The sequence below is a fragment of the Gossypium hirsutum genome, chromosome D10 (genome assembly GCF_007990345.1).
Source record: "Gossypium hirsutum isolate 1008001.06 chromosome D10, Gossypium_hirsutum_v2.1, whole genome shotgun sequence".
In the NCBI taxonomy this organism is placed as follows: Eukaryota; Viridiplantae; Streptophyta; class Magnoliopsida; order Malvales; family Malvaceae; genus Gossypium; species Gossypium hirsutum.
In genome coordinates this window covers 54,527,320-54,599,408 of record NC_053446.1, presented here as the reverse complement: position 1 = coordinate 54,599,408, position 72,089 = coordinate 54,527,320, and the positions used below count along the sequence as shown (strand labels likewise).

Sequence of the window (72,089 nt, the reverse complement as noted above, 5' to 3'; positions counted from 1 at the left end):
CCAAAATCGAGTAAAGAATTTGTGATCTACAGTGATGCATCATTGAATGGTCTGGGTTGTGTTTTGATGCAAAAAGGCAAAGTGATAGCTTATACCTCGAGACAGCTAAAGCCATATGAAAAGAATTATCTGACGCATGATCTGGAATTGGTAGCGATAGTGTTCACGTTGAAGATTTGGCACCATTATTTGTTCGTTGAGAAATGTCATGTGTATTCAGATCACAAGAGTTTGAAATATCTGTTGACTTAGAGAGATTTGAATTTGCGACAACACAGATGGTTAGAGTTGCTAAAAGACTATGAGTTAGTAATTGACTATCATCCGGGAAAGGCCAATGTGGTTGCTGATGCTTTAAGTCAGAAATCTCTGTTTGCTTTACATACGATGAATACTCAGTTAGCCCTATCTGATGACGGTGTGATTGTAGCTGAGTTGAAAGCGAGACCGTTGTTTTTGCAACAAATTTGTGAAGCTCAAAAAGTTGATAACGAAATATTAGCAAAACGAGCACAATGTGATTCAAACCCTGATTCAGAGTTTCAAGTTGATCCCGATGACTGTTTAAGATTTAGAGGTCGATTATGTGTTTCGAGAATTTAGAGTTGATTCAGATGATTTTGAATGATGCACATAGTAGTCGTTTATCTATTCATCCGAGAAGCATTAAAATGTATAATGATTTGAAACAGCTATATTGGTGGCATGGCATGAAACGTGATATTTCAGAATTTGTTTTGAAATGTTTAATCTGTCAGCAAGTTAAAGCTGAGCATCAGGTACCGTCTGGGTTACTGCAGTCGGTTATGATTTTCGAGTAGAATAGGACAGAATCACGATGGATTTTGTATCGGGTTTGCCTCTGTCACCGAGTAAGAAAGATGCGATCTGGGTAATTGTCGATAGACTGGCTAAGTCGGATCATTTCATTCCAGTATGCACGAATTATTCACTTGATAAGTTAGCTGAGCTATATATCTCTCAGGTTGTGTGGTTACACGAAGTATCTATGTCCATTGTTTCAAATAGAGATCCGAGATTCACATCGCGTTTTTGGAAGAAATTGTAAGATGCATTGGGTCCAAAGCTGCACATTAGTATGCTTTTCATCCTCAGACAGATGGTTAATTAGAGAGGGTTATTTTAATACTCGAGGATATGTTGAGATGTTGTATTCTCGAGTTTGAAGGTACGTGGGAACGATACCTGCCATTGATTGACTTTGCGTATAATAACAGCTATCAATCAAGTATAAAAATGGCATCGTACGAAGCTTTATATGGTCGCAAATGCCGAACACCTTTATACTGGACTGAACTTAGTGAGAATAAGATTCACGGGGTTGATTTGATCAAAGAGACTAAACAGAAAGTGAAAGTGATTCGTGATAGTCTGAAAGCAGCGTCAAATCGTTAAAAATTGTACGCACATTTGAAACGGAATGATATTGAGTTTTAGATCGGGGATAAGGTGTTTTTGAAAGTCTCTCTGTGGAAAAAAAATACTTATATTCGATCGTAAGGGCAAGTTGAGTCCGAGATTCATCGGGCCGTATGAGATCATCAAGAAAGTAGGTCTAGTGGCATATCGGTTAGCTTTACCAAATGAGTTAGAGAAAATTCACAATGTTTTTCATGTATCGATGCTTCGACGATACCGATCCGACCCCTCGCATGTGATTTCTCCTTCTGAGATTCAAATACAGCTTGATATGACGTATGGCGAAGAACCGATCAGAATATTAGCTCGCGAGGTCAAAGAACTGAGAAATAATAAAATTTCTTTAGTGAAAGTCTTTTAGTGTCGACACAGAGTCGAAGAAGCTACTTGGGAAACTGAGGATGCTATGAGAGAGCAATACCCGAACCTATTCACTGGTAAGATTTTCGAGGACGAAAATCCCTAAGGGGGGAGAATTATAATAGCCCATTTTTGGGTCAAATCGGAACAATGGTTTCGGGACCACAAATCTAAAGTTAAAATATTAATTTTATTATTATTTTAATTTTTACAGCTTGTTAGTAGAGTCATATGAAAATTTCGTTAAGAAATTTTATCATTTGCATGTTTAATTCGATAAAAAGGACTAAATCGCGTAAAGTGCAAAACTTGAGTTTTATTAGTTAAAGGTATCAAATGACAATATGATTAAATGGTTGAGGGTTTTATGTTGCAATTAGACCATATAAATTGCTAGTGGACTTTTATGGCCATTAAAATGAAATTATAAAGGTTATATGTTAAGGTTAAATTAGTAAATAACCAAATAAATTAAAATTAAAATAAGTAAAATTAAAGTATCATCTTCCCAAAAGCTAAACACTACCAAAATTTGAAGGTTAGGAAGCCATGGTTAGGGCTTGAAGCATTCGGCCAACATTTCTAGTGCATATCAAGAAAAGAGGAATCCGAAATTAGATCGGGGGAAAGACAAAATTATCGAGTAATCGATCCGATTCGTCAATTCCGAGTATGAGGTAAGTTCATAAGTAAATAAATGTTTTTGAAATTAATGTATATGTTTTATACATTTTCGAATTGATTTGTATAAAGATATACATTGCCGAATTTGATTTGTTTATAGATATACATTATCGAAATTGATTTGTTTATAGATATACATTGCCGAAGTGATTTGTATATAGATATACATTGCCAAATTTGATTTGTATATGGTTATACATTGCCGAATTTGATTTGGATATGGTTATACATTGCCGAATTTGATTTGTATATAGATATACATTGCCGAATTTGATTTATATATGGTTATACATTACCAAATTTGATTTGTATATAGATATTCATTGCCGAATTGATTTGTATATAGATATACATTGCCGAATTTGATTTGTATATGGATATTAATTGTCGAATTGATTTGAGTATTGGATGACTAGTTTCGTGCATAAATTGATTTAATTACGAAGTCGAAAGCTCTGAATGAACCTTAGTAAATGTATTGGATATTGATGTCATGATATTAGGACTTCTGAGGTGTGATTTCGTGTAAGACCATGTCTGGGACATTGGCATCGAAGTGAGAAAATGTGTAAGACCATGTCTGGGACATTGGCATCATATATGATTCGTATAAGACCCTGTTTGGGACAGTGGCATCGATATGCGTTAACATGTAAGACCATATCTGGGATATGGCATTGTATGAGCTTTATATGATTTTCGTGTGTTCTTAACAATTCCGAATGTAAATTTGAGCTAAATGGTTCATCTATGTGGGAAGTTATATGTTCATGAAATATTAAGGTAAGTTTAGTACTTAATGTGATAATATGAATTTATATGAGTTAGTTAAATGTATATGTGTTTGAGATTTATTTGAATTCTACCTAGTTGAATTGAATTATAAATATCATTGAGATGATTTAATTACTTATGGCTTACTAAGCTTCCAAAGCTTACTTTGTGCATTCTTCTATTGTTGTATAGATATATAAAGCTAGCTCGAGCTCAGGGATCGTTAAGGATTATCGTCACACTATCAATCAACAATTTGGTATTTTTGAAAGCTTGATATTATGACATATGGCATATATAGGCTATGATTAATTTTGAGTTGTATATAAGTCGCCATGCGAAATGGCTTGTTAAAGATACTAATTATTATATATATTCGATCATATTATAACCTCTTTTGGGAAGTATGTTTCAAAGTATATATGTATGATAATGTTTTGTTATAAGATTCAACTTGAGTAATGATTTAGTTGGTTCAGAAAAAAAAAATGGTTTGTCTATGAAATATGATTAGTAGACATGAATTGTGATAAATGACTATGTTAAATTGTGTTGTGTTAGGTAGTGTCTCGTAACCCTAATCTAGCGATGGATACGGGTTAGGTGTGTTACAGTTATTATAGCAATTAAAGTAGTGGGTGGATGGAAATACCAACAATTAGCAATTATGTGTCCTAAGGAAGCTTCGAAAAAGGAGGGGACGCACTGAAGGTTATAGAACGACTACATTAATTAAAAGGTTGTACAATTGTTCAGGGAAATAAGGGCTAATGATGGGTTGTGTCATTTCACGGGACACGTGTCTGAGTGGCATTGATTGTGGAGCGTTAGAGTGTTTTGTTTGCAAAACGCACCATTTTTTGGAAGGGGCTATATATAATCTCCTCATTTAGCGGGTGGAGGTTATTTGCTTTATTTGTATTCTTAGGTTTTCTTAAGCTTTTCCTTTTCAAAGCTTTGATTCCTTCTAAAAGTTTCTAAGTTTTCTCTCACTGTTTCTTCCTTATTTCTTTTTTTTTTCTTCTGTTTGGTGCCATCCTATCTTTTTCATCTTCTCTACTCAGATTTGGGGGTTTTCAGGGTAAGAATTTGATTTCTCAAACTTTTTCATTTTATTTTGCAACTACTCATTTGTTTTGATGGCGGGAGAAAATCATGGTAGGGAGGCTAACACCTCTAATAAGGCTTAGAGGAGGAAAAAGAATCCTTCAAGGTTTGTAAGGGAGGTCGTGGAAAGTGGTGCTTTTGAATGCACCACAATTGAGATGGAGGTAGAACGGTTGTTTCATCGTTGTGGGTTATTAGTAGACCTGTCACATCCCAAAAACTGATTTAGAAGAAATTAGGTTAGTGAAATCAAGAGTGGTCACACTTGTTCTGAATTAAGATTGTGAAAATTATGTCAAGTAATTTGTTCTGGTTCAGTGGTTAAAAATTGTGTTTGTGTGTGAGGGGTCCTATGTTCAAATCTTTTTCCTTAAATTTTTGTTTCAACCTTTGACTTTGAAGACCCAACTTATATGTTATTTTTGCTCAATTGATGTCAAGAATGAACCTGTTGGTTCAGTGGTAATGCTTCAGCTTACACAGAGGTCTTTTGTTTGACTCCTGTGTGTGCAAAGTGGAAAATTATTTTTATTTAAAACTCTGGGAAAAAAATCTGATGTGGATAGTTAATAGAGGTTAGTGGGTAGTTTTTTTAAACATAACAATTAATCCCTAAAACCACTCCCTTTTTTTATCGTCTATCACCTCCACTCCTTTTTTTCACGTTTTTTTCTTCTTTTCCCTTTTATATTTATATTTATATTTATATTTATATGTTGATAATGAGTATAGGAATAATAATTCTAAATTATTACTATAAATATGAATAAAGCATTTTTAACCTATAAAGAAATAAATTAAAATATCCTGAATCATTTTAAATATCATAAAAATATAATAAAATCAAGTTAAAAATTATAAAACATCATAAAGTACTTTAAAAATCATGTAATTGTTATAAAATAAAAAGAAATAGAGAGACTAAAGAACAAAGAAAATATCGGAAGCAATAGAGAATATATTTTATTGATGAATGGGATGATTACAATGCTTCATCAGAGTCTCTATTTATAGGCAAAAGAAGTATAAAATAAGTAGAGATCTAATTCTAGTAACTATAAGAATTTAAAGTACATCAAAACTTTATCTTGGTCATGATGGACATCCACTTAATAAGATATTCATAACACTCCTTCTTGGATGTCCATTGATAGAGAATAGGTCTCGTTAAAACCTTATTAGGAAAAACCCTATGGGATAAAAACCTAATGAAGGAAAAAGAGTACACAATCTTCTATTACAAATTGCCTCATTAAAAACATTCACCAGGAAAACCCAATAGGACAAAACCTTGGTTCAAGGAAAAAAGTACAACTTCTTTTAGACTCCCCCTAATGGCAACATTACATTACATCTTTGAGTTGACACGTTCCAATCTTGTGTAGTAGTCTTTCAAATGTTGAAGTTGGCAAGTAAAAAGATCTGCTAAATTATCACTAGAACGAATTTGTTGATCATTTATATCACCTCTTTTCTCAAGATCATGGGTGAAGAATAATTTGGGTGAAATATGTTTCATTCTATCACCTTTGATGTAACCACCCTTCAATTGAGCTATACATGCTACATTATCTTCATATAAGATAGTTGGCATATTTTCCTGTAAAGGCAAATTACATATCTTCTAGATATGTTAGGTCAATAACCTTAGCCAAATACACTCTCGACTTGCCTCATGCATTGCAATTATTTCTACATGATTTGAAGAAGTGGCAGGTAATGTTTGCTTTAATGCCATGATATGGCAGTACCCCCACTTGTAAATAAATATCCTATTTGAGATTGACCTTTATTTGGATCTGATAAGTATCCAGCATCAGCATAGCCGACTAATAGGGATTTTGAATCATTTGAATAAAATAACCCCATATCAATAGTCCCTCTGAGATATCTAAATACATGTTTAATTCCATTCCAATGTCTATGTGTTGAAGAAGAATTAAATCTTGCTAACAAGTTTTAAGTGAAAGATATATCAAGTCTTGTGTTGTTTGCAAGATACATCAATGCCCCTATGGCACTTAGATATGGTACTTTAGGACCAAGAAACTTTTCATCATTCTTGGAAGGACGAAATTGATCTTTATTCATATCTAATGATTGTACAACCATCGAAGTACTCAATGGGTGTGCTTTATCCATGTAAAATTTCTTTAATATCTTTTCTGTATAAGTTGATTGATGAATATGAATTCCATCTTTTAAATGCTCGATTTGTAAGCCAAGACAAAATGTTGTTTTTCAATGATCTTTCATCTCAAATTCTTTCTTTAAACAATTTATTGTATTTTGTAGCTGTTCAGGAGTTCTAATAATATTTAGATCATCAACATAAACAACAATTATCACAAAATCTAATCCAAAATTTTTTATAAAGGCACATGGACAAATTGGATCATTTTTGTAACCTTCTTTTAACAAGTATTCACTAAGGCGATTGTACCACATACGTCAAGATTGTTTTAATCCATATAAACTTTTCTTTAATCTGATCAAGTAATTTTCCCGAGAAACTCTATATTCTTTTGGGATTTTAAATCCTTTAGGGATTTTCATATAAATTTCACTATCAAGTGTACCATATAAATAGGCTGTAATAGTATCCATTAGATGCATGCCAAGTTTTTCACGTACTACTAGACTAATAATATATCTAAATGTGATTGCATCCACCACAGGAGAATATGTCTCTTCGTAATCAATGTCGGGCCTTTGCGAAAATCCTTATGCTACAAGTTGTGCTTTATATCTTATGACTTCATTTTTTTCTTTTCATTTTTGTACAAATACCCATTTATATCCTACTAGCTTTACAACTTTAGGTTTTTGGACTACAGGTCCAAAAATTTCACGTTTAGAAAGTGAATTCAATTATGCTTGAATTGCATCTTTCCATTTTGGCCAATCATTTCTATTTTTACATTCCTCAATAAATTTAGGCTCGGGATCCTCATTTTCTTTTATTATTTCAATAGCAATATTATCAGTAAAATTGTTTTCGGCAACTACATTTTTTTCGGTTCCATCTTTTTTTCGTATTGACATAACTTATCGAGATCTCTTTATTTTCATCATTTTTATTTTCACTTTTAGATAACTGAATCTCTTCTTGAGTTTTATAATTAGTTATGTCATGGGTCTCTTCAGGAACCCCTGCCTCCACTATATGACCATCTTGAATGTTTGCTCATTTTCTTTTAAGAGGATTTTTATCTTTGGAACCAACCGGTCTTCCACGCTTCAGGCATGAATTACTTTCTTTTGCACTAACAGTTTGTCCTATTAGGACATCAATTTGTATTGGAGTATTTTCAGCTAGTATGTGAGATTTAATGAATCTGGCAGTTGATTTGTAAAATGAATTATTTGTTGAACTTCTGGTCCACCTTGCTTTGTACGAGGATCTTAGACATTGATAATTTATTTCAAGTACTTTATTAATCAAACTTTTCCCCTAATGTTGGGAAAATTGACAACTCATGTCATAACTAAATCTCGAATTAATAGCTCAAAAATATTATAAGGAGACTCATATAAATATACATTCTCAATCTCTTATGATGACCCATCTTTGTGCGTTGTGGTGGAGCAGTTGTAACATATACCACACATCCAAAACTTGTAAGATGAGAAATATTTGACTATTGACCAAAAATCAATTGTAATGGGGAATATTTATAATTTATTGGCTTGATGCGTACAACATGTAAATCAATACAATCTCATGTCGAAATAGGAAGTTTTGTTCTCATAAGTAATGGTTTAACTATTAGTTTGAGGCATTTGATAAATGATTCAGCTATATCGTTTTATGTGTGAACATGAGCTATAGGATGTTCAACTTTTATCCCGATTGACATACAATAATTATTGAAAGATTAGGACATAAACTCACCAACATAAGTAAGATGAATTGTTTTAATTGCATAATCTAAAATTAATCATTTAAACAAGCAATCTCGCAAACGACAGGTTGCAAGTTGATAACTCATGTGGTTATTTTGTAGATGCATCTACCAAAATCATATAATGTCAAAATCATCACATGGTGGATGAATGGGCCCATATTCATTTCAGAAATGCAAAACATTAAATCTCAACTTTAACCAGTGAGTTTGTAATAATCAATTATCATTGAGAATAAGCAACACATGAGAATTCTTTAAATTAAAGAATCTTCTGATTGTTTAATAAATGTCTATATGAATTCTCAATTAATTTTCATATCATATATAATCCATGATGGTCTAATTGGTCACACCAAATATTAAACGTATTTGTATTAGTAAACTTTTGGTTTACTTAATCATGTTTTTCAATTGTACTAATATTGTAAATATAAAATTTGACAATTAATAATTTTATTGTCATTCTTTTTTATTTTGTATTCATATATAAGCAATATTGTGACATTTACTTCTGTAAATGTCTACATCAATGTGAAGTCCATAATGTTATTAACTCAATAAAAGAAATATAATTTGCAAACAATTACTTATAATATTCACTTTAGGGAATATGCCAAAATCTTCAAATATTTTGACCACAATTTTCTTGTTTTTCATTATTATTCTTTTTCTAGTGGTTAGAAGTACCACTATTATAATCACCTTTATAATGGTTATTTGTACGTTTCCAACCACATCCTCAATTACAACAACAATCATTATCTCTATATTTTCATTTTTCATAATTGTTATGTACTGCTACATTCACTTTAGGGAATGAAGCAAAACTAGTGGGAAGAATTTCATAGTTTTTCATTAGTAACTTATTATTTTACTTAGCCACTAGAATGTACGAGATCGTTCGAAAGTACTATCATTTTCACAATATTGCTATTGCAGGAGCACATTAGATATTTCAATCATATAGTGTAATGTATTCCTTCGGGGAATATATATATAAAACAAATACACGAGTATATCATGTTATTTCTATATATGGTTTTAATGTAAAACACATGAAGGTTTTATTCAACATATATCTTCTTCATCTGAAAAACAATATTATATTTTACAAAATTATGTATCACAAGGAGGTAAAATATTAGCTCTTAAAGAGCTTTATTATTATTATTATTATTTATAGTTTGATGCAATATTAACTCTTCAGGAGCATATAATCATTTTATTATATAACCTTACTGAATGCTTAATTTATTTTAAATTATATACAGTTTTGCAATTCTTTTTAACATGAATGATAAAAAAATTTTGATTTTCTAAAATTTTATTTATTCATATAAAATAATATGTATAAAAATACATATATATTAAACATAACAAATAATAAATTCATGTTACTAATAAATTATTGTGGTTAAATAATATATATTTTTATATATCATAACACAGCAAAGTACAAAATATTATAATGTCAAATTAAAACAACTTTACAACTATAAGAGTGCGTTTGGTTCGCAGTATTGGATTAGGGGTGTATTGGAATAGAGGTGTATTGGAATAGAGGTGTAATAGCAAATCAACTGTTTGGTTGAATGTAATGGAATAGAGGTGTAATAGTAATCTTGTGTTTGGTTGAATGGAATAGAGGTGTAATAGCATAATGGAAAAAACTAAAATGACTAGAATACCCTTAGCATAAATTTATTTTGGTAAATGATTATTGTTTTAATAAGATTATTAATATCAATAATAAATAATTTAATCATATTTAAATATAATTATTATTAAATATATTATAATTAAAATATATAATTTAATAAAATTCTTAATAATCAATATTCTTATATGAATTTACTCAAATCATAATATATGATACTATAAAATATAAATTAACATAATTATTATTAAATATATTATAATTAAAATATATAATTTAATAAAATTCTTAATAATCAATATTCTTATATGAATTTACTCAAATCATAATTTAATAAAATTCTTAATAATTAATATTTTTATATGAATTTACTCAAATCATAATATATGATACTATAAAAGATAATTTGAAATAATTAATATTAAAAATAACATGTAACTGTTTGTTACTCATTCTTTGTTTCTTATTCTTTTTGTTTTGATCATGTATCAATCATTTAAACCAAATGCTTGGTTGTATTGGACAGTGTTTTATTACTTTATAAATGCATGATTTTATATACACAAATACATATGTATAGGAAAATTATCTGAATGAATGGTTAATATTTATTCAGCAAAACTTAGTATATACACACATAAATTAAGGTAAGATAATTAACTCGATATCTAGCTTGAGCAGCTCGAGTTTGTCTAAACAATACATCAAAACTTTTTATTTTGAAGCTTATAAACTTAAACAGCTTAAGTGTCTTATTTTTCATTATGCTATAAAGGGAATATAAATAAATACCAGAATTTTGATAAGAAAAATTGCAGCAAGCAAAGCAATATCCTGCTATTAAACTCACTATAAAATATGTAATATAGCAAACAAAGATCTCTCAACTGATCTTTAATCTTTTTAATCATTTGTAAATAAAAGAAAAAATTACAAAAAAGAACAACCTGCAGAATGTTTGATGACAAAAACTAACAAAAATCCATGATTCAATATCAAATTCAAGATGCATTCTCCTTTTTCAGCTTAGCAAGTTCTTGCTTGATGACTCCAGACCTCTGCAAAACCGTATTACAGCTCGTCAAGCTTCGATTGATGTTTTGAGGAAGTGCTTTCAAGAAAAGAACTCTGGTATAAAACGGGTAGACACAATAGGGGGTGTATCGGAAACTGACCTTGATCTTAGCCAACATAAGCTTGAACCTATCAAAGTCGTTGAGAGATGCTCTTCTCTTCTGGACAATCAACTTTCTACCCCACGAGCTACTTTCCCATTTGTTCTTAACATCTGCAAGTTAACATAAGAGTGATAAGAAAGAAAACATATCTTCAAGAAACAACATTACAAATGCTGGTGAAAGCTATCGTTGTCCTTACCAGCCTTCTCCATAGCTTCGATCAACCCATTTGTTCTTGGGAACACGTGGAATGTCAATTGTGATATCTGTCAATGTAAGCCTCTTGAAGTTCATTTGGCCTCTTACCATATCCGGGGCATCAACAAGTGCCTGCCACATTAAAAATACAGTCACTTCTTACACGCACATCTCCAAATAACACCTATAGGACTTCAACTAGACTAGTTGGCTGATAAAGGAACATTGATAATTGAGCAGACCGTAATCCAAAGACTAAAACCAGTAAGATGGGTTAGTAGAAAAATTATGCAGCCAAAATCTAATGGTCACATTAAAGACATGTTTAAACCCTTCATATGACATGTGATAAAGGAAAGAGCTTTCTTACATGACCACAGGTAAGATTGCAGGCAATTGCATGACTTGCTTCATGCAAGAATACTGTAATGAGCTTAAAAGGCAGCAACAGCACTGTTCTCCATAGCTACAACAATCAGGGGGAAACATTAGGTCAATCCATTTAAGCAAACAGAGGCAACCAGTTCAAATTCCAAAGAATACTGTATCGTTTAACAGAAATTCAACTGCAGTGAATCCTCCTAGAAAACTCCTAAAACCTTGGCATCCTCATCCTTATGAACAACTTATGAAAATTGCTGTAAATTCCATAGCATTTATGAGTTCCTTATGAACAGATTTACAACAAGTATTACAAAAGTAAATCACAAATGCTCCCAGAAAAGAACCCAATTTCCTTCAACGTGCAAACCAAGAAACTATTTAAACTGTTAATCTATTTCGTAATTCAAATTACCATTAATTCGATGGTTTCTCCAAAACAAGAAACTTATTAAATTTTAAACTAAAACTAACAATCATGGCTTAGTCAACTAAACCGTAGATATATCATCCTTCAAACAAACATAACCAGGGAGCTCTTACCAAAATTACCCCATTGTTTTTACCGTGTTTATATTGTTTCCTTACAACAACCAAAAGCATAGCAGAGAAAAAGATGATCTTCGTTATAAACAAGAGAAAAAAAATTCAAGAAAGAAGCTTACAACAAGAATGACAACAGTGAAGACACCAATTGTAACCAGAAAGGTAACTTGGCCATTATTGCAGCAACTGTTTAGCTCCCAGTTCACCATTTTTCTGCCTTTATTTCAAATCTAAAAAGAACCCTTTTTTTCTAGGGGTCTTTTGTTTGGGATTTGAGAAAGTTAGATGAAAAAACAATATATGTTCCAATATCCAAATCATTGAACTTCAAATAAATAGAAAAAAATATCTCAAAAAGTTTATAATAAAGGCTTCCTAAATTACCAAGCATCAAAAACCCAGAAATTTTCATCCTTTTCATTCACAGACCAAATAAAGAACTATGAAAACACACTAAAAGGGAAAAAAAAATCTCGATAAGAAGAACACACCCACAAATGGTACGCCAGAGGATGTTAGAGGAGCAGAACACACTGGATGTTAGAGGAGAAGACGGTGAGGAGAGTGGAGAAGAAAGGTAGAAGGAAGAAACAGAACGTGGATTTTGGGTAAAACAGAAGCGTGAATCGGGAGGGTAAAACAGGGACCAAAATTGAAGCAGCACCTAATCTGAGCTCAAGGAAGGGATTAGAAAACGGTAGATTTTGGGGATTAGATCAGTAGTGTATTAGACTTGTAATAGCAATACACTGAACCAAACAAAGTATTAGAGAGGGATTAAGCGGGACCCACCGATTAGGGGTGTATTGGCATAGCCAATACACCCAACCAAACATGGTGTAAAGGTTTAAACTCTAAAGGTTTAAACATAAATATTTTCTATCCTCCACCTCTTATGACATAATTTCATTTCAAATTTTACAATGATATGAAATTATCACAGACAGGGTGAATATCTCAAAGTTCATGACAAGTAAGTATTTGTACTCGCATTCCGTAATAATCAAATATCTTAATTAAAATCAAAATTAAACCAATCAATTCTATTAAAAAAATTATCTCCACATAAAAATCCAAATAACTAAATGCATGAAGGGTTTTATAAATTCATAGAGATACAAATAGTGAACTTTATAAATTGAACTTTTTAATAGAAATCAAATCAAATTTCAAAAGAAGTTGATTAGATTGACTTACGTTATCATGAATGAGAAGTAGTGGTTATAAACATCCTTTGTAATGAAGAGAAAGAGATCATCCCCAAGCAAATATCAAAAAGTAAACTTTGAGAGTGGATCTTATTTATTGGTTTCATATAGATAACGATATCAAATCTTTCACTATCCTTGAGAACAAAAAGTAAAATAAGTTAATCAAAATAATGATAACGTATAATGAAAGAAGAATGAAAAATAATAATCAGATATGAAAATTAAATAAAAGAAACTTCCTGTAAAAACTTTGCATCTTGTTGTCAAAGATATTGGAAATCATGGAGGATAAATTTGATCATTGATAAAATAAACTATCACTTTGAGCAAGATCGTGTTGATAACGTGTTATAAAATAAAGAGAGATAGAGAGACTAAAGAACAAAGAAAATATAAAAGAAGTATCACTTTGAGAACGTATTTTATTGATCAATGGGATGATTACAATGCTTTATTGGAGTCTTTATTTATAGATGTTAAGTATGAGTCCTATTTTCAGTCAAATTTGAAAAATAATATTCTAGTTAAACTCCGTTTAATTGTTTCAATCAACCACTGATTAGTTTAGATTATTTTATTATTATTTGACATATGAATTTAGCTTATAAATAGGCTCTTTTACAACCTTGGAAAAATAAACCCATTAGAGATTAGAAATCATAACACATTTAGAGAATTTTGTGTTTACGTTTAAAGGGTTCTTTGTTTTCGGGTTTTTGGGGTTTAGTTTTATCTCCATCTTTTGTACTGATTAAATGCTAAAATTACATATTTTATGTAATTAAATTGGTTACTTTATGAGAGTGCACCACTGATTTTTCCATGTTTATGTTGAATTTTATACAGGGATGCAATTTGGGGATAAATAGAAGAAAAATGAAAAATTGGGCTAGATTGAAGAAAGAAGCAAAGAAGGAGGGCCAAAGCCGAATTTTTCCAAGATATAATTAGCTGAAATTTTTGTTGACTTAGTGGGAGATTATATAGGGATTTTTAATATTTTATTCCCTTGATTTTCTATGATTAGTGGCTGTTACTTTAGCAAGGCCACTAGTATAAATAGGAGGCTACATTGTTCATTTATTCATCAAGTGATAAATCAAGCTTTCATCTTTGAATGCAATTCCTCTTTTCTACTCACGAAATTATTTGTTGTTCTTAGTTTCCTTTTTCTTTCAGTTCATTAATTTCTAGCCTGTTACCACTTAAACCATTTACAATTTCTTTTTCAAACTTCCTTTTCATTTCCAGTAGCTAACCATCTCACTTTAATACACTACCAAAATCCAGCCCCCATACTTAATCAGGCCACCCATTCGTTTCACCCATTTTTACCTTGTTTAATTTATCCAACTCCAATATGCCCCAAACCTTAGTTAACTAAATCCATTTTCAGCTTTAGGTCGAAATTAGCCTCGTCAAAACTTGTGAGTTACGAACCCGAGCAATTTAACTCCTAAATTTCAGTACTTATTATTTATCCGGATTAAGAGTATGATTTTGTCAACTCACAAAGTCAGATCAACATTAAGTCAAAAAAGACGTCGTTTGATTTAGTATGGTTAGACGTACAGTTGGAATTCCGAAAAGACCGGTTGTCCAATCAATTTTCTGTGAACACATTGGTGTGCCAAGTGGAGATTGATGTTTGGTTCCGTCAAGGGAAGTAGTAACCAGATTTAAATGTCCCACGCGGTTGAGGACATTGGTTCGAGCTAGGCTCTTCTAGAACGCAAAGCTGCTGGAGTTCTAAATCACGAACGTTTCGTTGGTTGTTCGATCTGTAAGGGTTAGTTATAGGACGTTCCATAACAAATTTACACAAGGAAGAGTTGGTGTCTGAAGCGTCCTTGGTAGCTATAACTAGCTTATTGAAAAAGAGGAGTTATCTAATTTCGAAGATCGGTTCAAAGACGAGGAAAAATCCGTGCCTAAAGCTGAGCTTAGTTTAATTAATTTTTCTTTAGATTTATTTAACTGTTTTTATTATTTTATTTTAAGCCTTTACTTTTCACTTATTTTTTCCCTATTTATTTCAGGTTTCAGGTTTTCAATTTTATCCTCCCCCTAAATTTCTTAGGCACGATAACTTCCCAGATACAAATCTGGTCAAGAGAGAAAGAATTTGCAGTAAACCCATTCTCTGAGGGATCGACCCTACTCCCTATACTACTTAAATTGCAAATTAGGCGTAGGTTTATATTGGTGGATTCGACACCCATCAGTTTTGGCGCTGTAGCTGGGGATTGGCAACACTTATAATTGTTTAAATCATCTTCATGACTAGATCTTCATCCGAAGATCTCGAATACAACCCAGAGATCGAGAAATCAGCACGAGCACGACGAAAAGAGACAGAAGCTCTTAAACGTACAAGTAAAACAGAAGTTGAGCTAGGACAAGGGATCCTAGAATCTGACGTCGAAAGGTTGAGCTAAGCAATTCGTGCAGAGGCAATTCGACGTGGGAAACAAGTTGAAGTGGTTGAACCTGAGACCGAACCACTTTTTGAAACAAAAGAAGCAGAAGTCGGTGAACTAGAAAGGATGGCGAACCAAACCATTCATCAACTAGTCGCTGCTCCCAACGAGCAAACACCGTTATGCATCAACTATCAAGCTGGAGAAACCCCGTTCGAGTTGAAGTCAGGCCTGATCCTCCTTTTGCCCACTTTTCGAGGCTTGAAGAATGAAAATCCACACACTCACTTGAGAGAATTCCATATGGTCTGCTCAAGCATAAAACCTCAAGGAGTAACCGAAGATGAAATTAAACTTCGGGCCTTTCCATTTTCTTTAGTTGATACAGCAAGAGAATGGTTATTTTACTTACCCCTTAGTTCTATTACAATGTGGGATGACTTATCTCATGTTTTTCTTGACAGATTTTTCCCAGCATCGCGAGTAGCTGAACTTAGGAGAGACATAGTGGGAATTCGCCAAATGGAGAGTGAATCGCTCTATGACTATTGGGAACGATACAAAAAACTGTGTGCAAGTTGTCCTCAACACGGTTTGACAAAACAATCACTTCTTCAGTATTTCTACGAGGGTCTGCTCCCTATGGAAATGAAGATGATTGGCGCTGCTAGTGGAGGGGCGCTTGTCAATATGACTCCACAAAGGGAAAGAGAACTGATATCCACCATGGCGACAAATTCTAAACAGTATCGGCCAAATTCAGAACCCCCAAGACGGGTTAATGGGGTAAACGTTTCATCCTTAAAAGATAAATTGGATAAGCTCACTAATATTGTTCGATCTATGATTACAGAAAAGAAGAATCTGACCCAACTGTGTGGAATTTGTACTTCATCTGAACATCCGAAGGATTTGTGCCCAATCCTTAACGAAAATTCAACGGCACATGTTGACACTGTCGGGGGCTTTCCAGGACCTCCGCAAAGACGCTATGATCCTTTCTCCAACACCTGCAATCCAGGGTGGAAGGATCATCCCAACTTGAATTACAGAACTAATCCCTGATATAATTCATCATACCAACCGATACCTCTGTAACCACCGCAACCGCCACCCAAGCCGAGTACATCTTTAGAAGCTATTATGGAGAGATTTGCCGTCGATGCTGCAAAATACCAACAAAGAATAGACGCATCAATACAAGAGTTAACTAATCAAGTTAGTAAACTCTCGATGGCGGTTAATCGTTTGGATTCTCAAGGTAAATTACCTTCCCAGACAGAGCCGAATCCTCGGTAGAATGTAAGTGCAATAACTCTTCGTAGCGGAAAAGTTTTGGAAACAGTTCCAGACAAAAGTCATGGGTAAGACAATGAACAGGAAAAGCAGATCTCTGATCCGAAAGCCAGACCGGAATCAGAAATTCAGAAACCAGTTGTGATGCCACCTTTTCCAGGGAGGCTCATGAAGGATAAGAAAGAGAATGAGGAAAAAGAAATCCTCAAAACATTCAGGAAGGTAGAGGTAAATATCCCTTTGCTCGACGCTATCAAACAAATCCCTCGTTATGCAAAATTCCTCAAGAAACTGTGTACTAGCAACAGGAGGTTAAAAGGTAACGAAAGAGTAAATGTAGGAGAAAATGTCTCCGCAGTACTGCAAAAGAAAGTTCCGCCCAAATACAAGGACCAAGGTATGTTTGCTATTTCCTGTAAGATAGGTAATGTAGGCATTAGGAAAGCCATGTGTGATTTAGGGGCTTTTATTAATGTTATGTTTTATCCTATTTATAAATTGATTAATGTGGGTCCTTTGAAAAAGACAGGAGTAGTAATCCAGTTAGTGGACAGGTCAGTCATCTATCCCGAAGGGTTGCTTGAAGACGTCCTGGTTAAAGTTAACGAATTAGTTTTCCTTACAGATTTCTACATTATTAATATAGAGGACGATAACTCAACTAATTCGTTTGACATTTTTCTTGGAAGGCCATTTCTAAGTACCGCAAGCGCAAAAATTGACGTTCGGAGCGGAACACTGACTATGGAGTTTGATGGCGAAATCGTGAAATTCAATGTATATGAAGCTATGGGTCATCCTAACTCACTATTAAATATTTCTAGTATCGATAGTATAGATTGTTTAACTCAATCTTATCTCGAATATCATGACTTTGATGAGTTAGAAACTGTCATTTACAGAAACATTGACATGGGTATTTTAAGTCGTCTCGAGGAATTATCAATTATAGGAGATCTGTTGCGAGAAATTGTCAAACAGTTAAAGATGCAACAATCATTGCCGAATCGAGGTAACCAATTTGAACTATTACCTTCCCAAACTAAAATGTTGCCTTCGGTTTTGCAGTCGCAAACCTTGGAGCATAAAGCATTATCGGACCACCTCAAGTACGTCTTTTTGGGAGAGAAAGACACCTTACCGATGATAGTGTCAAACAAACTAACCAAAGACGAGGAAGAAAGTCTAGTTTGAGTTCTGAGGGATTATAAGGAGGCTATTGGTTGGACAATAGCCGACATAAAAGGGCTAAGTCCATCCACTTGTATGCATAGAATTTCCATCGAAGATAACACGAAACTAAAGAGAGATGCTCAAAGACGCCTTAATCCACCCATGATGGAGGTAGTAAAGAAGAAGATCCAGAAACTGTTGGATGCTGGAATGATATACCCGATCTACAACAGTGATTGGGTTAGCCCGGTTCATGTCGTGCCTAAGAAAACTGACATGACAGTGGTGAAAAACTCATTAGGAGAGCTAGTCCCTACCCGAGTCTAGAATGGATGGAGAGTTTGCATCGATTACAGGAAGTTGAATACGGCTACTCGGAAAGACCATTTTCCACTCCCCTTCATCGATCAAATGCTCGAGCGATTAGCAAGTAAGACCCATTATTGTTGTCTCGATGGGTACTCAGGATTTTTCCAAATTCTGGTGGCGCTTGAGGATCAAGACAAAACAACTTTCACGTGCCCCTTTGGAACGTTTGCGTATAGAAAAATGCCGTTTGGACTCTATAATTCTTCGACCACTTTCTAGAGATGTATGGTGAGCATATTCTCTGATTATGTCGAGAAAATCATTGAAGCCTTCATGGATGACTTCACGGTGTACGGTAACTCTTTTAACGGATGTCTCGATAATCTTGCTAAGATATTACAAAGATGCCTAGAATTTAATCTTGTTTTAAATTATGAAAAATGCCACTTCATGGTTGACAAAGGATTAATTTTAGGTCATATAGTTTCCTCAGATTGTATTGAGGTCGATAAAGCAAAAATAGATATTAATTTTGAGTCATATAGTTTCCTCAGAAGGATTTTATACATGATTCATAAAAGACTTCTCGAAGATCGAGCAACCGCTTAGCAGTCTATTACAAAAGGATGAAGGATTTGAATTTAACCAAACTTGTAAAGATGGATTTGACTTGCTAAAGCAGAAATTGGTTTCCGCTCCCATAGTGCAACCACCAAATTGGAACTCCCCATTCAAAATCATGTGTAATGCAAGCGATCGAAGTGTGGGAGCTGTTCTTGGCCAAAGAACAGGGAAAGACCCTCATGTTATCTACTATGCTTCGAAGACACTAGATGCTGCCCAAAGCAATTACACAACCACTGAGAAAGAATTATTAGCTGTTGTGTTTGCTTTAGAAAAATTTAGATCTTACCTGTTGGGAACTAAAGTGATTATCTTTTCTGATCATGCAACTTTGAAATATTTAATAGGGAAGAAGGAGGCAAAACCTCGACTGATTAGGTGGATTCTGCTCCTAAAAGAGTTCGATTTTAAAATTCGGGATAAAAAAGGATACGAAAACTTAGTAGCTGACCATCTAAGTCGATTACCGATTCCAGTAGACGACACACCATTAAAAGACAACTTCCCTGATGAAAACCTATTTTCAGCAAATGCGGTTCATCTTTGGTACGCACACATAGTAAATTATCTCGTTACAGGTACTGTTCCTTCGGAATTACCAAGGTCCAAGAAAGATAAGATTAAAAAGGATGCACGGTACTACATTTTGGACGATCCTTACCTTTGGAAGCATTGCTCCGATTAGGTAATTCGACGGTGTGTAGCAGAAACAGAGGTACAATCTATCTTGACTTTTTGTAATTCTTATGTATGTGGAGGACACTTTGGACCAAAATGCACTGCACATAAAATTCTTGAATGTGGACTATTTTGGCCAAACATATTTCGTGATGCATTTTTATTCTACAAAACCTGTGAAAGATGCCAAAAAGTTGGCAATCTTAGTCGTCTAAATGAGATGCCCCTTACTCTTATTCATATTTGCAAAAATTTTTATGTGTGGGGTATCGATTTTATGGGTCATTTCGTTTCTTCTTTTGGTAATTTTTATATACTCTTAGTTGTTGATTACATTTCTAAGTGGATAGAGGCAAAGACTACTCGCAATGATAATGCTAAGACTGTGGTTGACTTTCTTAAAAGTTCTATCTTTTCCAGGTATGGTACCCCACGAGCATTAATCAGTGACAGAGGAACTCATTTCTGCAATAAGCTCGTAAGTGCACTTATGGAGAAATATGGAGTGACTCAACAAATTGCCACTACTTACCATCCACAAACAAACAGGCAAGCTAAAGTCCATCTTGGAGAAGACTGTTAAACCTAACAGAAAGGATTGGAGCTTGAGACTAAATGACGTACTTTGGGCTTATAGGACAGCTTACAAGAGACCAATAGGCATGTCACCTTATTGACTTATTTTTGGTAAATCGTACCATCTCCCGGTCTAATTAGAGCACAATGTATTTTGGCCAGTTACACAATGTAATATGGAGATGGAGACTGCAGGAAGGGCTCGAAAGTTGGACATTCAGGAACTCGAGGAAATTAGAAACGATGTATATGAAAATGCTCGAGTTTATAAAGAAAAGACGACGGCGTTCCACAATAAGATGATCACTAGGAAACAGTTTTCAATAGGACAAAAAGTTCTCCTATATGACTCTACCTTAAAAATTTTCGCTAGTAAGCTTCGATCCAAATGGATAGGTCCATTTACTGTTACTAATTTATTCTCAAATGGTGCAGTGGAAATTCAAAGCGAAGAAACCCAGAAGTGCTTTAAGGTGAATGGTCAACGACTGAAACCCTTCTATGAGAATTTTCAAACGCACACAGTTGAGGAGATTGTTCTCGAGGAGCCCAGAATTTGAATAACAGGTTGTCGAGCTAACAACGTTAAACAAAGCACTGTTGGGAGGCAACCCAAATTTTTCCCTTTATGCAAATAAATTTTTTGGTAAAACGGAAAATGAAAATGCATGTCAAGGATCAGTTCTGTCTAAGGAAAGACTTGGTACTTAAGAATGTCCATTGTGACTCACCAATCCAATACCAAAGCTAACCCATTTAATCAAAAGCCAAACCTATCATACCTACCCAAATTCAAACCCAAAAAAAATAAGCCCAAAAAAAATAAGGAAACCACCCTTCCCAATAAAAAAAATCAAAAATAAAAAACCTAAATTTTTACCCCCAACCGTCCACCCCTTTTCAAATATTAAAAAAAAACCTACACCCATCAACCTTTCACCTATCAAATCCTAATATTTCACCTATCACATCCAATTTTTCTCCTAGAAAACTACAACCCCATTCCCCCATTTTAACCCTTCCCTCTCTTCCCAACCGTCCACTTCTTTTCAAATTAAGAGAAAAAAACCTTTCATCCATCAAATCATACTTTTTCACCTAAGAAATTAAAACTCCACTACCACTCTCCTCAAACAAATAAAACGCTTTCACCAATCAAATCCCCAATTACCCCCCATTTGACCAGCCGAATGTTTCTCACTAAAACCTTTCTTCAAAATTTCTTTTTCTCTTCATAAACCCCTTCCCTTTTCACCACCACTCACCACCGTCCACCACCAAACCATGGTCCACACCCACGACCGTGCGGTGCATGAACCACCATCCACAATAAACTGACGAAAAAACTGTTTCACCGCCCCATCTTTCGTCACCATCGACTCTGACGAGTCTCCTCTATCTCCGCTGCTGCAACCGCATCGTCCTAGAAGAAACTGTAGCCCAACTTCGATCGCCGTAGTCTACCCGCCCCATGAACCACCCAATTCAGCTGACCATCCTCCAAACAGCTCGGTCGAACCACCAAACTCATTCGACAGCCAAGACCACCCATCCTCCGACCAAACATCCATGCACATCAACCAACACAACCGGGGCCTTCGATAAGAATTCTGTGACCCCCGAACGATGGTACTGAAATACATTCAACGCAAAGATGAACCCGAGGTCGCCAACAGCCACCTTTAACCGATTCATCAACTTCGTCAGCAAACAATACCGAATATTGTGAAAATAAAACGGAAAATCAGGACACTAAGTATCACCCACGTGAGCGAGGTTAAATTCGACAAGGTTGAGGATCAATGCCCTCAGAGAACAGATTTTACGAGAATCTAACATTCACGAACCTGGCACATCAAGCACAATTCGAACAAATCCAACATCGCCCTCTTCCAATATGTAAGCACGTCGACTCATTCTCATTATATTCTTTAGATATTGAAGAATTTGTTAATCAATATTTTGATGTTATTGGGTGGACATATTTTGTTGCTATTGATGAACCTGCATATTATGAGTTGGTTTTTGAATTTTATTCTACATTTTACTTCGACCGTTCTGCTAACACCATAGATATGCCTCATGCTGTCAATTTTTGCTTGCTAGGTGTGCATTATAATCTGTCTATTTCTGAGTTTAATAAATGTTGCTTTGGGATTCGTTAGTGACGACTATTTAGCAATTGATGACTATTATGACTCATTTCTCGACATACCATCTGACTTTGATGCTAATGAAGCTTTAGCATTGTTAACTGAAATGAGATAGATTTCGTATGATCCAAAACGTTGCAAGGACATAGGAATTCATAGTCCTACACTTCGATACATACATCGATTCCTTGCTTTCAATTTTTCCGGATGTAATGATGCGTCTGCCTCTTTAACTAGAACTGAATTATTTTTTCTATGGTGCATGCATTTGGGTAGGAAGGTGAATTTAGGCTATTAATTTGCTATTTAGTTTCAGCATGTTTTGCGGTCAAATCGGCCACTAGTTTTGGGTATCTACATCACACGTTTAGCTTCCAATTTGAATCCATCAGCTATCAATTTTAGTTCTTTGAATTTGGCATACAAAACGGACTCTTTAGATACGTACTGCTTGGATTCTATGGGGTTACTTGCCAGTACCCCTTCTTTTTATTTTGTTCATCCAGGTACAAGAATAGATCGGTCGCATAGAGTGTTCCAACGAAGACACCAACACGAACCAGAGCCTCCAACTTCTGTCGAATCTCGGTTAAGCCGAATCGAGGAAGGACTCAACTCTTTACGTACCTTAGTGGCAGATGTTCTCACACACCTACGAGACCACCCTCCACGATGTTGAAATACATGGGGAGTTCATTTTTCTTCTTTTACCTACTTACTTTTACTTTTTATCCTTAATATAATTACATTGGGACAATGTACAATGAGTAGGAGGAGGGGAATATAAATATCGGTTCTATTTTTCTTATCTGTCATCGCTATTTTTGCATGTTTTCGGTAAAAGGTAAAATTTTTCTGTTGATAAGTTGGGATGGTACACTTATGGTTTAACCTATTTAGCTATTTAGTTCTTTACACATAAAACTTTTCAATAACCTAGATTTAGTGGGTAAGAAATTTTTGGGAATTAGGAGTTTGCTTGACTGCCTACCTTTTATCACATGTCAAATTTTTGAATGCAAAAAAATAAATATAAAATAATAAAATAATAAAATAGTAAAAAATAAAAAAATAATAAATAATAAATAATAATACTCTTCTGATACGAATGTTAAGAGTGAAAAATTGGGGTTGTACATCGACTGAGTAACCGGAACGGGGTGCTTGGGTTGTCATCACATCTCGCGTAAAAAGGTTCGTGTGGCTGTCCAATTTCTTTGCACTCACTCCGCTAACAAGTTATCATGAGTAGGGCGAAATAACCCGCTTAAAGATGTCCGAATTGAGTAACCAGAATATGGTGCTTGGGTTGTCATCATGTCTCGCGTCAAAAAATTCGAAAATGTCCTAAGTACAAAAATATTAAAATGAAAGGTAAGTCTATCAAGCTCTAATAAATTCTAAAATATATTTACTTACTTCTTAGGCTAGGTTATGTGAGATGTTAATGTGCTAGGATTAAATTGTTGAATTGTGCAAACCATGAGGGTCAAGTCCTATTTTGGAGGAAATTTTTCCTTTTGCAGATACATGCATAATGCTCGAGGACTAGCATGAACTAAGTAGGGGGATTTGATTAAATGCTAAAATTACATATTTTATGTAATTAAATTGGTTAATTTATGAGAGTGCACCACTGATTTTTCCATGTTTATGTTGAATTTTATACAAGGATGCAATTTGGGGCTAAATAGAAGAAAAAGGAAACAATTGGGCTAGATTGAAGAAAGAAACAAAGAAGGAGGGCCAAAGCAGAATTTTTCCAAGATATAATTAGCTGAAATTTTTGTTGACTTAGGGGGAGATTATGTAGAGATTTTTAATATTTTATTCCTTTGATTTTCTATGATTAGTGGCTCTTAATTTAGCAAGGCCACTAGTATAAATAGGAGGCTACATTGTTCATTTATTCATCAAGTGATAAATCAAGCTTTCATCTTTAAATGCAATTCCTCCTTCTACTCACGAAATTATTTGTTGTTCTTAGTTTCCTTTTTTCTTTCAGTTCATTAATTTCCAGCTTGTTACCACTTAAACCATTTACAATTTCGTTTTTAAACTTCCTTTTCATTTCCAGTAGCTAACCATCCCACTTTAATACACTACCAAAATCCAGCCCCCATACTTAATCACGCCACCCATCCGTTTCACCCATTTTTACCTTATTTAATTTATCCAACTCCAATATGCCCCAAACCTTAGTTAACTAAATCCATTTTTAGCTTTAGGTCAGAATTAGCCTCGTCAAAACCTGTGAGTTACGAACCTGAGAAATTTAACTCCTAAATTCCAGTACTTATTATTTATCCGGATTAAGAGTATGATTTTGTCAACTCACAAAGTCAGATCAACATTAAGTCAAAAAAGACGTCGTTTGATTTAGTATGGTTAGACGTACAGTTGGAATTTCGAAAAGACCGGTTGTCTAATCGGTTTTCTATGAACACATTGGTGTGCCAAGTGGGGATTGATGTTTGGTTTCGTCAAGGGAAGTAGTAACCGGATTTAAATGTCCCACGCGGTTGAGGACATTGGTTCGAGCTAGGCTCTTCTAGAACGCAAAGCTGCCGGAGTTCTAAATCACGAATGTTTCGTTGGTTGTTCGATCGGTAAAGGTTAGTTATAGGACGTTCCATAACTAATTTACATAAGGAAGAGTTGGTGTCTGAGGCGTCCTTGGTAGCTATATCTAGCTTTTTTGAAAGAGGAGTTCATCTAATTTCGAGGATCAGTTCAAAGATGAGGAAAAATCAGTGCCTAAAGCTGAGCTTAGTTTAATTAATTTTTCTTCAGATTTATTTAACTTTTTTATTATTTTATTTTCAACCTTTACTTTTCACGCATTTTCCCTGTTTATTTCAAGTTCCAGGTTTTCAATTTTATCCTCCCTCTAAATTTCTTGGGCATGACAACTACCTAGACACAAATCTGGTAAAGAGAGAAACAATTTGTAGTAAACTCAGTCTCTGAGGGATCGACCCTACTCCCTATACTGCTTAAATTGCAAATTAGGCGTAGGTTTATATTGGTGGATTCGACACCCATCATGTACTCTTCGTTCTTTTGCCATTATAGTAAAATTATCTTTGCCTGTGGTTTTTTATCCTCTTTGGAGGGGTTTTTCCACGTTAAATTTGTGTGTTCAATTTTTCAATTTATTCCACTATTTTTGTTACTTGTTGCTTAATCGAGTTGATCCCTAACAAGTGGTATCAGAGCTAATTCAATTTTCATAGATCAACCCATTCAGATTTGGAAACAACAAGGCTTGAAATTGAAAAGTTTGATGGTGAGAGAAATTTCAATCTGTGGCAAGTTCGGATGATGAAAATTCTAGTTCAATCCAGTTTAAAAAAGGTTGTTACCGGGAAAAAGCCTGAGAATCTAAATAAAACAGAATGGGAAGAGCTTGATGAAAAGGCCTTGTCTGCAATCTAGTTGTGCCTCGCGAATTCGGTATTGCAGGAGTTATTGATGGAGAAGACCTCATCCGTCTTGTGGAAAAGGTTAGAAACTCTTTGTGCGAATAAGTCTCTAGCTAACCGTTTACTGTTGAAACAACGTCTATTTACGTTTCGCATGAACGAATGTGAGCTTCTTAGAGATCACATCAGTCAATTAATTACTCTTTTAAATTATTTAAAGAACGTTGAGGTTCATATTGATGATGAAGATAAACCTATGCTATTATTGTGCTCTTTACCCCCTTCATACAAGTCTTTTAGGGAGACTCTGATTTATGGCAGAGACAAACTCTCGTTCGAAGATGTGAAGAGTCATTTTTTGAGTAGAGACAAACTTAACAATGAGATTCATTTGGATAGCAAGACAGATGGGCAAGCTTCCGTTTTGATAGCATCAAAGAAACGAGACAAAAGGTGTCGCTATTGTAAAAAGTTAGGTCACGTCAAAGCAGATTGTTATAAACTGCGAAATAAAGGAGCTGCTGAAAGTAACAAGGAAGATGTAGCTGTGCTAATTTGATCGATGAAAACGGTGATGATTTCTTGTTAGTATCAACGAGCGATAAATCCAAGCTCATGTCCGAGTGGATCCTAGATTCGGGATGTTCTTTCCACATATGTCCCAATAGAGGATGGTTCTCCACATACAGTTCGGTTGAAGGTGGAGTTGGGCGCATGGGAAACAATTCATCTAGTAAGGTAATTGGTATTGGTACTGTTAAAATTAGGACGATTAGGACACTCTCAGATGTTAGGTATGTACCTGATTTACAAAAGAATCTCATCTCCTTGAGTATTTTAAACTTGAAAAGATGCAGAATCAACATTGAGTCAAGCGGCATTAAAGTATCTCATGATGCTCTCGTTTTGTTAAAAGGTAAAAGAACTGGCAGTCTTTATATTCTGGAAGGTTCTACAGTGATCAGTGAAATTGGACGTCCCTCGTCCGTTACAGAGTCGAAGTCAACTCGTTTGGAGCGGAGGCAACTTGGTCATAGGAGGAAAAAATGTATAACTGTTTCATTAAAGAGGGGTTCTATTTTGGATGCAGGTTTTGAAAAGTTAGGGTACTGTGTTCATGAAAATTAGACTCGGGTTAGTTTTGATTTGGCAATGTACAAGTCGAAGGCTAGAAGTCTTCCAGTTTCTAAGCACAGATTCGACTCAGTTAATTCCCTACATAGTTTAAGATAAGCTCGTGGCAGGCTTTGGCAAAGATGGCGTTGTAGAAATATGAGTCAAGGTGGAGATTTGTTAAGTATGACTCCTATTTTCAATCAAATTTGAAAAATAATCTTCTAGTTAAATTCTGTTTATTTGTTTCAATCAAACACTGGTTAGTTTAGATTATTTTATTATTATTTGACATATGAATTTAGCCTATAATAAATAGGCTCTTTTACAACCTTGGAAAAATACTCCCATTAGAGATTAGAACTCATAACACATTTAGATAATTTTGTGTTTACATTTAAAGGGTTCTTTGTTTTCGAGTTTTTGGGGTTTAATTTTATCTCCATCTTTTGTACTCTTCGTTCTTTTGCCATTATAGTAAAATTATCTTTGCCCGTGATTTTTTATCGTCTTTGGAGGGGTTTTTCCATGATAAATTTTTGTGTTCAATTTCTCAATTTATTCCGCTATTTTTGTTACTTGTTGATTAATCGGGTTGATCCCTAACAAGACATAAGAAATATAAAAGAAGTAGAGATCTAATTCTAATAACTATTAAAATTTAAAGTACATCAAAACTTTATCTTGATCATGATGGACATCCACTTAATAAGATATTCATAACAATAATATTATTTTTATAATTATAATTATAATTATTAAATTTACTATAAATTATGCAAAAATGAAATAAATTCATGACCGCGATGGCCGCAATAGCTTTTGTTAAGCCCGTGATCGCGATAAACATGACACGATTGAAAACGCAACCGCTAACTCTATGTAAATCCTTGGTTATACCTTTAATAGGAATTAATGATTGAGTAACCATAACATAACAATTTCATAACATTAGTTATTTTATAATAAATTTTAAAGTTTAGTTAACAAAATGTAATTTAAAGCTTACAAATTAACTAAACTTGTAATTTATCCAAATTTTAAATCATTTCCTTCTTTATTTTTTAAAAAACCCTAGAACACTCTAAAGTTTTTCCTCCCCATTATCGTCGCTCTGGGCCTTCGCTCGACCATATTTTTCCACCAAATTGAAGCACACTGATGGGGGAAATCAAAATTTTGTTTGGGAGGCCTAAATTAAATTGTAATTTTTACGATAATAAAAATATAAATTTATCATTTTAATAGTTTATATCTTTAAAATTTTTAAAAGATTAAATTAAAATATTATTTTTAGGGGTCAAAATACAATTTTACCTTTACTAATTTAAAATTTTAAAAATTTTAAAGGACCTAAATAAAAAAATCATTTTAAAGGTTCGGGACCCTTACCAGCCCCTAGTTACGCCCCTGCTCACCTACTCTTTTTTTCCCTCAATTTGTTTTATAAAATCTTCCCCTTATTCCTTTATACATTTATTCAATTTGGCGACATCGCCGGTGAAAGTTGAGAGTTAACTTGCTCTAAATAAAAAAGTAAAGACTAGATTGAATAAAGATATAAAGATTAAGGATTAAATTTGTTAGATATCTTATATACAAAATACTGAAATGAACATTTAAGACATAAATATAATGAGATGATTATTTTACTTATTTATTTAACATACAAGAATTGATTTATTCATTTCTCTAATAGGAGGGTCAAAATGCAATGTAAAGTAGAATGAATGCTATGATACTTTTACCATATATACAATATTAGTAACAACCTTTTTGTATCTAGTGTATAACTATTTAAGCATTAGATTATTTATTTATTTTGGTAAGTTTACTTTCGTTTGAATTGGGTTTAGACAAAGTAAACTGATTTCAGACTACAAAATTAATGACTTTTGAATCGGGCCAAAATTATATAAATATAAATAAAATATACTTTTAAAAATTTTAATATTAAATGATTCATGATTTTGGATTTTCAAATCGATCCAAAAAATCACCTACACAAAAAGATAATCGTGACCTTACCCATGATAAAATTTAATTTAATAATTAGTGGCAAGATTTTTATATACTATGCAAACCTGAGTCAAATCCCTAGCTAGTAAGGGTAAAAAACTTAACCCTTCAATTTTTTCAAACTGAATCTTTATTTGTTGGTAGTGGCGTTCACCTTTGGGTTAATTGTTAATCGTAGTTTCTTCCATATTGTTTTGTTCATAATTTTATTTTGTTCTTAATTTCAATCCATATGTGGTTTTATTTTGTCCACAGTTTCATGGTTGTTCATTTTTTTTGTGGTTTTTGTTTTGTCTTGTATGTTTTCTTTGAAAGTAGATGTAGTTTTATTTTATTTTTAATTTTTAGTCATGTTTTGGCATATATATATATATGAGATTTGTTAATATAAAAGTGCTGCCAGATCACTTAAGAACCATTCTTGAAGGGTGTTATCATGATAGATCATAGTGATGGTGATAGATTCGAGATGATGATGATAAGCTATCTAAGACTTGTCCTTTTATGCATTATTGATGCGGTGGGTCTCTTGACTTTTGACGGTTTTTTCTTGGTTGATCGGTACTTATCGTCAAGTTGATTTGATGATAGCGAGGCTAAAATGTAAATTTCAGCGATTTGATCAAGTTGATTCATCTCTGGTTTGTTTTTGAATTATCCCAGTGTTGCAATTACCATCAATTTATCTTTTTTTTGTGTGTGTGGATTATTTGCAGATATAATATTTGGGCATTAGTTTATACTGATTTATTTATCAGTTAATTAATTTCTCAAAATTTTTTGTTTTATTATACATTTTTTGAATTTAATTTAGTTAATTTAACATATAATGTAGAATTAATTAATTAAATTATTAAAATATTATTAGTTGGCGTTGGAAAAAGCGGTAAATTAAGAGGCCGAAAGTGTGAGCATCGTTAACATGGTTTAAAAAAAAGACAAAATAAAGAAAGAAAGAAAAGAAAAGAAAAGAAACAGTTGCAGGTAGCTAAAGTACAATTGTAGGGTTTAAAATAATGAGGAAGAACAAAGGCAGCTTATGGGAATGTCCGGAAACTGGTGTACTAAATTTGGATTCTTTGTCTGGAATGAATCCCCCTACGGCTCTGCGATTTTAACAATTATATACACATGCATTACCATTCATATCCCCATACTTTGCAATCTCCATGCTATTTGATTTAATACATATTGAGTTTAAATTATAAAAATTGTTTCATCTATTATTGTAAATTAAGAGTTGAATATGAATAAATTATTTGACAAATGTAAATGCTAGATTTTAAAAAAAATTATTTTATATTTTTATCATTAATTTTAATTTGAGTATAAAAAAATTGGGTAAAAGTCAAAAGTGTTAAAAAAATGTAAATATTTTTTATTAATGTAGTGTTGCACTTTTAAAAAAAGAAAGTAGATTCAAACATTAGAGACGATTTGAAATAGTGATGGTAATTTAGATTGTATCTTCAGATATCCGTAGGCATCCAATTCAAATTTTGCGGATTCAGATAATATTCGGATTTAGATGTTAAAATTACTATCCACCGCAAATATCCCTCACATATCCAAATCTGCATTCCTACTATTACAGATTATAATTTACAAAAAAGAATGTATAAAAACATAATAAAAGTAATTTCTAAAATTAAGTATAATGCTTTTATGAGAAAAAGAAAAGGAAAAGGAAAAAGATTGTATGAACACAAAACTACACAGCCACAACATAAAATTTAATTGCTATAATTAAGAACCCTACTATCCAATGCCTTTATAAACCATCATTGGATTGTAATCCATATTCTCTTATCTATTTTCTAAATTCCTTTATTAACTACTTCTTAGTCAATTAACCTTCTTTTGAAGCATTGAGCACCTTAGAGGATCTGCTGCATTTGTTGCAAACCTTCCTCAATTATAGCATCTCCAAAATGACAGTAGAGAATAGGTTCCAGAATAGCTCTCATAGTACTTGCAATGTTTTTCCCCATTTTTATATAAAATTTGAAACCCAAGTGTTTGTTACGGAGCTGCTCTGTGGAAAACTTGTAGCTCGTTAATTCCAAAAGATACTTCCCTCTTAACAAGCTCAGCCACTTCTTCATTGCAAGGTGAAGATTAAATGAATCCACATCCGCTTCTTTTATAACTCCCTACAATTTTTAACTAAGTTAATTTATTGCTTTTGGATTTAAATAAATTATAAAGAAACAAAATACAAATATATATAAATATATATGTATATAACCTGTGCAACGAAGTCAAGAAGGGGTTTAGCAAGAAGCTCCAAACGATAACCTTCGTCATAGGGATTTGGGTTTTTCCTAGCTATTAATGTTAGCACCATTCGGCCTTGGGGTATTATTTCTTTTGAGTGCATGCTTAGAAAATTTGTGAAAGTGTTTCTGAAATTGGTCCACATAAGCTTGTAAAACATTGGGAGGACTTGATCTTGCCATATATATGCTCCCCTTATTGTTCTCCAACCCACGGGGGACCTACTCACAAAATCAAAAGTGAATGAGATTAAAAAGTTGTTAATCATTGAAAGAATATATATATATATATATGTAAGTGGACTACCATGTCTGACCTTTGAGAACCAATGAAGTGCACAGGAAGAATGTACAAAGTGCAGGCTTTGGAAGGAAAAATTCTATGGTAGAAAGAACCTGCAACTCCTCTTATAAAACACCTTTTCTGCATTATATCTCGTTTCTCTTTCTTCAGCCTTTCAGAGAAACCAGGAACTGACTTAAAGACAGCGTTAAAGTCATTTTCTGGGAGATCATTTAGAAGCACTTTAAACTTGGGTAATTTCAAATGTTCTTGTTGACATATCCCATGGACGGTGTCAATAATGTGTGATATGGTCATGAAGGTGTTAGGACCTGAAGAGCGACCCAAGTCTGCCACTTTCATGTAAGTTGGAACAGTATTGCTGAACTTAAGTGTGATGGATTCTTCAATTATTGGCCTTAACTTCAGCATTACTTCTTTCTGAAAAGAAGAATTTAGCAACTTAACATGATAGTTTTCTTTTTTTGGAAAAAAAAAACACAACGGAGAATTAATTAATATTAATGAGAAAAAGAAAAAGAAAAGTGAAAGACGTAAAGAGATTTGCAAATCTGAATTATCGGCATAGCTAATTTCATGATCTGCTGCGTTTATGCAAACAACCGTTGCTTCTGCCATTCTGCTTAATTACTTTGTTTACAAACTTTATGTAATGTAGGGTTTTCACATGCTCTTTCCTTAGCACTCTGCGGATGCGTCTGCCAAGTATGATGAACTGTTACGTTTTTAATCATTGTTTCGTCTTCCATTTTTAATTAAGTTCACCATATGGTTTGGTGAGATAAAATTCATGATTTCTTCTAAAATACTTGTCCAGTAACTGTCCCCTCAAATGTCATCTGCTGACTAGCAAAATATTCTAGTTTTTTGGATCGTGTCGTGCCCATAAACCGATATTATCCTCTTTGAATATACTAAAGTTGCAAAAAGCACTTCTATATGTGGAGATTCTGAGTCTGAACATGAGTAAGTGGAGTGCACTTTAGCAAAAACTGAAAGCTGGTCTATGGCCTTCATTGCAGTTTTTCGAGGAAAAAATACCAGAAGTTAGGCGGTTGATGATTTACTCAAAGACAAAGAAAATTGGTAGTTGCAGGCTTTTGGCCTTTTGGGGCTGCCCCTCACCTCACCATTTTACTGCTGCACCACGCTGCTTCTCTTGCTGCCATCGATCAGCTACCATTTCAAGCTGCAGCCACCACCTTCACAATCAAATCAAAAGCAGTGAAGCAGAAAGTTAAAAGATGAAAAGATGAAACTGAAAAAAAAAGAAGAAAAAGAAGTCTGAAAGTTAGGCGACAAAAAAGAAATGGGTAATATGAAAGAGCAAATTTAGGTTTTCTTATTTTATTTTTTGGTTATGAGCCTGGCTTATAAACTAATAATTTGACCCCAATTTTATTTTAAATTAAATTTTTCTTTAAATTTTTCTTTTTTAAAAATATTACTTTATTAATATTATTAAACAGTGAACTGACTAGCCATCGAATTAATCCAATCAATTAATCTAAAAAATCCAATTCTAAAATCTTTAATTCAAACTTAAATTTAACTCATTATAAAACATTAGAACATTCCGAACTATAGTCCAAACATTCAAACTTAACTACTTAAACCAGGATTTAGTTTCTGTTTTTTTATTTGGGTTGTACTTTTTATTCAATTTTTTGGATTTGGGCTGGTTGGTTTAGAAATAGTTTTTTTTTTCTCTCTAATTTAGAGAATGAAATTAAAGGCAAAAACATAAAAATTAGTTCTGTGGATTTTTTTTTTCAGTTTAATCTATTCTTGATTCATGACTTAACCACAATTATTATTGAAAACAGTTTGCAGTTTAGTTGGTTTAATCCATCTCATCGAATTGATATATCAATCGATTCTCGATCTAATCCATTTAAACAACCATAGATGACATATAAAAATGTAACAAACTGATATATCAATCGATTCTCGATCTAATCCATTTAAACAACCATGGATAGCATATAAAAAGGCAACAAACGCTATCCACAAATAGAGATAGAGTCTTAGAAAACAACTTTCCCTTTAAACTACCAATTAATCTCCCCACGAAAGAGCATTGTATCAATCGTATTGATTTTAATTATGACATTAAAAAATCGAGATTGAGTGAATAGTTAAATTGAAGTATGAACTTAAATGTAAAAGGTGAAAAGTAGTAAGTTCAAATGTGTGGAAAGGAATGATTTAATAAAGGAAATGAAGGGAGATTCAAATGGATAATTAGGCAAGGGCTTAGGTGCAACTAGGCCTAAACTAAAGTAAGTGGAGGAGATTAATAATCTCCATTTATTTCCACTAATGGAGTTATAAAGGAATCCTTACCCTTGATTGAATTAGTGGAGGAATCCTTACCCACTTTCTCTCCATTCGGCTAACCAAAAGAAAAAAGGGGGGGGGGGAAGAAAAATCAAAGCAAGGTTTGTTGAGGAAGAAGCTTAAAACCGAAAGGCCTTATGACTTCTTGAAGATTTTTATGCTTTGATTTAAAATTTGTAGTGTATGGTTATTTTAATTGTTTACAGTTACCCATGTTTACGTATGTGTAAATGAAGAAGAAGATCTTAGAGTATTTTGAGTAGTTTATATAAATTTATACGAATATTATGACAATATTAAAAATTAAAGAATATAACAAGAAAACAAATTGAATTGTCTTGGAATTACGTTATGATATAGTGATTTGAAATAAGGTTACGGATGAAGAACAAATTAATAAAGCTTAAAAGAGAAAAAAAATTGTTAGTCCAATGATAGAACAATAAAAATCAAGGTTCAAGGTATCTTAAGATACCAAATAAACATTTAAGTTCAACAAGTTCTAACAACAAAGAAATATGAAAATAACACAAACAATGCAAAATATCAAATGTGAATATGAAAATGCATGCAATATGGAAAATGTGTCCTAGTCGTCTTGAGGAGGCTATGGTAGAAGAAATTGAGACATAAGATAAGCCATATGTTCCTCTAACGTAGACACTCGAACACCTATTCCTCAAATTTAAAGCTCCAAATTGAAATCTGATTTCACTATTACCCACTAGAGACCTCCTAATTATTATTTCTAAATTCAATTTTATATTTTATTCAGTTTGATTCCTAATATACGAAACGATCAATTAAACATTACAATTTAGTCTTTTTCACATCTAAATTTAAAATCTATCAATTTAACACCTAAATCTTCAAGAACTCAATAATGAAAACTTCCTAAAACCCTACCAGTTTTACAAATTGGTATATGAGTTAGCTAAATCAAGCTTCTATAACGTCAAATCTATAGAAATTACAAGAAAAGAATTAAATTGCACTTATCTAATTAGGGCAGAAAGTCAAACTCTTCCTTAGGTTTTTCTTTCTTCAATTTCTGTGTTTGGGGAAGAAGAAGTTCTTATTTTTCCTCCCCTAACTCCAATGTATATACATCTAATTAGTTTAGTTAATTAGGTAATTAACCTTAATTTAATATCTAATATTAAGTTTAATTAATTTAATGATAACTTGTTTGTGTCGTCCACTTCCTAAATATGGTATATTTGATATTTTGAATCTTTGGTTAATTACAATTTAATTATCATAAAGATAAATATTATTAATTTTAATATTTAAAACTTATTCATCCTTTCATAAAAATCCTTAACACAATTTTAATTTTAATTTTTTTAATTTCTAAATTTAAATTTATTAGTTTTAATATTTAGTTTAATTTTAAATTTTTCATAAAAATTTAGTTTAAATAATATATTTTTATTTATCCTTAAAAAAATTATAGTTTAAAGTTATAAATTCAAAAATAAAAATATATAATATTATTCCTAAAGATAAATAAAATTTAACTAAAATAAATTTAAACAATACTTATATTAATATTTAAATGATTTTTTTCTTAAATTTAAATTTATCATAAATATCAATATTATTTATCTTAATATTTAATTCATAATTATAGTTATTAAATGATTACTTCATTTATATTTAAATTTTAAGACTATATTGCATTTAAATTATGTTTAATGCAAAATAAATTTACTAATAATAAAATTATTTTTTCCTTCAAAATTAATTTTAAATTTTTTTATGTAATTTTACTTATATTATGTAATAATTTTTTAAATATTTCACTTCTATCAAGTTTTGTTTGAATTGATGGGATCAATTAGACCAAGAAATAGTCAATGAATCGTTCCAAAAAGTAACTTTGAATTAGTTAGACAAAGAATCGGTACAAACCAAATTAACTGGCTAAAAAACCGATTGAACTAGGTTTTTTAGATTTTTAAAATTTTTAATATTTTTTAATCGAATTAATTAAACCGATGGTCTAATTGACTTGATGATCGATTTGATTTAAAAAACTTTACTTCTACCTACATCACTATCCTTAGTGAATTTTTATTTTTTATTTTTCTTAAGTCAAATTATGCTTTAACATTATTTAAAACTTTATTTGAAGTATTAGATATTTATGATTTCTAAAATTAAAAATATTTTAAACTTTATTTTTAAAATTAAAAAATATTTTTAAAAATTAGGGATAATTACTAAAACTATGATTTAATGTACAATTGTATACATAAACGGTGCAATTTTATAAATAGAATTAAATAAAAATTCATGTATAATTTTAAAATTTATATATCCAAATAAAATACAATTACAAATAATATATATCCAAATAAATTATAACAGGAATAAAAAAGATATTGATAATCAAACCAGAATACTTACCTAATAAAACCATGTATGATAAAATTATAAGCAGAATAGTTACCCGCAAAGATAAAAGCCGAACTTGAAACATAGAATCTCTCTTTTACCAACATTGACAAGACTTTGTTACCTCATTCAGTCAATTATTTTATATGGAATCATCATATTTGTATCAAGGCCAATATCTGGCTTAAAACAGAAATAACAGACGCACAAAAATTGAAGAATGGAAACCAATATAGACACCCCCATTTTTTCACTACACCCTACTAAGAAAAACAAAAATGTGGGTTTATAAAGTTTTTCTTCTTTTCTTTTTCTCATTACAAATCTTGTTCTTGAATCCTAGTTGTTGTTTTCTTGCCTCTAACTTCAGCTCCTGCATTTCATCAAGTGCCATTTGAGTTGCTTCACATCAGACCGCGTCAGTGGCTTCAGCATGAACATCTTTGCACCTTCCTCCAAGCACCTGTTTCCACATACAATATACATACATTACAATCTTTTTAACATTATAATTTGTATTCAGCAATGAATGACACGAAAACTTACTGATTGATACGAGTGGGTATGTTTTCGGATGACATGATTACAACAGGGACTTCCTTGAGAACGGATGATTCCTGGTTTTAATTCAAAATGGTGAGTGAAATGAGAAAAGGGTACTTGCAAATGTTACTAATTAACAACTTTTGAGTAATGAAATGTTTAGCACCTTGATTTTCTTGAGCAGTTCATAGCCGGTCATTCCAGGCATGCAGTAATCTGTTATTATCATATTGACCTCAGAAACCTGTAAAACAAAGAAAAGACATAAAGACACAATCTTTATGAATTTGATGAAAGGGATGGAGTTTTATTTTATGTTTTACTTACAGTGCCTTCCAATGTATCATTTCCCAGTCTCAAATAATTCACAGCCCTCAGTGCATTCTCTGATGTAGTCACTGCAACACAACACAACCAAAAGAAATGAAATTCTTGGGGAAAAAATGGGCCAAAACTGAAGGGTTAGAGAAGAAAAGAAAGGTTGTACCTTTGCAAGAGGAGTTCTTGAGCAGTCTCTCAACCAGTTTCCTATCAATGAGGCTATCATCCACGACTAAAACATGGGGTTCATCTCCTAACTCCACCGCCATGTCCTTGGAACAGCTGTCACTTCCACCACCAGAACTAAGCATCCTATGCAATGAAAAATAATAACCCTGACCACTTGTAAAGAAAAAGAAGCAAAACAAAACAATAATGAAAGAAAAGTTGGAAAAACAAGAAGGGATGTGTTATGGGAGTAAATGAGAGAGGGAGGTATACTTAGAAAGAAGGGACTGTTTGGAGATGATGTGGTATGGGGAAAAAAAAAGCCCAAGGAGATCACAAATATTTGTTTATCTTTTTAGGGCAATCTTTGATTTGATTTGAGGGAAAAAATGAGAAATAATTGAGAAGCGAAAAGTAGGATTAAAAAATTTATATTGTTATAAAATAAAGAGAGATGGAGGGAATAAAGAAAAAAGAAAATATGAAAGTAATAGAGAATGTAATTTATTGATCAAAAGGGGTGATTATAATGTTTTATCAGAGTTTCTATTTATAGGCGCATAAGAAGTGTAGAAAAAGTAGATATCTAATTCTAATAACTATTAGAATTTAAAATATATCAAAACTTTATCTTGATCATAATGGACATTCACTTAAAAATATATTCATAACACTTCTCCTTAGATGTCCATTGATAGATAATGTGCCCCGTTAAAACCTTATTAGAAAAAACCAATGGGATAAAAACTTAATGAAGGAAAAAGAGTATACAATCTATAATACGCATAATATGCTGCCTCTTTAAAAATATTACCAAGAAAACCCAATGGGACAAAACTTCAATTAAGGGAAAAAGAGGACAACGCGTATTTACTCCCCCTCATGAAAACATAACATACTTTCTCATATTCTATGTATTCAGTCTTGAATACTAGTTTTTCAAATGACTATTTGAATGTATTGCTAAGCATTTATATCACCATTCTTTTGAAAATCATGAGTGAGAGAAAATTTTGGGGAAACATATTTTGATCTCTTCAGGAGTTTCAACAATAATCATAGCAAACTTTAATCATGATCCTTCTATAAAAATACAAATAGGTATTTTGGATCATTTTATAATCCTCTTTCAACTACTATTGACTAAGTCAAATTTACCATATATATTCAATTATTTCAATTCATATAAATGAATAATTTTCCGAGAATTTCAATATGCTTCTAGCATTCTAAATCCTTTAAGGATTTTAATATAAACTTTACTATATAGTGATGTATAAAGGTTGTAACAACCACTATTAGACGCAAGCTAAATCTTTTACGAATTGTCAAAATAATATGTCTAAAGGTTATTGCATCCACCACAAAAGAATATTATATCTTTTCATAATCAATAACAGTACTTAGCGAAAAACTTCATATTTTTATTCCGTTTTCGCAAAACTACTTCATTTGCACCCTCAGTGGCTTTATACCTTTAGATATTTGGACTACTGGTCTAAAAATTCCACGAATTTAGTTGTACTTGAGTTGCGTCTTTCTATTTTGATCAATTTATTTCATATATATATTTCTCAATAGATTTATTCAAGATCTTTCTTTTATTTCATTATTTCAATAATAATATTGCATGCAAAATCATTGTCGATCACTTTTATTAATCGGTTCCACATTTTCTCGAATTGACATAACTTATCGAGATATCTTATTTTCATTATTTTAAAATTCAGTTTCAGGTATTTGAATCTCTTATGAAGTTTTACTTATTAGTTATGTCTTGGGTATCTTCTAGAGCACCCGTCTCCACTATATGACCATCTAGAAGAATTTTCATATTTGGAATTGATCAATCTATTATTTTATTTCAACTGTTTGTCCTATTAGGACTTTGATTCAAATAAAAATATTAGATGATATATAAAACTTGGTTATTCTTATTAAGTTTGTAAATACATTTAACATTTAACTTGTAATGAGTTATCCTTATTGAACTTCTGGTTCAAATTACTCTCACCCTAACTCATTACAAGTTATTATTTCTCTCCCCCTAATGTTGGGAAAACTATCGAATCAAAATTGTAATCACAAATCATGTCATAATTGAATCTCAAATACATTCAAAACATCTAATAATATATATAAAAAAACTTGTAATTAATATATATTCCCAACTTTTATTGAGGATTTTCTCATCTTTGTACGTTGTGGTGGAGCAATTGGAACATATACGCACATACAAGAATTCAAAGATGAGAAATATTTAGCTCTTGATCAAAAACCAATTGTAATGGGGAGTTTTATAACTTATTGGCTTGATGCATACAACACGTAAATCAACATAATCTCATGTTGAAATAGGAAATTTAGTTCTAATAAGTAATGAGTTAGACATTAATAAGAGGTGTTCAATCAATCATTTCTCTAAACCATTATGCGCAAACTTTTACCAAAGTTTTTCAAACTCAATCAATAAAAGATTGAGATATAAATTCATCAGTATTAGCAAGATGAATTGTCTTAATTGCATGATCTGAAATTAATTATTTAAACAATCAATCTTGCAAATGACATGTTGCAAATTGATAACACATATGTGGTTATTTTGTAGATGCATCTACCAAAATCATATAATATCAAAACCATCCACATGGTGGATGAATGGACCCATATTCATTTAAAAAATGCAAGACATTAAATCTCAACTTTAGCTAGTGAGTTTCTAATAATCAATTTTCATTGACAACAAGTAACATATAAGAATTATTTTAAATTAAAAAATCTTCTAGTTCTTTAATGAATGTCCATATGAATTCTTAATTAATTTTCGCATCATATATGATCCAGGATGGTCTAACTGGTCACGCCAAGTAGTAAATGCATTTGTATCAGTAAACTTCTGGTTTACTTTAACATGTGTTTCAATTGTACTAAATTGTAACAAATTAATAATTTTACTATCATTCCTTTTACTTTATATCCACATATAAGTGCTATTGTAACATTTACTACTGGAAATGTCTAAATCAATGTGAATATTATAATGTCACTAAGTCAATAAAATAAATATAGTTTTCAAACAATTATATGCAATATTCGCTTCAGGGAATATGCCAAAATCTTCAAATATCTAAAAAAAAGTTTTAACAACATCAAGTGCATCCAACCATAACGAGTTTTAGATATCATTATCATATTTTATTACTCATAAATAGATCTTTCATAGTTAAATATTTTGCTTCCAACCCCTTAATGGGGATGATGTCAAAAGAAGATCACAAAGATAAACACAATCAATTCAATTTAATAACAAGAGTAATCAAAACTCAATCCTCCCTTTTTCATCCTTTCAAAATAGATATTATAGCAATAGTGGTTCATATGAAATATAATATTTTCCTCATTCAAAATCTCAATATAAGATCCATTATAAATATCTTTTAAAACCAATAGATTAACCATCACAAGATATTAATATATTAGCTCTCTTTTGACTAATTTTGTACTATCAAATATTGAAATAATATTTGTTTGTTTTAGTACCAAATAAGATAAATACTTTCTATCTATAATAATAAAATTTATTACTACATTCTCATATCCTTCCTCAAAGAATATTAACAGAAACAAAATATTTGGGCATATGCCACATGTGGCCAATAATCTTTCATATCACATTGATAACATAAGTTATATTTACCCATTGAAGAGTTATCTTGAGAACTCTCATTGTTCTCTTAATTATTACTATATTCCCACTTTTAGTGTTCCATAATTATATCTTTTATATTCTTTATATTTACATTCATTTCGGGGAATGCAATAAAACTAGTAGGATAAACTTCTAAACGCCTCTATTGATTCGTTATTTCATAATCACCATCGCAAAACATGCGTGGATTTCAAATCAAAATCCATCTATTAATGTTGTCATGATTAGTCTCCAATTATAATAAACATAATATGATAAATAAAATATAGTAAAATATACCTGAAAATCTTTAACATCATCGTCATCACCTTGACTATTATCATGATCATCCATTTTGAGATTGAATCTTTCAACATCCTGAAGATGAAATTGTAAGAGTGGAAGTTTAAGGTGAAAATGAATTTGATTTGTGGGACGACTTTGAAAGATTTTAAAAAAATAGAGAATCATCGTGCTAATAATGTGTATAAAATAAAGAGAGATGGAGAGAATAAAGAACAAAGAAAATATGAAAGCAATAGAGAATGTAATTTATTGATCAAAAGGGATGATTACAATGCTTCATTAGAGTTTCTATTTATAAACATAAGAAGTATAGAAGACGTAGAGATCTAATTCTAATAACTATTAGAATTTAAAGTACACCAAAAATTTATCTTGACCATAATGAACATCCACTTAATAAGATATTCACAACATATATATAATTTTTCAAATTTATCTCTAAATTTTATTATAATAATTTTATCTTTCAAATTTTCTTTGTATAAAATATATTCATAATATTATAAATATAATATTATCTTTCAAAACATTAAACATACTTTTACTTTTAGCTTATTTAAATATTGTTTCATGAATAATTTTAAAAAATGTGTTGTTATTTAAATAATAACATTTTTGTAAAACAGATAAATAATCTGTGTATTGCACGAGATAAAAAATTAGTTTTATATATAACAAGATACACTTATACGAATAGCTGCATTTATATTTATTTATTCATTAAATATTAAAAAAAATTCTAAATGAACATAATATCCAACATTTTAAAATATTAAGTTTAGAAATATCACCTACTTGCTTAATCTTTAAATATTTAATAAAATTTCAAATTAAAAATATAAAAAAATACAATAATTTTCAAATTATATTGAAATTTTTTATCTTAATAATTTTTGAATTATAATTTAAAAATACAAATATATATATATAGAGAGAGAGAGAGATAGATAGAGATAATCTAAGTTCATTGTTATTATATAAATAATTTATATTCATTAGCTTTATCATTTACCTCTTTTATCTCAAAATTTTTGGTACATGGCAAGATAAGTAAAGCATCATGGCTAGGATTAACTGATGTAGTTCAATGATGAGCAGGTGGCCCAACTTTTGGCTTCCTTTCTTAGTTGCGGATTATTATTTGTTTTTTAGTTCTGAGTTGTAAATCTATGATTCAAAATAAGGTAAGTGAAGTTATGCAACATGCATGCATTCCATTCTATATCAAATACTTCCATTTTCATAAGGCAGGTATACTAACTCATTAGATTTGCATACAAGTTTATTTCATATACTATATCTAGTTATAATTACATTCATCATTTTTCATCTTTAGTGTATATATATACATATACTTCTCATCTCATATCACATTTTATGTTATTTTCGAGCCTGTTGGCTCAATCTTAATATTTAATTCATAATCGTAGTTATTAAATGATTACTTCCTTTACATTTAAAATTTGTTAGTTTAAATATCCAGTCCAGTAATTTTTTCAAAAATAAAGTTCTTATTTCTTATTTCTTATATTGCATTAAATTATATTTAATGTAAAATAAATTTACTAATAAATAAATTAATTTTTCATTTAAAATTAATTTTAACTATTTCACTTCTACCAAGTGTTGTAGGGAATTGTTCCAAAAAGTAGTTCTGAATCGGTTAGAGAAAAAATAGGTACAAACTAATTGAAATGGTTAAAAAACCAATTGAATTGACCGTTGAACTGAGGTTTTTTTTTTAATTTATTAAGTTTTTAATATTTATTAATCGAATTGATGGAATCAATGAACTGATTACCTGACTGATTTAATCATCAATTTAGTTTAAAAATCATTACTTTTATCTACAGCATTATCCTTATTGAACTTTTCCTTTCTTTAAGTCAAATTATGCTTTAACATTATTTAAAAATTTATTTCTAAATCTAAAAAATGTTAAATATATATGATTTCTAAAATTAAAAATTTAAAATATTTTAAACTTTAGGGATAAATAAAAAAAGTTATGGTTTAACATTAATGTATAATTTTAAAAATTATATATCCAAATAAAAGTAGAGTTACAAATAATATATATCCAAATAAATTATAATCAGAACCAAAAGATATTTATAATCGAACCAGAATAGTTACCTAATAAAGTCATGCATGATAAAATTATAAGCAGCATAGTTACCCACAAAGGTAAAAGCCGAATTTGAAACATAGAATCTCACTTTACCAACATTGACAAGACTTTGTTACCTCATTCAGTCAATTATTTTATATAGAATCATCATATTTGTATAATGCCAATATCTGGCTTAAAACAGAAATGTCAAGTCGAACAAAAATTGAGGAATGGAAACAATATAGACACCCCATTTTTTCACTACACCCTACTAAGAAAACCAAAAATGTGGGTTTATAAAGTTTTTCTTCTTTTCTTTTTCTCATTACAAATCTTGTTCTTGAATCCTAGTTGTTTTCTTGTCTCTAACTTCAGTTCCTGCATTTCATCAAGTGCCATTTGAGTTGCTTCACATCAAACCGCTTCAGTGGCTTCAGCATGAACATCTTTGCACCTTCCTCCAAGCACCTGTTTCCACATACAATATACATACATTACAATCTTTTTAACAATATAATTTGTATTCATCAATGAATGACACGAAAACTTACTGACTGATACGAGTGGGTATGTTTTCGGATGACATGATTACAACAGGGACTTCCTTGAGAACGGATGATTCCTGGTTTTAATTCAAAATGGTGAGTGAAATGAAAAAAGGGTACTTGCAAATGTTACTAATTAACAACTTTTGAGTAATGAAATGTTTAGCACCTTGATTTTCTTGAGCAGTTCATAGCCGGTCATTCCAGGCATGCAGTAATCTGTTATTATCATATTGACCTCAGAAACCTGTAAAACAAAGAAAAGACATAAAGACACAATCTTTATGAATTTGATGAAAGGGATGGAGTTTTATTTTATGTTTTACTTACAGTGCCTTCCAATGTATCATTTCCCAGTCTCAAATATTCCACAGCCCTCAGTGCATTCTCTGCTGTAGTCACTGCAACACAACACAACCAAAAGAAATGAAATTCTTGGAAATAAAAAAGGTCCAAAACTGAAGGGTTAGAAAAGAAAAGAAAGATTGTACCTTTGCAAGAGGAGTTCTTGAGCAGTCTCTCAACCAGTTTCCTATCAATGAGGCTATCATCCACAACTAAAACATGGGGTTCATCTCCTAACTCCACCGCCATGTCCTTGGAACAGCTGCCACTTCCACCACCAGAACCAAGCATCGTATGCAATGAATAATAAGAACCCTGACCACCTGTAAAGAAACAGCAGCAAACCAAAACAATAAAGAAAGAAATGAAGAAGAAAAATTGGAAAAACAAGAAGGGATGTGTTATGGGAGTAAATGAGAAAGGGAGGTATACTTATAGAGGAGGGACTGTTTGGAGAGGATATTTTTGGACGGGTCTGGGGAAAAAAAGAGCCCAAGGAGATCACAAATATTTGGGTTTTTTTTTTTGAAAAGAAATCCGTTTATAGCAATTGTGCCTGAACAGCAAACAGGAGAAGTCCACCAGCAACTAACAATCTAAAGAAAAACAAAACAAAAACAAATTGGGAAAAAACAAAACAGCAAACAATAAAATAATTAAAAAAAGAAATCAACAAAACACCGTCTTCTCCATCCAACAAATCTTCAGGCGCTGTGTGAATCAACAAAACCCCAATAAAATAAACGGTAAAAATCTTCCAAATTCGACAACAACCGGAAAAGAAAGCAGTTGAGAATGGCCATCCTATATCAGTATTTCTCAACTCCATCGCTGAAATAGAAAATGGGTTATGGAGGTCGCCCACTCCGACGATCAGAATTGGCCACTTCCAAAGCTTTCAAAGGCGCATCTTCCACCCAGAATGAATTCCCTTCTGCTTGCATACCCTCAACGGCCAATGCATGCGCTGCTCCATTCCCCTCTCTCGTAATGAACTGGAATCGACAACATTGGAACTTTCTTGCCAGGTTCTTCGCGTCCCAGGTAAATGGTTTAGACTCCGAGTAATCCTCACTTGATTTTTGAATATTATTTACCACCGGTCTCGAATCACTCTCAAGAATAACCTTTGAAAAACCCATATCCAGGGCAAATTGGAGCCCATGAAGGACAGCAAGCGCTTCAACAATTACCACCGAATGAACCAAATTATGTCTTTGAAATCCCGACCCCATTATAAATCCCTCATCATTTCTAATAATGAAGCCTGTCACTGCTCGTTATATAAGGTGCGTTTTCAATGATGTTTAGTGAAAACACGTCTTGTAGACATAAAAAAACTCAGCTTTTTTGGTATAGTTAAATATTAGTATTTTTGTCCTTTAATCTCAAATTCAATTTCTCTTTTTACTCACATTTATATTTTTTATTTCATGTTGTTTTAAGTTTTTTTAATTAATATTTTTAACACATTATCTTTTTTGGTTAGATGGTTAGATAATTGTGATTTCATCTGTTCAGTTCCATTTCTCTTATAAGCATTTTAATATATATTTTTTATTTTATTTTTTTATTGTTAATTCAACTCTCTTTTATTTATAAAATCAAATAATAAATATGTAATTATTTTTTAAAAACATCAACCGATTCCTTATATATATATTTTATATATAATATTTATATGTCAAATATTTATTTTATCCACCTATATTGTGGGGTACGATGATTTCTAATATTATAAAATCAAATAATTTTTTCAAATACACATAAAAAATATATAATAAAAAAGATGAATTAAAAAATTGAAAAATATATTTATTAATTATAAACATTAATTAAAAATAATTAAAAAAACTTGAAACAACATGAAATAAAAAATACATATTAAAATGCTTATAAAAGGAATCGAACTTAGGACTTAAGAATAAGATCACAATTATCTAACCATTTAACTAAAAAAGTTAATGTAGGTGTGAGCAAAACTCGATTCGACTCGAAAAAATCGAAAAAAATTTGAATTTCGAGTTAAGCGAATCGAGTTATTTGAATCAACTCAAATTTTTTTTCAAATTTCGAATTCGAATCGAGTTGAGTTTTTGAATTCAAATAACTCGAATAATTCGAATAATTCGATTATCAAACTATAATATTTTACATTTTTATCCTAAACTCCCAAACCTTTTTACTTTTCCCTCAAAACTTTTACTCATTCCCACTTTCCCCCCAAAACTTTTACTCCCCTCCCCTCCCAACCCCCCAATCTACCCAAAATCCATTTCCCACCAAAATTTTACTCTTCCATTTACTTTTTCTCAAAATTTTACTCCCCAAAACCCTCAAAACCTTTTATTTTCCCCCAAAATTATTACTCCCTCCCACTTTTCCCCTAAAACTTTTATTCTCTTCCCATCCCACCTCTCATCTACCCCAAACTAGACCTGTCCATGGGTCGGGCGGCCCGGCCCAGCCTGACGGTTCGCCCGAAATATGGGAGGGTTCGGGTAAAAATATAAGCCCGAAATATGGGCTTGGGCAAAAAAATGAGGCCCGTTTAAAAAATGGGCCAGGCTCGGGCTCAACTTTTTTGGCCCGAGCCCGGCCGGCCCGAATATAATAAATATATTTTTTTATTTTTATTTTTTAATTATAAAATACTTTAAAAATATTTTTATTTTTAAAATATTGTTTTTTGTGTTTATTAAAAATCGGGCCGGGCCAGGCTCGGGCTTATTATTTTTTCCCGGGCCGGGCCTGGGCAAAATTTTAGGCCCATATTTTGGGCCGGGCCGGGCCTGGGCCTAAGAGTCGGGCCGAAAATTTTTTCGAGCCCGGCCCATGGACAGGTCTACCCCAAACCCTCCCCTCTCCAATTTTTTTTAAATATTTTCCCTCCAAAATTTTACTCCCCCCTATTTACTTTCCCTCAAACTTTTATTCTCCAAAACTTTTTATTTTCCCCCTAAACTTTTACTTCTCACCCTTTACTCTCAAATAAAAAATCAAAATTATCCAAAAAAAAAAATCACTAAACATAAATAGTAATAATTTTATTTATATCTACCATTTATATTATTAAATTAAATTTCACATTTTATATTATTTATATTATTGAATTGTTCAGTCATATTGAATATTTATATTAAAATTAAATTATTAATTATGCCATAAAATATTCGTGTTAAAATTTTATATTGGTATCAATTTCACATTTTATATTTAAAATAACTTTTATTAAAAAAATCATATTTTTACATTTAATATTTTTAATTCCAAACTACATAGTGACAAGAATCTGAAGATAATTGAAACAACTAAGCAAGCAAAGAAGCTAACCGGTATATAAAAATTAATAAATAAATTATGAGGTGATGAAAGTTAATAAAAAATTTGATTAAGGTGGACAAATTTTATTACGATGGGTGATAGTGGTTACAAGGATCCAAAATTATTTTTTAAAATTTAACTCGAACAAATATATTCGATTCGATTCGATTCAAATTCCATCTCACTCGACTCAATTCGAGAAAACTTCAAATAAAGTTAGGATGATAAAATGAGATTCGAAAACTCGATTAACTCGAAAATTTTCGATTCGATCGAATGCTCACCCCTAAGTTAATGTGTTAAAAATATTAATTAAAAACCAAAAAAAACATAAAACAACATGGAATAAAAAATACAAATATGAGTAGGAGAGAAATTAAATCCGGGACTTAAGGACAAAAATATTAACATTTAACCATTTGACCAAAAGAGTTGAGTTTTTTTGTTGGCATGGCTAAAAGCAAATCCTATGAATAACTATTTTATGCATCGAGTTATTTGGAGCATCTGCCACATGTGCTGCAAACCTTGTGAATAACTCGTCAATTATAGCATCTCTAAAATGATTGCTGAGTGTTAACAACTGTATTAGGATGAATAACAAAGAAAATAGAATAAAGACACTAAATCTTTTACCAGTATTATTTGCTTGCCTTTGATCAATACGTGGATAATATTTATACTTGTATGACTAACTGCTATGACCAACTGCTGCTAACCACTTACTAATAATATTCCAGCCTATATAACAAATTAGTAACAGACTAACAGAGTCTATACTCTAATATTCACCCAGCTTCACCTAGTTTCTCAATAGTTAAGACTTGAAACAGTTTATGAAACTGAGTAAAAGTGGAGACGGACAATGGTTTTGTGAGAATCTCAGCTACCTGATCACAAGTCGGTACCTCACCGACAACGAGAGAACCATCAGTTACCTTTTTGCGAACAAAAAAATAGATCAAGCTCAACATGTTTGAATTTGGAGTGCAATACCGGATTAGCTGCGATCGCTATTGCACTAGAATTGTCACACCAAATAGTAGGTGGATCAGCAGAACGAAGCTGTAACTCTGTTAGTAGGGAAACTAACCAAGTAACATCACTAGTAGTTGCAGCTAGACTCCAATATTCCGCCTTAGCCTTGGAGCGAGAAACAACTTGTTGTTTCTTAGAACACCATGAGGCAAATGTATGGCCAAAGTATACACAATAGCCTGTTGTTGACCGGCGATCATCAAAATCCAGTCCCCAGTTGGCATCAGCATAACCAAATAAAGACAACCTATCGGATGGACGAAAAACTAACCTGTGATTAACAGTGCCCGTGATCATCAAAATGTACCGTAGTAGGCGCATGCATGAATTGACAGACACGATTTACCGTGTAAGCAATATCAGGCAGAGTCAAGACCACATATTGTGATGCACCGACAAGACTTTTATATTCAATAGGATCAACGAGATGATCTCCCTCATTTTTAGGCAAATTAGCGGAACTGATCATCGGTGTGTGAACAGTTTTCACACTAGCCAAGAAACTTCTATCAAGCAGATCCTGGATGTATTTGCGTTGGTACAAGTGAAGACTCCCATTGGAAGACCTAGTGACTTCAATGCTTGAGAAGTAGTGAATATCTCCCATGTCTTTAAGAGAAAACTCGTTATGTAACTATTGAATAAAGTCATTTATACTGTCGGTCGTACTTCCAATAACAATAATATCATCCACATAGACCAGAACATAAATAGTTGATACAGTTATAACTCGAACAAATAGGGATGCATCAGATTTGGATAACAAAAATTCTGTAGAAATAAGAAAATATTTTAATTTATCAAACCAGGTGCGTAAAGCTTGTCGTAATATGTATAATGCCTTTGTCAGATGATACACCAAGGAATTGTAGTCGGACCGAATTGACCAGATTTATTTAACAAGGTAGAGAGCCGACGCACCTCACGACTAGATCCCAAATCAGCCGAAGAGTCAACCGAAACAGACGGTGTTGAACTATAATTAAAAGCAGGACGCGAAGACTCGGTGGGTCGAACAAGCGAAGTTGTCGTGGAGCGATAAGATGAAGATTGAACAATAGGAACATATGTGGAGATACATTGACTCGACTGGATAATGTCCGCAGCATCCAAAGAAAATAAAAATCGATGTTCATCAAACACAACGTGACGAGAGACAATGACCTTACCATCCGGTGTGAGATAGTGATAGCCTTTATGTTAAGAACTACACCCTAAAAATGTGCAGGGTTGAGAACGAAAATCCAACTTGTGATGCAGAAACAGACGAAGATACGAAAAACAACAACACCCATTAATGATCATATGTAAGTTCACAGCCATAAAGAACCCGATACAAAGACTAGCCTTTTAGAATCAGGATAGGTAGACGATTAATGAGATGAACGGCACTGCAGAACGCGTAACCCTAGAAATTCATGGGTAGATTTGCTTGAGCTAAGAGAGTAAGGCCCATTTCAACAATGTGCCTATGTTTTCATTCAACTACACTATTCTACTTGGACCTATGTGGGTAGGAGAGGTGATGAATTATCCCATGACAAGCCAGAACTGATATGAAGGCACGAAACTCACTACCCTAATCACTTTTAAATTTTTAAATATCCTTTCTAACCTGAGTTTTGACCATTTTCTGAAATTGAATAAAATAATCAACCACCTGAGACTGACGCTGAATGAGATAAATCCAAGTAAAACAACTAAACATGTCGATAAACGAAACATAATACAGATTATTCCCACAAACAACAGACACAGGTCCCCATAAGTCAAAGACAATCAAATAAAAAAATCTGTATATTCAGTAGTAGAACTTGAAAAAGGCAATTTATGGGACTACCTCTTTTGACATGCAATAAAAATATTATGAAACAACTTGACACTTATTGAAAACAAGTTTAACAACCGAAGGAGACGGATGACCAAGTCTGTGGTGCCATAACACAAAAACATCATCACCGTCATTGCGATTCTGGAGCCTAGTGTTGTGAGCAGAAGGAATAATAACAGATAGAGCAAGAGTAACCAGCGAAAAATAATAGAGTCCATCACGAGTGTGGCTCCGCAGTAAATTTTAATAGATGTCCTTTATAACACAATAAGATAGGTGAAATTCAAAGAACACATTATTTTCATTAGCAAACTAAGAAACAGATAGCAGCTTCCATAAATTCAGCACGCACAAAACATTAGATAGATAAAGCAACTTAGTCTTCATAGGCAAAATAGAATTCATAACACACGAAATATTTGTAGGAGTCCCATCACCCATGAGAAGAGAAGATGTACTGGAGTATGGCGTGGACTCGTTCAAGGCAGAGGCCTCCCTACAAACATGATGCGTAGCCCCCGAATCAGGACATCAAGATGAGGTCCCTACAGGCATAGGAATGTAAGAATTATCACTATCAAATTTGGACCCATACTGAGTCGTATTGACATTAGACCCAGAAGTGGTCAAAAAATCAAATGCATGAAAATCAAGAATGCGGGGCAACCCAGCGCACGACGAGGAATCAAAATCAATAACACATGCCCTCGGTTTAGTTCACCACGAAACACATGAGCCATTATTTTGCATAGAACCATAGCCATTTGTGGGCCCAAACCCTTGGCCACGTCTAAGAGAACCCTCAAGTAGCATTCTACCCAAGAGAACCATGTCCAAGACTAGGACCGGCACTGACCACCCCACCAAGACCAGACGACCCAAAATTTTAGCCAGAAACACGTGGCTTATTAACACCAACAGATGGCCCAAAGCTCTGGCCCAATTCCCGCGGTAATTGTTGATTTTCGGTTAGGCCACGATACAGGTCTGGTTTAGCATTGGGCCTAAACCCGTGGCCTGCTCCATCAAGAAAATTAGGCGCAAAAGGGTTTGAAACCCTAGCAGGCGGCAGACTTGGCACACATGAGAAGTTGTTCTACAAATGTGGCCACCCTCTCCACAAAGATCCATAGGGAAAACACATAGGTGCCGTCATAGAAGTACTAGCAAACTGGCCAGGCCCACTAAACTGATCTGGGACAGGGTGAGCCAACGTATACTAGCCATTAGATTGACCAGGCACACTAAAAACTCTGTCGCGAAACCCTTGACCAGCACGAACAGGAGAAGCCCGTGCCATGGTCGGAGCAGACAGACCGCCGTAGTCGCGGTTGAAGAAATAAACATTGTTGCACTAGATGTCCATAGCGACCATAGATATGGAACTGAAGTGGAGACCTAAAACCTTACCCATGAACACCAGAGGAAGGATCACCACCACGCACGAAGTCCTCCACCAATGTAGCGAAAGTGGCTTCTACCATATGGGCATGAAAGGGGACATCGTGCACCTCGTGAGTCTGACGACTTTTGAACTCCAAAAGCACATCAACAATTTTCTGCAATGGAAGAGTTTCAGATGAGAATGATGCCAGAGTTAGAACGGTATCATAGTTCTTTGATAGGTCGAGAAGAATGATCTTCACCTTCTTGGCCTTCAAAACTACAGATCCATATGCTTCGAGTAACGCGTAAGTATTCTGAATCTTAGTAATATACTCTTTGACAGTCAACGTGCCTTTCTTGATGAAGTGTAGCTCATGCTTAATACACGATAGGTTGGCTCTGGTGGGGGCGGTGAAGAGGTGGTTCGCTGTACTCTAAACCTCACACGTCGTCTTGGTAGGTGTAAAACAAGACAACAAATAAGCACTAATCATAGATAGTAACCAAGAAGTGAGTAACTTATCTTGATGAACAAATAGAGATGCGTTGGGATTTAAAGCTAAAGTTCCATCCGAAGAAGACACAAATCGAGATGGAGTAAGTAATGTCCCTTCTAAAAATCCTATCAGTTCATAACCTCCAATGATCAATCGGATATGTTGTTGCCATTGTACAAAATTTCCTTCATCTAACTTCATAGTGTCATGACGAGGAAACAAGTGAACCAAACGAGAACCAGAGAACGAGAGACTGCTACAACCAGCTGAAGTAGAATTAGTGGAATTGGCTATGGATCTACAGAAGAAGTGGCCTCAGGAAAATCAAGCTACTGATACCATGTGTAAAATTGTATTAGGATGAATAAAAAAGAAAATAGAATGAACACACTAAATCTTTTACCAGTATTATTTGTTTTCCTTTGATCAGTACATGGATAGTATTTATACTTGTATGACTAACTGCTATGACTAACTGTTGCTAACCACTTACTAACAATATTCTAGCCTATATAAAAAATTAGTAACAGACTAACAGAGTCTATACTCAATACTGAGAATAGTCTCTAAACCAGCTCTTACAGTATTTGCAATGTTTTCCCCTATTTTTGTATAAAAGCTGAAACTCGAGCCTTTGTTACATAATTGTTCATCTCTACTTAGAGGGTCACTGTCTGTTCCAAATACTTGTAAGTTATTGATTTCGAAGGATCCTTCCCTCACAATGATCTTAGCTACTTCTTCTTTGCAAGGAGTATATAATGGAAGGTTGAATGAATCCATATTTCCTTCTTTTATAACTCCCTACGATACTTTAAGTTAATTTATTACTTTCAGATTTAAATGAATTATAAGGAGACCAAAATATAAATAAAACATATAGCCTATGCAACCAAGTTTAGAAGGGATTTAGCAAGAAGCTCCCAACCATAATCTTGATCAGAGGGATTTGGGTTTTTCCTAGCCAAAAAGGTTAGCACCATATGACTTTGGGGTATTGTTTCATTCGAGTGCATACTTAGAAAACTTGTCAAGTCTTTTTGAAATTGGTTTGCATAAGCTTTGATAACATTAGGAGGACTTGGTCTTGTCATATATATGTTCCTCTTATGGTTCTCCAACCCAGCTGGGAGCTACGCATATGATCAAAATTGAATGAGATTAAAATAAAGCCATAACAGGTACTGAAGAGAATGTCATTTGTTTTTCATTGAAAGAAAAGATATATATATTCAGGTGGACTATCATGACTGACCTTTGAGTGCTTATGAAGTGCGCCGGAAGAATGTACAAAGTGTAGGCTTCGGGTTGGAAAGAGCCTGTGATAGAAAGAACCCGCAACTCCTCTTATAAAACACTTTTCCTGCATTGTATCTCCTCAATCCTTCTAAAGCCTCTCATAGAATCCTGGTATTGACTTAAACACAAAATTGAAGTCATTTTCTGGGAGATCATTTAGAAGCACTTCAAACTCGAGTACCTTCAATTGTTCTTGTTGACATATCCCATGAACGGCGTCAATAATGTGCCATATAGCCATGAATGTGTTAGGACCTGAGGAACAACCTAAGTCTACCACTTTCATACATATTGGAATAGTTTTGTTGAACATAATTTTGATGGATTCTTACTTTCAAAACTATTTCTTTGTGTAAGCATATTAGCACGATACTTTTTGAAACAAAAAAACACATATATTGTAAAATTGAATAATATTGAAAGAAAAAGATAAATGAAAGACGGAAAAAGACTTGTAAAACTGAATTGGCAGCATAGTTAATTTCATGATCCGATGCGTTCATGCGAAGAATATTTTCTGTTGTCATTTTTGCTTAATTAGTTTCTTTACGAACTTGATGTAATGTAGTGTTTTCTCATGCTCATACCATAGCACTCTACTTTATATATATATCAATATAATGGATTTTTGAGCGTTGGCGTTGTAACGGTAAAAAAATTAAGAAGGGCCAATGCTCAATTCTTTTTAACCTATGAATACCCTCTAAATTTTATTTCTTTTATTCATATCCTTCTCTCAAACTCTCTCAATCTTTTTGTTTTGAATTTATCGATATTCTTATTTATATATATATTTATTATCTCGTATTTTATTTATTCAGATTAATTTCTCACAAATGACCACCTCTCTAATTCATTTTGCCGATAAGCATATTTCCGCCGCCCCAACAGCAGTGATAAGATGAAATTTTAAATTTTGTTATTTTTAATTATGTTAAATTTAATTAATATATTTTTGATAATTTGAAATAATTTTTTATGTTATAAACAAGCAAATGATCGTGTTTTGGAGGGGTTCATGCATAATATGGGAAAGCCTCCGATCATTAACATTCGTGGCTACTTGCTAGAGGCTACATTCTTGCATAAGTCTCATATGCTCGGGGGTTGCAAACTAGATCCTACACTAATCAGAGCGTTGGTGGAAAGATGGAGGACAGAAACACAGACTTTCCACATTCCATACGGCAAGTGTAAAATCACACTCGAGGACGTAGTGTTATAACTTGATTTGTCAGTGGATAGGCTAGTCGTCATGGAATTATCATTCGTTCCTGGTAAAGTGGACCTTTGTAGAGCAATGTTGGGGAAGGTCCCGAACAAGTTTGATGGTGGTCAGATATCGATCAACTAGTTGGAGGATAATTTTGAAGAGCTTCCTGAAGATCAAACAGAAGAGGTCAGAGAACAATACGCCCGGACATTCATCATGAGGTTAATCGAGGGCATTTTAATGCTTGATAAATCTTAAATTTTGGTACAGTAAGGTGGATACTACATGTAGTGGACTTCAATCAATGCAGAAAGCTAAGTTGCAGATCTGCCATCTTGTCTACGTTATACCAAGAGTTGTATTGGGCCATGGTCCCAAATATGATATCGATCAGTGGTTGCTTGCTCTTGCTGCAGTCGTAGGCTTGGTGGTGACTACCGTTTCTACGTCCCGGTGTAACCGACCTATACGTGTTCATGTTGGTGACGAGGTAAAAATTATTTATTAATAAATATGTAGTTTGTATAGTAAATATTTTTATTTATTATATGTTTAGACTAACATATCGCATATATATGTAGAACCATGGGCCGAGTTACGTGGGACTGCTTGAGGAGCTTGAGGATTTTAGGCTGTTGTTAGATTAACACTTCGAAGCCGAGGTTAGTTACTTATTAATTTGAACCTATATTAATTACACAATGATTAGTAAAGAAAATTGTACATAACAATATTTGCAATTCTGCTTTTTAGTTTGAATAGATGTCGTATGGCGACACCGATATCATATCTTGCACCCCGTCAGAAGTGTTTGCCAATCAGGAAATATGAGATTCGAATGTGTCATTGATAGTGTACGTGACAGTGAAAATGCACGAATTAGATCGGGTGTTGTGGCAGTTCGGGTGGACATGCGGGGGAATAATGACGAGGACTGGACAGAGAAGCACGTGGAGTAAGTTTAGGCTTGGGATCGAAGGATGGAATCCTTACTCATCCACAAAACATTCTTCTCAGCTGACACGATGATAGATATCAATTATATGATGTTGTCCAGTGTCACCAGCAAACCGTTTATGCTATCGCCGGAGACGATGAGTAGGGAAATTCGGCAGAAGAGGTAACAACGACTGCTACAGTAGCAACATTGGAGGGGACATGGTCGCACGACGGGTTTGTCTTCAGCTATGATAGAAGAAGTACCGCCTATGACTATGCAATATCTAGTTCAGTTCACTTCACTTATTCGTTTTCATTTCACTAACTCCATGTTTTTTTCACAAGCACCGCATTACGCATCACCGCCGCACGTGACCATTTTTTCTATTCCCGTAGGTACATATTTCGAGGCACCAATGCCCTCGCATTCTTCACCCCTATACCGACCCAGATGTCCAGCCAAATACCTATGTATGCACCGCCACCAATGACGCCACGGATACAAATGCCCATACAGGAGTCTAGTGTCGATGCCTGGGACAATGCTGATGTACCCGAGATTTGGGGCACTTTATGGTTACACATCGATAGTAACACAAACACCGCCCGTATCATTGTTTTATTGGGGTGGCTCATTGGCACAACCATTGGCCACGGGAGTGAAGGATACACAATGGGAGGCTAGGACGACACTGGCGAAATCGAAAACGTAGCCCAATGACCAGTACTAGCTGGGGGTGGAGGCGACGATGACACTAACGAGGAAGTCTATAGGCCCGTACCTCCAGTTATGGGCAGAAATCCTCCATGCGACTGTCGTCCACCGTCTTGTGGCACAGATTCTCCCCCATGACACAATTAATGTATTTTTTCTAAATAGTTTAATGTATATATATAACATAAATAAACCGATGTTTTTTTATCCTAACATCACATTTGTCTTCATTACTATCTAACTTGAGTTATGTCTAAGTTAACAAGGAACACCTGAATAATGGAAGCATTGTAATGAATATTATTTGGAAGAAAATAATACTATCGACGTTGAAGCCTCAATGTACCCTTGTACATAGAACATGTTGCCCTAAAGCGCGTTCAGAAATCATATAATTTCATCTCACTCGTGATCCCCAAGTATTTTGCAAAGTTACTTTAACTTTAAGTAGGAAAGAAAAATGTTAGAGAAAGCCAACGCACTTTCCTGACATGTCAACAAGGAAGCTCCCCCAGTTGGGCGTGCTTTCTCTAACATTTTTCTTTTGCCCAAAGTTAAAAGTACTTGACACTTCGTATTTTTTAGCCACTTTCAGCACGTTTTGAATATATCCTTCTAGTCTTGCGACGCATTTTCGATCACAGGAAATTTTTTACTTTGCAATCCTACCCTTCCTTGCGCTTATAAAAGTGGTCACAGACACTAAACTTCATCGTCCCTCAAACATCTTCTCCCCCATCATCTATCTTTCCTCTATAAAACATTTTTGGGTGTTTGAGAGCATAAAGAAGTTTGAGGGTATAATCATATGGAAAAACTCTAAGGCTTCTCGCTATAATCAGCATAATTGTTTTTCTCAATTTCCAGGTGGCCAATACCTTCAACCTTCCTTATTATTCGAAGGCCGGCACCATCGTGGATGCAAGAGGACAGGAAGTGACTATTGGGGTGCAATAAAGGTGATACTCATTGCGGGGTGATGACGATTGTCGTTATTAAACAATCTATTAATAACTACAACCACTACTGCTTCGACCTGAGTTTGACCTCTACTATGTCGGAACATCCGCTCTCCACCTTAGGGCCCTCTTGTGTCCACCTCAGTGTCAGCCTTCGGATAAGAATGAAAGGTTAAAGATATCGACTACTTGGAAATAGAGAAAAAATTACATTGATTACACCGGAAATCTCTAGAATTTTTTCATATAATTATGACATTAATCTTATGTATGGTATATATAAGATATCATTTGCGGTATCCAAAAAGCTTGAACTCTTGATTGCATAACAACCGTCACCTAGCCCTCGGTTATACTCGAACCCGTGACCGTATCACGACAGCTGACTGGGACCTCCACTTAGACTTCGACCCCTGATCGTATCAAGCATTGCCACCCTGCGCGTTATCACATCCTCGACCCCTCAAATCTACCTATGAACTTTTGAGTTTTTAGTCAAAAACCCTAAAAAATTAAAACTCTAGCCCTACCATTAAAATATTAAAACCCTAACACTACAAATTAAAAAAACCTAGCCCTAGGAGAGAGAAAGGGAAAGCGCGTACAGTTGGACGTGCTTTCGCTTCATTTAACAGGAAAGCGTGTTCAGCTGGATGGGCTTTCCTACCACCTGTACAGAAAGCGCGCCTAGTTGGACGCATTTTTTGTTTCTCTCTCTTAAAAGCGACCTATTTCCTTGAATAAAAAAATTGGCCTGAAAGCCTAATTAAAAAAAATGGCATTTACATTTAATTTAGCCCTATTTAAATGGCAATTTCAAAATTCTTTTCCAGTTTTCAAATATTAAATAAATAATTTTTTAAATTAAACTTTTAATTAAAATGAATATAATATTTTATTTGACCATTTTTTTTTGCTTTTAACTTTAAGATTATATGTCGATTGGATTTTAACCTTATTAGCATGGACATTGTTGTAAATGTTGGAGCGCCGGCACCCCTATGGCGCAATGGAAAAAGAAAACATTCGGTGATCTTAACCATGGATCCATGTGTGAGGAACGAATCGGGATGAAATAAAGGTGTCGAAATTACCGAATCTTTATTTTGAGTAGACAGCAACGCCTCAGCAACGAGTAATCTGATCTACTATCGAACCAAGCCGCAATCTATCGTGACTCCGGCCTCTACGTAATCCACCCAGTTGACAATGAACGGAAGGAATCCCCAAAATTGTTTTGGAAATGACTTTGCTTTGACGGGTGCTAGACCCCAAGCAAAGAAAAAATGAGATTTTTATATCTATTTTTAGGGTTTCTAGAAATTAAATAAATATAACAATGTTTTAAACTGAAAATTATAATTACATTAATTATAATAATGATTTTGGTAAACTATATATTTATTTGAATTTATATGCTAACCAAATTCATGTCCTCATTATGCGTACAACAACCTTGTACATAATGTGTTCGATATTTGATTACCCAATTAAATTAATTCTATAATTAATTTAATTCAAGCAACAACCAAACACAATACCAACTATATTTTATTCCGTTCATTTCAACTATAGGGTGTGACCCTGTAGGTTCTTGTAACGTTAGCAGTAATACTAGAACGATTCCAATGTTACAAACAATGAGTGGCACCTAGCAACGCATCATTGCTACCTAAGTCACAAGAAATCATGATTCGACATAACCTTTTTATGATTAACCTTTCATGCAATAATCCTTAAGTCCTTTATCTCTGGATTGGACACAAGTCATGGAATAGTCACACTTGCATAGTTCATTCCATGTTCCTTGATATATTAAGTAGACTATGATATACAAATAAGTATGACATCTCATATCATCTTATTTGAGCATGGCCATGCATTTCTAGTCTCACTCAATCAAGTGGCCTAAGATATTACTCCCATTATGTAGGAGGGACTTATCCTATATCGATCAACCATATCCCTCTACATAGATCATGGTATATCCGACATCAACCTTTATAGAACAACCAGTTACGGTGTACGTTTGACTGTATCAAAATATACAACTCACGATGTTGGGATTATGATGATCTCAAGTCTGAGGATCATATACATATTAATCACTATGAGTAATGTTGTGACAATTACATAATAATCCAAAAAACATACTCATAATGGGTCAGTCCAATATGTTGTTCTCTAACACACATATTCATGCATCGATTTTGACATTCCATATCAATGACAACTTTTTATCATCAATCAACTACATGTTAGTCTTAATGTATTATTGTTGTCCTATCCAACAATAATACTTGACTAAGGACCTTTTATGAATAATCATATTATTTTCAGGACATTATTATAAAATAATTTATTTATACACACAGAAAAGAAACTGAAATAATAATGGTAACGCCTTATATTAATAAACATGATAAATCAAGTATGTTATTACAACCATCTCATGATTGATCTTTGGGCATCATACTCTAACAGTAAATACAGGAGAAAATGAGTTCGAGTGCGTTGGAGCATATTATCCTCCTATCTATGGGTTGAGGAAAGGCTATGAATAATTCTAGGCATTGTGTCCAAAAGAACATATATGATTAGAACCTATAATAAAACTCACATTTTTTCAAATTCTTTTTAATGTTTCAAGTTTTTTTTTCACGTTTCTTTTTATTTTTATTTGCTAAAGTTTTAATTAAAACTAACTTCACATTTTTTGTTCTATTTCTATTTAACGTTTCACAACTTTTTTTTTTGTTTTTCAAGAAATTAAAATTAATATAATCATTAACCTCACTTTTTTTTGTGTTTTTCAATTTTTAAACATTAAATTGTTTCAAATTAATATATAATCTTCACTTTTTTTATTTTCAATATTTAGTAAAAACTAATATAACATTTTTTCTGTTTTATTTCTATTTAATGTTTCACATTTTTTCAAGTTTAAATTAAAATTAATATAATCCTTCATTTCATGTATTTTTTTTTGTTTTTCAATTTTGAAATATTAAATTATTTAAATTTAATATATAATCTTCACCTTTTCTACTTTTTACTTTTCAGTTAAAATTAATATACTCTTCACATAAATTTATTTTTGTTTTTCAAGCTTTATTTCTCAGTTTTTCTTTACACAAGCTTCAAGAAATTAGTTGATATAATTTTTTAAATAAAAAATATATTTTAACAAATCTAAAAGGACTTATTAACCCTCTTTATAATTCTACTTAAATTTCATATATATATATATGTATTAATTTTTTATATATATAAGTACCAATTTAAAAATCAAAAGAGGGTCAACTCACGTGAAAATATGATATATAGTACAAACGATAAATAAGATATTACAAATTGATGCCTAAATACCCTATTTGCATAATAATCTTAAAAAATGTTTATAATCCCACGTGAATAAGCCACTATTCTAAATTAATGTCCCAATTAACATTAAAAAAATATCACATGCTTATAACATTAACACAAGAAATTTATTTATTATATAATATTGAATTATAATAAAAAGAAAATATCGCCCTTTATAAATGACTTGTCACCAAAGATTTATCAAATATGGCTCAAGGATGTTTTCCAAAGGTATGATAAAAAAAAGTAAGTATTTTCATACAAAACAAGTTGATTACTAAAGGTCTCAAATTTGATTTTGTCAAATTCTTTGGCATCAAAGAGCAAGATTTGTTGCAAACAAGTTCAAGCTAGACATGAATCCAATGTGAACATGGATCCAAAATCTAAATGGCACTAACTCCTATTTTTGTATGATAGAGAAAACATGATGCAGAAATCTACAGTCATGGAAAGTGCTAGGTGTATTGAAGATAATTCATTGTTATAATCAAAGAAATTGATCATTGTAAAATTGTGCAGAGTCCAGAGAAAATGTTTGATTGCCATTACAAGAATTTTTTTTAATGGTAGCAATTTGAGAGAGAATTTAAATAGGAGAAATTGAAAAGCATCAATATAATGAGAATTTGAAGAAAACAATTTCTTCTTGAGATTCAAGTGAATGGAAAGAAAGAAAGGTTGCTTAAGTGAATATGTGATTGAATATTGAATTGGTTTGAAGAAATGGATCCATGGACACATTTGGATTATATGAAATTCAAGTCTACCAACGTAATGTTGATGAGACTCCTTCACCTTGGAATATGGAAATTTTTCAAAACATTGTTAATCCATCTAGATAGGTGGCATTGGTGAAAGAATCACTCATGGAATTTTACAATTGTAGTAAAATAACTAATCAATTAAGTCGTATGAAGAAGGTTTTCGTCCTCAATTGCAGTGGTGTTTAATTCATAATTAGAGTTTTAAAATATCAAGACGTGTGGACATCATTTGATTGTTTTGTTTGAAATTTTATTCTAACCAATCCATATCTTTAGAGTCATCAAATGCTAAATCAAGTGGTTCTATTTGTTTGAGAAAGAGTTGGGGAAGGCCAAAGAATGTTTTTTATGTTAGTGGCGAAGAAAACAAAAGAAAATATGGGACGCATTTAATGAACTAGCCTTGCGGATTTAAATGTTGAACATAACAATGAATCAATGGAGTATAGTATCAAGTGTGATCAACTATGCACTAATAAAGGAGAAAATGTGGATCAGGATCTACATGGAGACAATTGTTAAGAAATAATTATAAGTGAAACGACCAACGAAGAAAAGGAGAGCTTAATACACCAGTATTCAACCATGAAAACTCATGGGCTTCTTTAAATAACATCGACCCAAATTCTTGTAAGGCTGACACAACTAATAAGGTCTTGGTCAAACCCTTGGAAAATGAAAGTAGATGTAATGACCCTAGAATTAATGAAGCAAATAGTATGGGATCACTTAAAGAAAAATTAAAAAAAAACCAATAATCATTCATAACAAAAATAAGGAAACTTAAGACTCTTGAAGAGATCAAGGATGCACTTTGGTTAAGAGTAATTATTAGAAACTCGAGAAAAAGAAAGAAAAGAGTAAATGAAAGAGAGGTGCAACCACGAGTTAATTTAAGTTTGGAATACATGAATAAGTCCTATATTTTTTGGAAGATCGGACTTGAAAAACTCAACAAAAAATAAGTTTAAGGAAAAACCAGAGTTTAAATTATTTTCCAAAACAAGAACTTGGTTGTGATATCCAAAGTAATAAACACTTAATCAAAACCGTACCTTTATGATTCGTTTAGGATGAACGCTTCGACCGAGTAGTCATCTATACTATCCTCAAGCTCACGTTTGTCATGTGTGGGCTCGCATCGAATTATAAATTTTTTTCACAAAATTACTAGTGGGGCAATTTTACAATTTCTCTAAATTTCTGGGGTCAAGTAGTAAATACCAAAATATCTCTAGAACTTTTCTAAAATAATTGCTTCAGAGACTTTTCTCTTTACAACTTTTCTTGAATTCAAGTGTATGAAAATAATGGCCCAGACTCTCTCTTTATATAGGGAGAGTTTAGAAGAAGTTCAACTAGGATTAGAATTAATCACATTAATGTTAAATTAAATAATCTTATCAAGATAAATATTAAATTAAATTTAATATCTCACATAAATATTAAATTAATAAAATATTATCAATATAAATAATAAATTAAAATAATATTATTTTTAGAAAAGTTAATCTGAAATCAAGTTACCCGGTAGAGTCCCACTAAAAGTATAATTTTTTCACTACTCTACCACCAAAGAACTGCCACCGCCGACCATCTGCCGACTGCCAGATCACTGATGTCACAATTTTCATTCCGGGAGGTGCCATTACCAGCGTAAGTTCCCCCTGGCACCCCAAACCGTCGTCGTTTTTCTTGAATGGGCTTGGCCGGTTCGGTCCGAACCAGTGATGACCTGACCGATCCGGTTCAGCCATTGGTTGGACCGTTGACCCAGTTGCATACATCGAGCCCGATTCAACCACTTTTGGGTCTTAGTCTTAGTTTTTGGTTCTTAGGTCCAACCTTTGATCTCGAATCCAATTTTAATGTTGAATTACCCATTGGACCAATTGTCTGACTTGAAAATTAATTTTCAAAAATATCATAATTATTTTAGTTAATTTGATTAATTTAATTTTACTTGATCAAAATTAATTTTCCCAAAAATCACTGATATTTTCTAAATTAGTTTTTCAATAAAATTCTTTAATTAGATTCTCTAGTTGAACAATTCTCACGACTGCCTAATTTAATTCTACATCGAATAAATCGACTCAATTAAATTAATTCCAAATTCGTAGAATTTTCTTCTGATTCAAATACAGTTCGATCGAGCTTTTATTGAGCTAGTGGAGGAACTAATCAAACATTTACAATTAGGATGGAGTAATAGCAATTATGTCCAGAAGCATCGTTCCTATAATTCGCAATTTACTTATGGGGTCAGTCCACAAGAAGTACCATGATTGGAAACTCCTTATTGTATACTCTTTACGAAATCAATTCATCCTACTACTTTGTCCAATGACTTCGTCATGTGTGTATTACCCTCATATGATATCATTGATTCCTTTGAGTTAAATTCGTTCACTCAATACAATCTCATTTTATCTCATTGTCACAACTGTGTCTTTTTAATGATTAATATGACCATTCTCAACTAATGACTGTGATAAATTGCTCATTCAAGAACAAGCAACTTGTGTCCACATCCTATATTTATCAATCCATAAAATACCAATAAGAGGATATCGTTAACTCTTTAATCGAGGTATGAATTCCATTGTAGCTAGTAAAGTCATATAATACACAAGTCATGTACTCAACATACCGGCTATCGACTCGATCATCTTTAAAGCATAAGCTTCCAGTTATATCAAAACACATGAGCTACATATACATGGTCAGTGACTAACTCAGGATTTACGTCAGTCACACCATGAATTGCACAAGTGAATTAATTCACAAATGGATTCAAATTAGTTCAACTTGGGTTCAGTCCAATGTATTATTCTTCCAATAATTACATATATGTTTCTACCCATAAAGTCAACTGCTTCGATAGTCAAGAGTAGCCATCTTCGTAATTGAAATTGTAGAAACATAATAATCCTTCTAGGAACTTGAACCAAATGCCCACTTTGATTCTTTTATTGGATTATGGACATGTTTAGATTATCTACTGAAGTAAGTTATCTTTCTTGCAATGTAAACATTCTTACTGTGCCACTTATCATCAGTTTGAACTTAAACAATCATTGAGTTAACATTTGCTTGTCACAATTTCTCTATTTATTCAAAACATGAAAGACATAAATAAAAAAGATATGATAGTGAAATTTGAATTTAACTTTATTTAATTATTCATCATTCAAATACATAGAAAACAGTTACGTATTTATTACAATATGGACACATTTCCCAAAAATCTCCCACTTGCCCTAGTGAAGTAAATGTGACATGTTTTGCTTACCTATATCCTTAACGTGTTTGTTAAAACTCCTAGTTACAATAATCTTAGTAAACAGATCCGTAAGGTTATCTTTAGAAGCTACTTTCACCACGTTTATTATTTCTTCGGCTACTGCCTCATGTATCAAGTGATACTTCTGGTAAATGTGTTTGGTCCTTTTGTGATTTCTCATTTCCTTGATATTAGCTATTACATCTCTATTATCACAACACAACATTATAGTTTCTTTCATGCCAGGAATGACTTCAAGATCAGTTAAGAAATTTTGAAGCCATATCAATTCTTTTGTTGCCTTAAAAGTAGTCGCATACTTGACCTTCATAGTAGAGTCAACAATGCAAGTTTGTTTTACACTTCTCCATACTATTGTTCCACCGCCTAGGATGAATACACTTCCTCATGTCAATTTTCTTTAATCTTTATAGGTTTGGAAGTCTTAGTCTATGTATCCAATAGGAGTATGCTTCTCCCCAAAATACACAAGCATATAATCTTTGGTTCTTTTAAGATAACTTAATATATGCTTTACAGCTTGCCAATGCCAAAGACCAAGAATCGTGTCACACCCCAAAAGTGGTGGATCCAAAAAGGTGAGTAAGGTATGCATGTAAACTACTTTGGTGCACTATGGTAGTATTATCTGCCACCCTGCTGACTTGTTAATGAGTTAGAGTGTTGGCGCAAACTAGCGTTAAAGCATCCGGCCGTTGGTGAAACCTGAAGATTTAATTGCAGAGTTTCTTCAAATGAAGAAAGGGTATGCACAATAAAGAGTATGCCAAGAAATAGTACACTCCAGAGCTTTGGCTAAGATCTAAGAGCCTGTCAAGTGTATGAGAAAGTTGTAGAAAACTTAATTGTCTTAAAGACCAGGCCTGTAACACCCTGAATTTTGGGCCTAGAAGAAATAGGTTTTGAATAAGGGAACAATTAGGTTATTGCACATAAATATTTAGTTGTGCAAGGAAGTGACACAAATGAATGTCTGCTTCAGTGGTTAAGTGATTTAGGAGTGTTTGGAAGTGTCTGAGAAGTCAGGGGTTCAAGCCTTGGCTTATGCAAAATTTTTATTTTAAGTGAATCAAATCCTTGGATCTAGATACTAGGTTCTTCAACTATTGTGGTTAAAATATGATACAAATGAGTTGTTGGTCTAGTGATAAGGGGCGTGTGGAGTGTACATGGGGTCTAAGGTTCGAGTGGTGGCACATCAAAAAGGGAGTATTTATTTGAGGAGGGATATTTGGAGAGATTTGAGGAGAGAAAATTGGAATTTGGGGAGGTTGTTGTCGTGGAGAGATATATATAATCTCATTTGTTCCTTGTTCTCGATGGGAGATCGGCGAGGTTTTCAAGGTTTTCGTCGCTTTCTCCAACCTGTACCTGCATTGCTTCCATTCCTAACTAGTGGTGGTCGAGGTTGATTGACACATTGCCTGGGAACCAAGGGTGCGATGATCATTGATTTTCAGAATAAGTGTGTTCGGAAAGGGAATCTACAAATCGCAATAGGTGTGTAACCACCCCACTGTAACTGTAGAACGGTAAAAGTCGAAAAGTTGAAATACAACGTTGAGACCACACGAGTGTGCGATTGCTCGTGTAGAAAGCCAAACCTAAGAATCATGGGCGATAAACTGTAGAGGCCTTCATGAGCATTTCCATGGGCTTAGGCCGTAATGGGCCACATTGGGCCGAAATAGGCCGCGTGGGTTCATTGGGCTTGTGGGCCCTACACGGATGAAATCCATAATTTATGGCAAATACTGGACGAGGATAAGTAGATCTCATACCCGTGGCAAAATTTGGACTAAACGAGCCGCACAAACGTGTGGGCCCACTTAGGCCGAGAAATGGGCTTTGGGCCCATTTACACTGTTATGACCATTTAGGTTACCTGAGTCGCTCGAGGCAATTGCAGACCTTTCAAGAGGTCAATATTTGCATCGAGACCCCAAAATAGGTAAAATGACTAAAATACCCTCATAGGGTAAAATGACCAAAGTACCCTCATAGGGTAAAATGATCGAAATACCCCCATGGGATAAAATAATCAAAAACCTCTATAGGGTAAAATGACCAAAATACCCCCATAAGGTAGAATAATCGAAATACCCTCATAGGGTAAAATGACCGAAATACCCTCATAGGGTAAAATAACTGAAATACCCCCATAAGATAAAATAACCGAAATACCCCCATAAGGTAAAATGACTGAAATAGCCCCATAAGGTAAAATGACCAAAATACCCCCATAGGGTAGAATGATCGAAATACCCCCAGACGGTAGAATGACCAAAATACCTCCATAGGGTAAAATGACTGTTATACCCCTAAGAGATGAAATGACTGTTATAGCTTTCTGTTATGTATGACTGATTTGCTCTATAATATGTATGACTATGATTGAGCATGACATTTTGCATACACGTATGATATTATGTCACGATATATTGCATGGGGATGGGTTGTTATATTTGGAGGAAGTGTACCGTACTGATAAGGTTGCACGGGTCGCCCAAGACGACTGTGGACCTACTGATTACTATATGCCATTTATTTTACTGGCAGCTTTGTTGCAATACTGTTTAGCGCCGCAATCAGTTCTAATCTTGGTGTGTCTGGCTAGGTAGGTCGATTTTATCCCCACATGGTGTGTTTGGCGGGATAGAATGGTGTGTAAAGGTTGGATTGGGTACTATTTCTAACTGCATATCTGCACTGATTAAGGATTTTGTACTATTACTGCATCGATTAATGATATTACATACAGTTCACTGCTTAACTGATATCTATTACTGTTATGGGCCAAGGCCCCACTGATAATATTACTAAAATTGGGCAAAGGCCCTACTGATTACTGGCATTGTGATGGGCTCAAGCCCAATCGTTTACTGTTACAGGAAAGGGCTTAGGCCCACACTGAACTAGACTGTTACTGTAACAGACTCAGGCCCAAACTGCATTTATCTACTGTTTAATTGACTGTTTGCTTGTTAGGGGATTACACACTGAGTTTTTGTAAACTCACCCCTCTGTTTAACTTTACAGGTAATCCCCAGTCTTAGGGGCCAGTGCTGCGAGAAACTCGGAGGGGACCACACAATCGCACCTACTTCTAAATTATATTTTACTGATAATAAATTTAAATTGGGTATTTGTTGTAATAAGGCCTCTTTAAAGTTATAAACTTTAAATTGAGGTTTTTATTTATTTAGTTTGATATAAAAGCTTTTGGGATTTTAGATCAACCTATTAAGACAATATCAGATAACAAGACAAACGTTTTGACTAGTTGATTTGTTAATTAACAATAATGGGGTTTATTTTAAACTTAGAAATAAATTTTTACCATGGAGTCTGATTTTTGAAAGACATTTTAATGTGACACGCCAGATTCGGCCATAACTACTAGGTCGGGTTTCGGGTGTTACAAGGCCATACTCGAGTCACCACCAAAGTATAGTACGTTCAGTTTACACGAGCACTAATCCAGTTGGTTCTCATAACGGGATTAGTTGGGAGTCAATTGGATTGATTTGACCCTCCCTATGACTGGTTGAACAACAACGTAGATTTTCGCTAGATTTTTTTTACCTACCCCTAGATTTGGTAGGGAAATTAGGGGGATCAGGAGTACATAAAGTATAGGGAGGGGAACATTCCAGGTGGTTTTTCTTTTTGCTTAACCTTCAGGTTCTTCTGTCTAACAAAATGTTCTCTTCGTTTTCGTTAAGCTAGAGCTAAGATTTCGTTTAATTAGTGGATGAATCAACCTTATGGTTAGTCTTATAGCTTTGTATGTTACGATTATTGAGGAGTAAAGATGTAAGAACAGTAGTGTATGAGTGGAAGACCCTACTTGGGAGTCGCATGTAGTTGAAACATTAGTAAACCATCTGTAAATCAGAATTTTAATGGAAATGCCATGATCTTTTAAGCAGTTGCTGCTACTGGATTGGGAAGGACAATTGAACCAAAGGTTTCAAGCCAAGGTAAAGGCAAGTCTTTGGTGAGTCTCTAGACTCGACTCCTGTACGTTATCTTATAAGTTATTAGTCTAAAAATTTTAAGGGTAATTGGGGATTTTGGCTCGAAATGGGTTCGAAAATTTTGAATCATGGTAACCTGAAATTGTTTTCGACTATAACTTTTTGAAAATCAAATCAATTTTTGAAAATAAGGTAGAAAATATCTTCAATTTTGAAAAAAGAACTACTCTGTAAAAGGGTTTAAATTAAGAATAGTTTAGAGAAAATATGCCAACTTTTAAAAATCAACCTATATTTTCCCCTATCACCCTACTTTTGACACGATTGAAGAAAAAAAGAAACCCGTCATCCTTTTTCTTTGTACCGTCCATTAGAAAAGAAAACCCCACAATTTCATCCTTCCATTTTTGGTCTATATTATTTCAATCTCTTTTTTTCTATTATCCTTCAAACATAACAACCCCTTTGAATTCAAAGAAAGACAACAAGAACACCATTAAATTCCCTTATCATCCAACTTGTAGGTTTTTCAAAATTTTAACCAAACGTCTGATTTTCTCTCATCGAAGGTAAAAATTCATTTTCTTATTAGTTTTTGATGTTATCTAGTATTTTAAATAGAGTTTTTACCTATTGAATCAAATGTTTTGAATAAATGCTGAAAATTGGATCGTTAATGGTGGATTTTAGGATTTTGAATAAAAACAAGTTTTTAAAGTGTTTTTCAATTATTTTTGATGTGATTAGAGGGTTTCTAAACATTCATTAAATTTTCATTAAATAATTCTAACATTTATTGATTTTTTGTGAAAAATTACCATGGTATGTCGAAATACCAGAACCATGAATATGTATAGTTTTGAGTAGTTTGGAGGTTGGGAATTGTTCTTAGATGTATAATAGGTTGATTAGAATCAGTTTTATGTAATGGGAACGAGTAGGAGTTGAGATTTTTTTACGGTTCGGCTAAGCTAGTCGAAATTTTAGTTTCAAGATGGTCTAGCTTAGTCTTGTGTTTTTGGTTTATTTAGGTGGGTCTATGGCTGAATCTTAATTATGTTAATTATTTTAATTGTGTGATTTACTTTGCTGAAGCTTTAGAATCATTAGGACCTTCTTCGAGTAAAGCAAAAGGTAAAGAAAAGTTAGTTTAAGCTTCCGGAGTCTAGGCGAAAGCGCAAACTGTGACTGTTTGGAATCTCTAATTGTAGACACGATTCATAATGTTAAATAGGAGCTTAGGAGTACCCTAAACCCCTATAATAAGTTTCTAGTGTAAGCTTTCTTATACCCATTGTTTAATATGCAAAGTATGTGATTTTGTGAAGTGGATTGAGTATTAAGTTGTGATAATGTGACATGTGATATATATTGTGATAGCTCTTGTGAATGTGTTAGTTGTGGGCATATTAAATATGTCGAATGACAGTGGTGATGTTGTGTTAGCGATATAAATGTGCAAAAAACGATAAGTACATATGTGTTGAACTATGGAATGTGATACTATTATGACAGGTAATATGGGAGAATACTTGTATGTGATATATGATGTACTGATTTTAATGCACACATGTAAGATCTATTAAATGATAACTCAATGAGCATTATTGTGGCACTTAAAGTGCAACTAATTGTGAATCTAATAAGTGTGCATTGTGTATGAGATTGTGATGTGAATTGATAAATATGAACAGAAATTATGTGCATTAAAATAATAATTAAATGTGTGTATTTTGGAATATTTTGGCATTTTGATCTCTTGAAACTGTTGGATATAGTTGACATGCCATACGATTGTGAGTACTCACCCTTGTGTTTTTGGCAATGAGGTCCTAGAACAGACCGAAGAGATAAAAGAATATCGAGCTAGGCTCCATTCATCGGGATATGTTGGTGTGTTGAAGAGTGTTAGCTTTATGCTACACTTTTGAGATATGTTAGACTCTTTGAGTCATTGATGTGATAGAGATTTGTGTATCCAATGTGTGGTGGTAGAGCCCATTTTTATGTTTCATGTCTCAAAGTTGCCAAATTATCATTAATTGCTTAATGCATGAAAATGTTGTGTGTAGGTGCATGTAAAAATATAAGGTAGACTTGTTAGTCATTAAAGTATGAATATGTTGTTTTGTCTTAATAAATTATCATTAAATGAATTATATATATACGGGTTGAGTGTAATTGCATGTTAATGAGGTGTATTATGCCATGTGAATAATGAGATGATGGTGTAGCGTCCTGTTACTCAGGCTAGGTGACCGAGCCGGGTATAGGGTGTTCCATGAGCATATCTTTTCAAGGAGTTGTAGTAAGTATGTATGTGCGTTTGTTTTCTGATAAATATATGTATGTATGTACTGAAGTGTATGATGTGTTGCATGAAAACAACGATTTATGGTAAGCACGTATGGGAAATATGATTCTGTTAAGGGTATGAGTGAAATCTATATAAATATGTCCATATTTTTATTTGAGTGATGCTTGATGACGTCCGCCGGGATAGTAAACACGAAGGCCATTATAAAAAAATTGTAGTCTATCGAGACCATAAACACGAGGTTTGTTGGGATAGTAAACTCGAGAAAAGGCCAGTGTGACAGATGTGTGTAAAAACTACGGGCATGACACATTCTGGGAATGGTGGATGAGCCGTTTTGTCTACTAGGGTTTCTATGTGTTCCAGGGGCGAAGATGGGCAAACCTTAGGCAATGTTGAGTTTAGGCAAATCCATATCATCAAACACAACAGTTTGTGTAAAGCATTTATGACAGGTTATCTAGTAAAGCCTTTGTGGCGAGGTTATCTGGGAAGCCCTTGTGGTGAATTATCTGAAAGGCCTATGTGGTGTAAAGTTTGGGAAGCCCTTGTTGCGAGTTATCTGGAAAGCC

At 33.2% G+C, this 72,089-nt stretch overlaps 4 protein-coding genes and 3 pseudogenes across 4 annotated transcripts; 2 read left to right on the top strand and 5 right to left on the bottom strand.

Moving 5' to 3' along the window:
• Positions 1-10,742: 10,742 nt before the first annotated feature.
• Positions 10,743-11,488, bottom strand: LOC107915644 (60S ribosomal protein L14-2-like; annotated as a pseudogene).
• Positions 11,489-17,007: 5,519 nt separating this feature from the next.
• LOC107915643 (uncharacterized) lies at positions 17,008-20,527 on the top strand. Its single transcript, XM_016844779.1, has 7 exons — positions 17,008-17,125; positions 17,234-17,557; positions 17,690-18,269; positions 18,435-18,573; positions 18,922-18,997; positions 19,224-19,902; positions 20,365-20,527. The coding sequence occupies exons 1-7, from the start codon at positions 17,008-17,010 to the stop codon at positions 20,525-20,527; spliced, it is 2,079 nt and encodes a 692-aa protein (XP_016700268.1).
• Positions 20,528-20,696: 169 nt separating this feature from the next.
• On the top strand, positions 20,697-21,080 carry LOC107915642 (uncharacterized). The gene has a single exon (XM_016844777.1). It carries the CDS (start codon positions 20,697-20,699, stop codon positions 21,078-21,080), a length of 384 nt encoding a protein of 127 aa, XP_016700266.1.
• A 9,862-nt stretch (positions 21,081-30,942) lies between these two features.
• LOC107915641 (probable methyltransferase TCM_000331) lies at positions 30,943-33,891 on the bottom strand (annotated as a pseudogene).
• A 2,754-nt stretch (positions 33,892-36,645) lies between these two features.
• LOC121222461 (two-component response regulator ARR17) lies at positions 36,646-38,062 on the bottom strand. The gene is made up of 6 exons (XM_041103290.1): positions 37,856-38,062; positions 37,581-37,726; positions 37,421-37,491; positions 37,260-37,337; positions 37,097-37,167; positions 36,646-37,013 (listed from the first exon to the last, which is right to left on the bottom strand). The coding sequence occupies exons 2-6, from the start codon at positions 37,723-37,725 to the stop codon at positions 36,917-36,919; spliced, it is 462 nt and encodes a 153-aa protein (XP_040959224.1). The 5' UTR covers position 37,726; positions 37,856-38,062; the 3' UTR covers positions 36,646-36,916.
• A 5,757-nt stretch (positions 38,063-43,819) lies between these two features.
• Positions 43,820-45,153, bottom strand: LOC107916277 (two-component response regulator ARR17). The gene is made up of 6 exons (XM_016845457.2): positions 45,012-45,153; positions 44,726-44,902; positions 44,565-44,635; positions 44,404-44,481; positions 44,241-44,311; positions 43,820-44,157 (listed from the first exon to the last, which is right to left on the bottom strand). The coding sequence occupies exons 2-6, from the start codon at positions 44,868-44,870 to the stop codon at positions 44,061-44,063; spliced, it is 462 nt and encodes a 153-aa protein (XP_016700946.1). The 5' UTR covers positions 44,871-44,902; positions 45,012-45,153; the 3' UTR covers positions 43,820-44,060.
• Positions 45,154-48,357: 3,204 nt separating this feature from the next.
• On the bottom strand, positions 48,358-54,481 carry LOC107915640 (probable methyltransferase TCM_000331; annotated as a pseudogene).
• Between the last annotated feature and the right edge of the window lie 17,608 nt (positions 54,482-72,089).

What these genes read in the sequence shown, in the direction of transcription:
- LOC107915643 (XM_016844779.1), top strand. Translation starts at nt 17,008, where the DNA reads ATGGAGAGATTTGCCGTCGATGCTGCAAAATACCAACAAAGAATAGAC. An exon ending in GCATTATCGGACCACCTCAA is followed by an intron (nt 18,270 to 18,434) that starts GTACGTCTTTTT and finishes TTGTATGCATAG; the next exon opens with AATTTCCATCGAAGATAACA. An exon ending in AAGATTAAAAAGGATGCACG is followed by an intron (nt 19,903 to 20,364) that starts GTACTACATTTT and finishes TATCTTTTCCAG; the next exon opens with GTATGGTACCCCACGAGCAT.
- LOC107915642 (XM_016844777.1), top strand. Translation starts at nt 20,697, where the DNA reads ATGGAGATGGAGACTGCAGGAAGGGCTCGAAAGTTGGACATTCAGGAA.
- LOC121222461 (XM_041103290.1), bottom strand. Translation starts at nt 37,725, where the DNA reads ATGCTTAGTTCTGGTGGTGGAAGTGACAGCTGTTCCAAGGACATGGCG. An exon ending in ATGATACATTGGAAGGCACT is followed by an intron (nt 37,338 to 37,420) that starts GTAAGTAAAACA and finishes TTTGTTTTACAG; the next exon opens with GTTTCTGAGGTCAATATGAT. An exon ending in AACTGCTCAAGAAAATCAAG is followed by an intron (nt 37,168 to 37,259) that starts GTGCTAAACATT and finishes AATTAAAACCAG; the next exon opens with GAATCATCCGTTCTCAAGGA.
- LOC107916277 (XM_016845457.2), bottom strand. Translation starts at nt 44,870, where the DNA reads ATGCTTGGTTCTGGTGGTGGAAGTGGCAGCTGTTCCAAGGACATGGCG. An exon ending in ATGATACATTGGAAGGCACT is followed by an intron (nt 44,482 to 44,564) that starts GTAAGTAAAACA and finishes TTTGTTTTACAG; the next exon opens with GTTTCTGAGGTCAATATGAT. An exon ending in AACTGCTCAAGAAAATCAAG is followed by an intron (nt 44,312 to 44,403) that starts GTGCTAAACATT and finishes AATTAAAACCAG; the next exon opens with GAATCATCCGTTCTCAAGGA.